This window comes from Tachyglossus aculeatus, chromosome 26, assembly GCF_015852505.1.
Source record: "Tachyglossus aculeatus isolate mTacAcu1 chromosome 26, mTacAcu1.pri, whole genome shotgun sequence".
Classification (NCBI taxonomy): Eukaryota; Metazoa; Chordata; class Mammalia; order Monotremata; family Tachyglossidae; genus Tachyglossus; species Tachyglossus aculeatus.
Genome location: NC_052091.1, coordinates 635,503 through 702,252, shown reverse-complemented (window position 1 = coordinate 702,252; position 66,750 = coordinate 635,503). Strand labels below are relative to the sequence as shown.

At 56.0% G+C, this 66,750-nt stretch overlaps 5 protein-coding genes across 7 annotated transcripts; 3 read left to right on the top strand and 2 right to left on the bottom strand.

Annotated features, from left to right (window-relative positions):
- The first annotated feature begins 10,705 nt into the window (after positions 1-10,705).
- Positions 10,706-14,238, top strand: CKM (creatine kinase, M-type). Its single transcript, XM_038767211.1, has 7 exons — positions 10,706-10,898; positions 10,976-11,130; positions 11,213-11,345; positions 11,446-11,617; positions 12,660-12,783; positions 12,931-13,120; positions 14,060-14,238. Exons 1-7 carry the CDS (start codon positions 10,706-10,708, stop codon positions 14,236-14,238), a joined length of 1,146 nt encoding a protein of 381 aa, XP_038623139.1.
- Positions 14,239-14,607: 369 nt separating this feature from the next.
- Positions 14,608-22,645, bottom strand: MARK4 (microtubule affinity regulating kinase 4). 3 transcript variants are annotated; one of them, XM_038767425.1, is made up of 18 exons: positions 22,566-22,645; positions 21,259-21,459; positions 21,097-21,150; positions 20,324-20,372; positions 20,175-20,240; positions 20,010-20,080; positions 19,750-19,806; positions 19,042-19,278; positions 18,666-18,785; positions 18,223-18,322; positions 17,830-17,939; positions 17,583-17,733; positions 17,087-17,301; positions 16,870-16,973; positions 16,412-16,678; positions 16,183-16,262; positions 15,810-15,854; positions 15,551-15,706 (listed from the first exon to the last, which is right to left on the bottom strand). In XM_038767425.1, exons 1-18 carry the CDS (start codon positions 22,617-22,619, stop codon positions 15,636-15,638), a joined length of 2,052 nt encoding a protein of 683 aa, XP_038623353.1. In that variant the 5' UTR covers positions 22,620-22,645; the 3' UTR covers positions 15,551-15,635. The 3 variants fall into 3 exon arrangements, with proteins under 3 accessions (XP_038623352.1, XP_038623354.1, XP_038623353.1); XM_038767424.1 differs by lacking the exon at positions 16,183-16,262 and having other exon boundaries at positions 14,608-15,706; XM_038767426.1 differs by lacking the exons at positions 16,183-16,262; positions 21,097-21,150; positions 21,259-21,459; positions 22,566-22,645 and having other exon boundaries at positions 14,608-15,706; positions 20,175-20,235; positions 20,324-20,359.
- A 10,637-nt stretch (positions 22,646-33,282) lies between these two features.
- Positions 33,283-45,663, top strand: EXOC3L2 (exocyst complex component 3 like 2). Its single transcript, XM_038767328.1, has 12 exons — positions 33,283-33,322; positions 37,324-37,936; positions 38,781-39,426; positions 39,678-39,792; positions 41,644-41,754; positions 41,851-41,951; positions 42,117-42,227; positions 42,431-42,566; positions 43,153-43,275; positions 44,308-44,463; positions 44,611-44,732; positions 45,193-45,663. The coding sequence occupies exons 2-12, from the start codon at positions 37,327-37,329 to the stop codon at positions 45,455-45,457; spliced, it is 2,496 nt and encodes an 831-aa protein (XP_038623256.1). The 5' UTR covers positions 33,283-33,322; positions 37,324-37,326; the 3' UTR covers positions 45,458-45,663.
- A 2,648-nt stretch (positions 45,664-48,311) lies between these two features.
- BLOC1S3 (biogenesis of lysosomal organelles complex 1 subunit 3) lies at positions 48,312-54,269 on the bottom strand. The gene is made up of 2 exons (XM_038767199.1): positions 54,240-54,269; positions 48,312-49,967 (listed from the first exon to the last, which is right to left on the bottom strand). Exon 2 carries the CDS (start codon positions 49,961-49,963, stop codon positions 49,394-49,396), a length of 570 nt encoding a protein of 189 aa, XP_038623127.1. The 5' UTR covers positions 49,964-49,967; positions 54,240-54,269; the 3' UTR covers positions 48,312-49,393.
- Positions 54,270-54,409: 140 nt separating this feature from the next.
- Positions 54,410-59,669, top strand: TRAPPC6A (trafficking protein particle complex 6A). The gene is made up of 6 exons (XM_038767414.1): positions 54,410-54,490; positions 56,928-56,995; positions 57,363-57,480; positions 57,593-57,676; positions 57,833-57,926; positions 59,206-59,669. The coding sequence occupies exons 1-6, from the start codon at positions 54,410-54,412 to the stop codon at positions 59,235-59,237; spliced, it is 477 nt and encodes a 158-aa protein (XP_038623342.1). The 3' UTR covers positions 59,238-59,669.
- Positions 59,670-66,750: the final 7,081 nt, after the last annotated feature.

Genomic DNA, 66,750 nt, shown 5'->3' with positions numbered 1-66,750 from the left:
CGCTTACTACGTGCAAAGCACTGTTCTAAGCACTGGGGAGGTTACGAGGTGATCAGGTTGTCCCGGGGGGGTCTCACAGTCTTAATCCCCATTTTCCAGATGAGGGAACTGAGGCACAGAGAAGTCAAGTGACTTGCCCAAAGTCACACATCAAACATGAACTCCTCACGCCCCATTTCAAGGCCCTCCTCCTTTCCCAATCTGTTCTCAACATGGCCTAGTGGATAGAGCCTGGGCGTCAGACGGACCCATGTTTTTCTCCCGGATCTGCCACTTGTCTGCTGTGTGACCTCGGGCAAGTCACTTCACATCTCTGTGCCTCAGTTACCTCAGCTGTAAAACGGGGATTAAGACCGTGAGCCCCATGTGGGACAGGGACCGCGTTCAACCCAATTTGCTTGTAGCCACCCCAGCGCTTAGTACAGTGGCTGGCGCATAATAAGCACTTAAATGACACAATTTATTATTATTATTACTACTATTAATTATTATTTTCCTACTATTCTCTAGACTGTAAGCACATTGAGGACAGGGAATGTGACTGTTTATTGTTGCATTGTACTCTCCCAAGTGCTTATTGCAGTGATCTGCACACAGTAAACGCTCAATAAATACCCTTGACCAAATTCTCCAGCTAGCTGTCTTTGTTCCCCCAGACCACCCTTCCAGCTGCCCCTCACCCTTCAATCTCCCCCATCCATCCCCTCAATCATGCTGTTTCCCAAGACTTAGCACTCCCCCCACCACATGATAGACCCCAACTCTCTCCACATTCAAATTCATCCTAAAATCCCTCTGAAAATCCCACCACCTCGCAACCAGCTTGCCCCAATGGATTTCCCAGCACCCTGCCCCATAGCATTCCTTCAGCCCACTCTAGCACTTAGGAGTTTATTTACACTCTCCTTAACACTCAAGTACATACCCTTGTTCGGTCGATTTATTTTGACCACCCAAGCAATCAATATTTTTATGTCTCTCTTTCCTGTTAAGGTTCAAGCTCTTTGTGGGCAGGAAATCTGTCACTTTCTTATTCTATACTTTCCAAACAGATTATAGCAAGTGGGCGCTCACTAAATGATACTCCTCCTGCTGCGTCCTCACATTCCCTGCCTCCGTACTGGACACCTGGGGGCTCAGGGGCCTCTGGAGGTCACCCTGTCCCTCCCTCTGCCTCTGAGTCAGATTTGTGGTGGCTCAGAGGGGTCCAGGGTGCGAACTCTGCCCCTCCGCCAATCCCACACTGTATGGAGCTCCACTCCACCTTCCTTCTCCCACCCACCTTCCAACTCCTCCTTGCTACAGGTCCCTCTGGCAGGGCGGCGCAGGGCTTTGGGCTGACCCTTTCGGGACCCGAAATCCAGAATCGGCTCCCCATCCGGGCTGTCCCAACAGAGGAAACCCCCTTGCTCACCCCAGGTTTGGGGGATATACTATGCCCCCCACCCTCCCTACCTATGGCAGGTAGGGAAAGGCTTGGAGCCTGGGGTCGACCCTCGCAAGGGCGGGAAATGCTGTCCCCCTGCTCTGGGTGCCCGGGGGCCGGTGTCCAGTGCTGCCCAGAGCTGTGTGCCCGGGGGGACCGGGCCCAGTGCTGTCCAGACAGGGAGTGGGGTGGAGACGCCAGTCGGCCTCAGCTTCTCCCATGACCTCATCTCACAGCGGGCGCGTGGGAACAGACACACCCGGGCCAGAGCCCAAGCATGCCACCCATCCACTCACCCACCCATGGACGGGTAGCTCACCTGTCCCCACGTACCCCCCTCCGAGAACCTCCGTGGACTCCTTTGGCAAGCAGCCTCTCCTGACTTCACCCGGGGCTACCCCCCATCTGATGAGCCCAGTCCCATCCAGACCTTAGTAGAGACACACACACACACACACACCCAAACCAGGCAACCAAACAGAGGTACAGGTACTCACACATACGCACAAAATTTAGCAGCAACATAAAGCAACTCCACCCACCCTGACACACCCAGACCCGCAATCCCACTCGCTGAGAATAACAATCTCTGGATTGTGTAGAATTTTTTTTTTAATCACTCCAAAGCACTCTCCCTTACACTGACCTCATTCCATCTTACCACATCCAGATGCGGAAGAGAGAGGGAGGGATTACTTTCCCCATTTAACAGATGAGGACATTGAGGCCCAGAGGGCTTCAGTGGCTTGCCCAATGTCACACAGCAGGGCAGTGGCAGAGCTGGGACTAGAACCTAGAATTCCTGACTCCCAAATCCATGCTCTTACGGACACTCACACACTCTCTCATAATAATAAAAACGGTATTTAAGTGCTTATTATGTGCCAGGCGCTATATTCACAAGCAATCACAGGTATTTACTGAGCATTTACTCTGTGCAGAGTACTGTGTTAACCGCTTGGGAGAGAACACCTTCATACACGCATAGAAATATACACATAAAGTACACAGACACATATGCACATATACGCTCAGACCATGCATTCACCCATAAACAGGCACACATTCATTCATTTACTCAATCGCCTTTCATTCATTCATTTATCCAATCATATAATAATGTTGGTATTCGTTATGTGCTTACCATGTGCCAAGCACTGTTCTAAGCGCTAGGGTAGATACAAGGCAATTAGGTTGTCCCACATGCATATTTATTGAGCACTTACAGTGTGCAGAGCATTGTACCAAGCGCTTGGAAACCACAATTCGGCAACAAATAGAGAAGCAGCGTGGCTCAGCGGAAAGAGCACGGGCTTTGGAGTCAGAGGTCATGGGTTCAAATCCCGGCTCTGCCAACTGTCAGCTGTGTGACTTTGGGCAATCACTTAACTTCTCTGGGTCTCAGTTACCTCATCTGTAAAATGGGGATTAAAACTGTGAGCCCCACGTGGGACAACCTGATCACCTTGTAACCTCCTCAGCGCTTAGAACAGTGCTTTGCACATAGTAAGCACTTAACAAATACCATCATCATTATTGTTATTATTATTAAATAGAGACAATCCCTGCCCGCAACGGGCTCACTGTCTGGAAGGGGGGAGAAGCAGGCATCAAAACAAGTAAACAGGTATCAAAAGCATCAATAGAAATAAATAGAATTAGAGATATATGCACAACATTAATATAAATAGAATGATAAAGATGGACATATGTACATAAGTTCGGGGGGGTAGAGCAAAGGGAGAGAGGGCGGTGGGGAGGGGGAGCAGAGGAAAAGGGGGGCTTACTGTGTGCAGAGCACTGTGCTATGCGCTTGGGAGAGTACACAATATGAACACACTCACGCACACAGACCCAAACGCAGCTACACATGCAGGTGGACATGCCAACACAGTCATTCATTCATTCAATAGTATTTATTGAGCGCCTACTGTGTGTAGAGCACTGGACTAAGCGCTTGGGAAGTCCAAGTTGGCAACATCTAGAGACGGTCCCTACCCAACAGTGGGCTCACAGTCTAGAAGGGGGAGACAGAGAACAAAACCAAACATATTAACAAAATAAAATAAATAGAATAAATATGTACAATCCATACAAACCTTTATACATATATAATCAATCAATCAGTCGTACTTATTGAGCACTTACTATGTGCAGAGCACTGTACTAAGCGCTTGGGAAGTACAAGTTGGCAACATTAGAGACAGTCCCTACCCAACAGTGGGCTCACAGTCTAAAAGGGGGAGACAGAGAACAAAACCAAACATACTAACAAAATAAAATAAAAAGAATAGATATGGACAAGTAAAATAAATAAATAAATAGAGTAATAAACATGTATAAACATATATACATATATACAGGTGCTGTGGGGAAGGGAAGGAGGTAAGATGAGGGGGATGGAGAGGGGGGCGAGGGGGAGAGGAAGGAAAGGGCTCAGTCTGGGAAGGCCTCCTGGAGGAGGTGAGCTCTCAGTAGGGCCTTGAAGGGAGGAAGAGAGCTAGCATGGCGGATGGGCAGAGGGATTGGGGGCATTCCAGGCCAGGGGTCGACGGTGGGACAGGCGAGAACAAGGCACAGTGAGGAGATTAGCGGTGGCAGAGGAACGGAGGGTGAGGGCTGGGCTGGAGAAGGAGAGAAGGGAGGTGAGGTAGGAGGGGGCGAGGGGATGGACAGCCTGGAAGCCCAGGGTGAGGAGTTTCTGCCTGATGCGCAGATTGATTGGTAGCCACTGGAGAGTTTTGAGGAGGGGAGTAATATGCCCAGAGCGTTTCTGGACAAAGACAATCCGGGCAGCAGCATGAAGTATGGATTGAAGTGGGGAGAGACACGAGGATGGGAGATCAGAGAGAAGGCTGGTGCAGTAGTCCAGACGGGATAGGATGAGAGCTTGAACGAGACATATATATATATATACACATATATACAGGTGCTGTGAGGAGGGGAAGGAGGTAAGGCGGGGGGAGTTCCTGGAGGAGGTGAGCTCTCGGTAGGGCTTTAAAGGGAGGAAGAGAGCTAGCTTGATGGATGTGCGGAGGGAGGGCATTCAGTCAAGACCCCCGCGTCCTGGGAGATGGTGCCAGTCCCGGCCCCGCGGCCTCGGCGGGGGTCGAGCGAGACCCCGCTTCCCCCTTACCGGCAGCCCCCGGCCCCACCTCCCGGGGTCCCGCCCGGCCCCGCCCGACACGGCCCCGGTACCTGAGCCCCGGCCCCGGCCGCTCCCGCGGATCTCTGGCCTCCGGGAGGGCGGGCGAGGTTTGGGCCCTGCCCACGCAGTCAGGTGCCGCCCCGCCCCGCCCCGCCTCTTTCAGTCATTCGTTCAATCGTATTTATTATTAATAATAATAATATAATAATGATAATAATGAGGGTATCTGCTAAGCGCTCACTATGGGTCACGCACTATTCTAAGCACTGGGATGCCCTCCCTCCGCACATCCGCCACACATCTCTCCCTCCCTTCAACGCCCTATTGAGAGCTCACCTCCTCCAGGAGGCCTTCCCAGACTGAGCCCCCTTTTCCCTCTCATTCATTCATTCATTCATTCAATCGTATTTATTGAGCGCTTACTGTGTGCAGAGCACTGTACTAAGCGCTTGGGAAGTACAAGTTGGCAACAAATAGAGACAGTCCCTACCCAACAACAGGCTCACAGTCTAGAAGGACTCTCCTCCTCCCCATCCCCCCGGCTCTACCTCCTTCCCCTCCCCACAACACTTGTATATATTTTTGTACAGATTTATTACTGTATTTATTTTACTTGTACATAGTTACTATTCTATTTATTTTGTTAATGATGTGCATATTGCTTTAATTCTATTTGTTCTGACGATTTTGACACCAGTCTCCATGTTTTGTTTTGTTGTCTGTCACCCCCTTCTAGACTGTAAGCCCGTTGTTGGGTAGGGACCGTCCCTTGCTGTTGCCGACTTGTATTTCCCAAGGGCTTAGTCCAGTGCTCTGCACACAGTAGGCGCTCAATAGATACGATTGAATGAATGAATGAATGAAGTGGGGCCGGGGCCCAGCGCCGGCCCTTCGCCCGCGATCCCCACAGTCGACAGACGGTGGCGCTGCGGGCGTGGCTCACCTCTGACCATTCATTCATTCATTCATTCATTCAATCGTATTTATTGAGCGCTTACTGTGTGCAGAGCACTGTACTAAGCGCTTGGGATGTCCAAGTTGGCAACATACAGAGACGGTCCCTACCCAACAGCGGGCTCACAGTCTAGAAGGGGGAGACAGACAACAAAACAAAACATATTAACAAAATAAAATAAATAATAATAATAATAATGGCATTTATTAAGCGCTTACTATGTGCAAAGCACCGTACTAAGCGCTGGGGAATTTACAAGGTGATCAGGTTGTCCGACGTGGGGCTCATGGTCTGAATCCCCATTTTACAGAGGAGGTAACTGAGGCCCAGAGAAGTGAAGTGACTTGCCCAAGGTCGCACAGGTGACAAGTGGTATAGAATAAATATGTGCAAATAAAATGAATAAATAGAGTAATAAATACGTACAAACATATATACATATATACAGGTGGTGTGGGGAGGGGAAGGAGGTAAGGCGGGGAGGGGAGGGGCAGGGGGAGAGGAAGGAGGGGGCTCAGTCTGGGACCAGCCCCCCCCCACTCCAGGGTTAATCAATCAATCAATCAATCGTATTTATTGAGCGCTTACAGTGTGCAGAGCACTGTACTAAGCGCTTGGGAAGTACAAGTTGGCAACATATAGAGACGGTCCCTACCCAACAGTGGGCTCACAGTCTAGAAGGGGTCAGGGGTCAAGGGCAGGGGTAGGGAGAAGGAGAGGGGCAGCGGAGGAGCTGGTCCCCCCCCCCCCCCCCCGCCCCATCCCCCAGGTCCCCTCATGATTTACGACCCCCCGGGGCACTCGGCCCCTAAAAGGCCCAAACTTCAAACCAGGCTGGGGAGGGAGGAGCGATGAGGGAGCCTCCTCCCACTCCCCCTCCCGCTCCCCAAGGAGCGAGTGGGTAGGCCCGGGGGCGGGTCTGAGCGGGGGGCTCCCCCGAGCTTCGCGGGGAGGGGGGTGTCGGGTTATTCTTAGTCTCGGACCAACGAGTCCGGCCCTGCAGGGAAGCAGAAACCCGAGTCGCTGCTAAAAATACCCGGAGTGGTGACATTCGCTCATGGTGTGTCCCTGGCCTGTCCCCCACCATGTCCCCTAGATTCTGCCCCTCCGAGCTGCCCTGTGCCCCAATCTGGCCTAGCCCCGTCTGCTCTCCACTGTCCCCCATCCAAGGATGGAGACGGAGCTGGACCCCAGGCCTTCGGGCTTCATCGGCTGTCCAGACCCTCTGCCTCCGTTTCCCCTCAGAGGCTCCAACCTGGGGAACGACTTCTTCCTTCAGAGGGATGGTTTGGATCGGGGCAAACCCGCTGGAGGGGTGAATCTAGTGCGGGGTGGGGCAGGTCAGACCGGCAGTTGGATCCCTTAGAACAGTGCTTGGCATATAGTAAGCGCTTAACAAATGCCATCATCAAGCGCTTAGTACAGTGCTCTGAACACAGTAAGCGTTCAATAAATACGATTGATTGAATTATTATTATTGTTATCCCTGTGGTATTTAATCACTCAATCGCTATTTATTGAGTGCAGAGCACTGTGCTTGGGAGAGTACAATGTAACAGAGTTGGTAGACACATTCCCTGTCCACAACCAGTTGATAGTCCAGAAAGAGAGAATATGTTTGTGTTCATATCCTTACACACTATCTGCCCACAAATACTATCACTACAAGTAATTTTTCTCCTGACTGTAATTTATTTTAGCGTTAGTCAGACCGTGTCTATGAAATCTAGCACACTCTCCCAAATGCCTAGTAGAGTGCTTCGGTATTTGGATCGGTATTTGTCGGCGGGGGCGAAGAGTGTTGGGAGAATTTGTCTCGGGATGGGTTTAGGTTGGGGGACTCACGGGAGCCCCAGGGGCGGGAACGTGGGCAAGGGGCAGTGCCCAAGGCCCCAAACATAGTGCCCCTTGCTGGCGGGGAGAGCCTAGGTGGTCGGGCTGCAATCCCCACTCCCCCACCCCTCCATCCATCAATCAAATTTACTGAGCGCTTACTGAATTCAGAACACAGCACTGAGCACTTGGAAGAATACAATGTAACAAAGTTGGTAGGCCTGTTCCCTGCCCACAATGGGCTTACAGTCCAGAGGAAACAAGCTAACCAGGTTGGACACAGCCCATGTCCCACATGGACTCCCAGGTGAGGGAACTGAGGCATAGAGAATCTAAGTGGCTTGCATTCATTCATTCATTCATTCATTCGATCGTATTTATTGAGTGCTTACTGTGTGCAGAGCACTGTACTAAGCACTTGGGAAGTACAAGTCGGCAACATATAGGGACGGTCCCTACCAGACAAAGGGCTCACAGTCTAGAAGGCGGAGACAGATAGCTAAACAAAACATGTAGACAGGTGTCATAATAGTCAGAGCAAACAGAATTAAAGCTATATGTACATCATTAACAAAATAAATAGAATAGTAAATACATACAAGTAAAATCGAGTAATAAATCTGTACAAATATATATACATGTGCTGTGGGGAGAGGAAGGAGGTAGGGTGGGGGGATGGGGAGAAGGAGAGGGAAAAGGGAGCTCAGTCTGGGAAGGCCTCTTGGAGGAGGTGAGCTCTCAGTAGGGCTTTGTAGGGAGGAAGAGAGCTAGCTTGGCGGATGTGTGGAGGGAGGGCATTCCAGGCCAGGGGAAGGACGTGGGCTGGGGGTCGACAGCGGGACAGGCGAGAACAAGGTACAGTGAGGAGGTTAGCGGCAGAGGAGCAGAGGTGCGGGCTGGGCTGTAGGAGGAGAGAAGGGAGGTGAGGTAGGAGGGGGCGAGGTAATGGAGAGCCTTGAAGCTGGGAGTGAAGAGTTTTTGCTTGATTTGTAGTTTGACAGGCAGCCACTGGAGATTTTTGAGGAGGGGAGTGACATGCCCAGAGCGTTTCTGCACAAAGATGATCCTGGCAGCAGAGTGAAGTATTGACTGAAGTGGGGAGAGACAGGAGGATGGGAGATCAGAGAGGAGGCTGATGCAGTAATCCAGTCGGGCTAGGATGAGAACCAGCACGGTAGCGGTTTGGATGGAGAGGCAAGGGCTGATCTTGGCGACGTTGAGGAGGTGAGACCGGCAGGTTTTGGTGACGGATTTGTTGTGAGGGGTGAACGAGAGAGCGGAGTCAAGGATGATGCCAAGCTTGCGGGTTTGTGAGACGGGAAGGATGGTAGTGCCGTCAACAGTGATGGAACGTCAGGGAGAGGGTAGGGTTTGGGAGGGAGTTGTCTTGGACATATTGAGTTTTAGATGGCGGGCAGACATCCAGATGGAGATGTCCTGAAGGCAGGAGGAGACACGAGCCTGGAGGGAGGGAGAGAGAGCAGGGACGGAGATGTAGATTTGGGTATCATCAGCATAGAGATGATAGTTGAAGCCGTGGGATCAAATGAGTTCACCAAGGGATGATAGTTGAAGCCGTGGGAGCAAATGAGTTCACCAAGGGAGTGAGTGTAGATAGAGAACAGAAGGGGACCAAGAACTGACCCCTGAGGAACCCTTACGGTAAGGGGATGGGAGGGGAAGGAGGAGCCTGCAAAGAAGACTGAGAATGAACGGCCGGAGAGATAAGAGGAGAACCAGGAGAGGACAGAGTCTGTGAAGCCAAGGTCACGCAGCAGACAAGTAGCAGAGCCCAGGTTCTTCCCTCTTCCAGGCCGGGCTCTATCCACTAGGCCACGCAGATCTCCCGATTTCCAGATTGGGGGGGGGGGGGGGAGTGTTTCCCAGCCCTAGCCCGAGGGAGGTGGTCACAGGACCCCTGGGTGGGACCAAGGGGTGGCGGAGGCTGGGGGTGCTGGGAGAGGGAAGGCTTTCGGGGCCGGGGCACGTCCCCCCTACCCTTGTCGAGGCCGACCCTCCCTCCCCGTCCGGGGTGCGACCGCCAGCGACCACTCAGCAGTTTTAGGTGGAGGCGAGGAGGGCCCGGGGGGAGGAGGGATTAAGCATCTGGGTTCGTGCCAGACTCGATTCGGCCATACAAGGCTGGACAGCGACTCACCCTGCGGGTGTGGGTGTGTTTGGGGTGGGGGGGCTGCCAGGCCCACATGGCGCGATGCCCGAGTTGGGTTGGGGTTGGGAGGTATTCAGCTTTCCCTCCTCTTGCTGCCCCCCACCCCCGCTAGAATCGCAGCCAGAGCAGGTGACAGTCCCCCCCCCCCCCCGCCCCCTCCGTCCCCCGGGGACCGCTATAAAGCGCGTTGGCAGAGCCTCCCCCGCGGGTCACCGTGACTGTGGGAATAAACCAATACCAGGCCGTCTGCAGGTACCGGGGCGGGGGGCACCGGACGGATTCGGGGTCCTGGGGTGCTGAGAGGCCGGAGGGGACTGTGGGGGACCGTCTCTATATGTTGCCAACTTGTACTTCCCAAGTGTTTAGTACACTGCTCTGCACACAGTAAGTGCTCAATAAATACGATTGATTGATTGATTGGGGAAAACAGGGGCCGCTAAGGATGGAGAAGCAGCCTGGCTCAGTGGAAAGAGCCCGGGCTCTGGAGTCAGAGGTCGTGGGTTCAAATCCCGGCTCCGCCACTTAGCTGTGTGACTTTGAGCAAGTCACAACTTCTCTGGGCCTCAGTTACCTTATCTGTAAAAAGGGGATTAAGACTGTGAGCCCCACATGGAACAACCTGATCACCTCGTATCCTCCCCGGCGCGTTTTGCACATAGTAAGCGCTTAACAAATGCCGTCATCATTATTATTATGGAGACCTGGGGGGAAAAACTGGGGAAATTGGAGAACTACAGGAACGAGGGGATCTGGATGTTTCGGGAGATTAAAAGGACTGGGGAGGGAGGGGGTCTGCGTCACCCTCTTGGGGGACGGGGGGACGCCAGGATCTCCCCAAATCCGGGGGGAACAGGATGTGGGCGGCAAGGTTCGTGGGTCCGGAGACGCAAGGGAGAGCCAGAGGGTTTGGGGTCCTGGCAGCAAGAACCGGGGCTCCCCGGTGCCCGGAGCAGCTGAGTCAGGGCAAGAGGAGCCGGGAAGGAGGCGGAGGGCGTCGGGGGGGGCGAGGGAGGAGGCAGCTGCGGGGGAGGGGCGGGGCAGAGAGGCTAAAAATAGCCCCGAGGGCGAGGGGCCCGAACCGCCCCCCCGGGACTCTCGGGGGAGAGGGGGGGGGACGGGCTTTGAGAGCCCCCGGTCTCCCGCCAGGACCGGTCGGCCGCCGCCGCCGCCAGCATGCCGTTCGGAAACACCCACAACAAATACAAACTGAACTTCAAGCCGGACGAGGAGTTCCCGGACCTGACCAAGCACAACAACCACATGGCCAAGGTGCTCACCTCGGACCTGTACAAGAAGCTGCGCGACAAGGAGACCCCGAGCGGCTTCACCCTGGACGACATCATCCAGACGGGAGTGGACAACCCCGGTGAGGCCCTCCCCGCGCCCGGGGGCGGGAGGCGCCGCGGGGAGGAGCGGCCGGTGACCTCTGACCCTCTCCCCCAGGACACCCGTTTATCATGACGGTGGGCTGCGTGGCCGGGGACGAGGAGTCGTACGTGGTCTTCAAGGACCTGTTCGACCCCATCATCCATGACCGCCACGGCGGCTACAAGCCCACGGACAAGCACAAGACGGACCTGAACCACGAAAATCTCAAGGTGGGGGAGAAGGGCGGCGGGGGAGGCCAGCTGGGTGGGGGGCGGTGGCTAAAAGTCCTTCTCTCCCCCCACCCCACCCCAGGGCGGCGATGACCTGGACCCCAACTATGTACTGAGCAGCCGCGTCCGCACGGGTCGTAGCATCAAGGGCTACACGCTGCCCCCACATTGCTCCCGCGGGGAGCGTCGTGCCGTGGAAAAGCTCTCGGTGGATGGTGAGGCCACCCCCTCTCCACCGCCGCCGCGACCCTCCCCTCGCCCCCGACCCTCAAGGTAGCCGCACTGACCCCCGACTCCCTCCCTTTCACTCGCCAGCCCTGAACAGCCTCACGGGCGAGTTCAAGGGTAAGTACTACCCTCTCAAGAGCATGACGGAGCAGGAGCAGCAACAGTTGATCGACGACCACTTTCTGTTCGACAAGCCCGTGTCCCCGCTGCTGCTGGCCTCCGGCATGGCCCGAGACTGGCCTGACGCCCGTGGCATCTGGTGAGCCCCTTCCCCGGGCCTGCTACCGCCCTGCCTCCATCCCCTGCCCCCAGCGGGGGCTGGGCCGGATCCTCATGTTGAGCCCCCCTCGAAAGCATCATCATTGAGAAAGCATCATTGGGGAGCAGCGTGGCTCAGTGGAAAGAGCCCGGGCTTTGGAGTCAGAGGTCATGGGTTCACACCCCTGCTCCGCCAATTGTCAGCTGTGTGACTTTGGACAAGTCACTTCAATCAATCAATCGTATTTATTGAGCGCTTACTGTGTGCAGAGCACTGTACTAAGCGCTTGGGAAGTACAAGTTGGCACTTCTCCGGGCCTCAGTTACCTCATCTGTAAAATGGGGATTAAGACTGTGAGCCTCATGTGGGACAACCTGATCACCTTGTAACCTCCCCAGTGCTTAGAACAGTGCTTTGCACACAGTAAGTGCTTAATAAATGCCATTATTATTATCATCCTCATCACCATCAGTGGAATTTATTGAGTGCTTACTGCGTGCAGAGCACTGTACTAAGCGCTCGGGAGGAAAACAGCACTGACTTTGGGGAGGAGGGGTCTGGGGCTGGAAATGCTTCGGGGGCCCGGAGGTTCTGATCTGCCTCTGCTGATCGCTTGCTGCCCAACTCGCTGAGAAGCAGCGTGGCCTAGTGGAAAGAGTACGGGCCTGGGGCTCAGAGGACCCGAGTTCTAATTCCACTTGTCTGCTGTGTGACCTTGGGCAAGTCGCTTAATTTCTCTGTGCCTCAGTCCCCTCACCTGCAAAATGGGGAGTCACTCCGCACGCTCCCTCCTACTTAGACTCTGTGCCCCATGTGGGACTTGACGCTTTTGTATTCATTCATTCAATCGTATTTATTGAGCGCTTACTGTGTGCAGAGCACTGTACTAAGCGCTTGGGAAGTACCAGTTGGCAACATATAGAGACGGTCCCTACCCAACACTAGGCTTTGTATCTTTTCCAGCGCTCAGTACGGTGCTCGGCACTTCCTTGGCCCACAACAAATACCACAGTTCTTACTATCTCTCTCCCACTGGTCCCAGGCACAATGACAACAAGAGTTTCCTGGTGTGGGTGAATGAGGAGGATCATCTCCGGGTCATCTCCATGGAGAAGGGCGGCAACATGAAGGAGGTTTTCCGCCGCTTCTGCGTCGGGTTGCAGAAGGTGACCTCTGACCCCTGACCCGAGGCCCCCCCCCTTCTCCCTCCGAGGGTGGCGTTGCTGGGGGGAGTCCGGGCCCAGTTTGGGGGTCCTGTCGGGGCTCCCCACTCCTCCCCCACCCCTGCCAGCCTCCACACTCTCAACCCTTAGATCGAGGAAATCTTCAAGAAGGCCGGCCACCCCTTCATGTGGAACGAACACCTGGGCTACGTGCTGACCTGCCCCTCCAACCTTGGCACTGGCCTGCGTGGGGGGGTCCACGTCAAACTGGCCCATCTCAGCAAGCACCCCAAGTTCGAAGAGATCCTTACTCGCCTGCGGCTGCAGAAACGGGGCACAGGTGCGCCTCCTCCGCCCAGCTCAACCACACTCCTTCCTCCTACATCTGTCCAGTGCCACCCACCCCTCACCCTTTCCTGCCTCTCCCCATCTTCTACCCCTTGCCCCATCCCACTCCATTTTTTATGGCATTTGTTAAATGCTTACTATGAGCCATACACTGTTCTAAGCGCTGGGATAAGTACACGCTAGTCAGGTTAGGCACGGTCCACGTCCCACATGGGCCTCACTGCTTAATCCCCATTTTACAGATGGGGTAGCTGAGGCTCAGAGAAGGGAAGTGACTCGACCATGGTCACACAGCAGACAAATGGGAGAGCCATAGACTGCTCTTCAGGCTCCTTGACACTTCTCTCCCCCAACCCCCGCCCAATTCCACCCGCACACTCCCTGCTCCACCCCTTCTCTCACCTCCTTCCCTATCCCTTTCCCGTCCTCCGCCCCTGCCCCGCCCCACCTGCTCCTGTCTCACCCTTTACTCATCACCTACCTCCTCTCTTCCTCTGACCTACTCATCTCCCCAACCCATCCCCACCCCCCCACCTCTTCTTTCCCTGCCCCTCCAGTCTTCCTCATGCCCCCCGGCCATCCTTGCCCACCCCGTTTCTTCTCATCCAAATCCATCCTCACTTATCTCCCTGCCCTCCCTGACAAGGCCCCAATCGCCTCCAGCTCCGAGCTGACCACCATCCCCTCCTTCCTGGCGAGGTCACCAATCACCACCAGTCCCTGACCCCACCTTCTAGCTCTGAACTGACCCTTGTCCCCTTCCCCTCTCCAGCAAGGCCATCAATCTTTGCCAGTAAGCCCCCTCACGACCCCTGTCCAACTCTGAGCTGACCCCCGTCCCCTTCTCCTACCTGAAGACCCCTCCCATCCCTGCCTGTCCCCCCTTCCCACACCCCCAGCTCCGAGCTGACCCCCGTGTCTCCCACCCCAGGCGGCGTGGACACAGCAGCCGTGGGCTCCGTGTTTGACGTCTCCAACGCCGACCGCCTGGGCTCCTCGGAAGTGGAGCAGGTGCAGCTGGTGGTGGACGGGGTGAAGCTCATGGTGGAGATGGAGAAGAAACTGGAGAAAGGCCAGTCCATCGACGACATGATCCCCGCCCAGAAGTAGGATGGCCCCGCCGACGGTGGGCCCCACCCCCTCTTCGCTCCTTCCACGGAGCTGCATTAAAAGCAGTGTGGGGCCCAGCTGTGTGATTCTGCCTTTCTTAGGGGGCAGCAATTAACCGAGGAATTCACGCCTCAGGGTCCCTAACCCACAGGGGCAACGTCGTCGGAGGAAAGACGGGGATTGGAACTGGGTCGGGAGTGGGGGACGGGCCTCTCACCCCGGGGAGGTGTTTGGACTGCCACTACCCCCTTCCCCAGCCGTGGGTTTGTTCAGGGGGTCCCCATCTCAAGGGCCCACAAGCTCTGCCCCTGAGGGCTTCCACGGGTGGGTGGGGCAGCGGGGGAGAAGCAGACGGCGAGGGGTTGGGGGTCTCCTATATTTATTGGTCGGTACAGGAGGGTAGAGGGGTAATAACTTAAAAACCGGAGCAGTGGCAGCGCCTGGTGAGGGCGGGGCACACCCCGATGGACCCGGGGGGGGTGGGGCGAGGGCAGGGAAAGGGGGCTATTTACAGGGTTTGTACAAAGTGCCGGGCCCTGGGAAGGGGGGGTGGTACGGGAGGAGGGGGCCTGGCCCAGATATCACGATGTTGGCGGCTGCCTTCCCGGGGCGAGGCGGGGCTGGCAGTGTCCCTGAGGAGGGGTGGGGGCTGCACAGCCCCTGGCAGATTGACGGATGGAGGCCCCTCCCCTGGCCTGGGGGCGGGAGGGGAGGGCGGTGCGAGGAGCTGGGGGCAGAGCCGGACCCCAAGGGAGGTGAAGGGAGAAGCGGCCATTTGGCCCCCAATCAGCTGCCAGGAGACCCCCTGCACACCCGCCCTGGGCTCGGCTCTGCCGCCACCCTAACACACGCATCTGGTTTGGTGGAGCCTGGGGCTGGGAGCGGGAGAGAGATGTGGTGGAGAGTGAGGCGATGGCGGGGCGGGGGCCCCCTCATCTCTCCCAGCCGGCTCAGTCTCGAAGCCCGCTCCGGGTCCCCGCCCCAGCCCGGGAGGTGGGAGACGCAGCCCCTGCTTCTGTCCCTGCGAAGGGTGGGGAGGGGGAGTCGGGGCCCGCGTCTTCGTTGGGGCTGGGGGGCGGGGAACGGGAGATGTGGGGACGGGGCGACGGGGCCAGGGCTCCGGCCCTAGAGCTCCAGGTCGTCGGCGATGCGGCTGACCAGCGAGCGGAAGGCCGGGGCCGTGCCCGCCACCCGGCGGAACAGGACCCCGCGCAGGCCGGCCCGCGGCAACTGGCACACCTCCACCTCGAAGTGGGACAGGGGGTCCGGGCCGCCAGCGCCCCCGTGCAGGCAGGACAGCAGGAAGGGCTGAGGCTGGCGGCAGCGGCAGCGGGCGGCGTGGGTGGCGCGGTGCAGGGCGGCCATGAGCGCCTCGGGCGGGCGCGAGCTGGTCAGCTTCACGCTCCAGGGAAATCGGAGCAGCCGGGGGCCGGAGGCGGCTTCCTTCGGAGCCCCAGGTAGATGGCCACTGCGAGGCCGGGGGAGACGGGTGGTTAAGGGGGCTGAGGGGATGCGGGGTCGGCAGCCGGGGGTGGAGGTCACGGGGGACAGAAGATCCGGGGGGTCCTTACCTTGTGATCTCAGGTCCCCCGATTCTCTCAGGTTCGTCTGCGACCCTGGGAACAGGGAGTGGCCTATGACTGTGGCTTGCCCCCCGGGGCCCAACCCCCCTCCTGCCTCACTCTTCCTTTCCCCCCAACAGACCCTAGACGCCCCTACCGGGCTCGGGCGGACCCATGAGTGGTGCCGGGTCTCTGGGCTCCTGACCTGACCCGGGGCTGCGGGGCAGGGCAGGGGCCCAGCTGCACTCAGCCTGGCTGTTAGTGAAAGACAGGAGGAGTGGGGGGAGCAGAGACAGAGACCAGGCAGCGACAGAGAGACAGAGAAGTGGACAGGAAGCCCCCATCGGGGGGCAGAGGGCGGGAGGGGACAGGGAAGACTTACGGATCTTGGATCCCTGGGGCAGGGCCGCACCCGACACACAGCGGTTTGAACTCTGCCGCTTGGACGGGTCGAGAGTGACCCTGCGGGGACGGGGGGAGGTGGTGGAGGGGTGGGCAAAGGAAGGGCAAAAGGCAAGGAGCAGAGAGCAGAGAGGTCAGCAGTCAGAGGCCACAGGAGGCTGAGCGTGGGTCCGGCCCTCCCCGCCCCCCCGGGGAGCCGCCCTCCTCACCTGCGGGTCAGCTTGGAGGTGAGCTTGCTGAAGAGGTTGGCGGCGGGCCGGCTGCGGCCTGGGGGTAGCGGCGAGGCCTCGTGCGACAGGGTGGGCGAGGCGGGGGGGCCGTTCTGCACAGCCGCCCCCCCGCGGCGGTCCCGCACCTGCCCCCCGTGGAAGGTGCTGCGCAGGGTGGAGCCGCGGGACAGGCGGCTGCGGTCGCCCGAGGCGGGCGCCAGACTGTGGCTGGACGGAGAGGCAGGCGGCACCCTTGGGGGGCCAGAGCTGGGGGCGGAAGGGGGAAAGGACTCGGAATCAGATCCCCCCCGGCAACCCAACCCCACCCCGGCCACGGTCCCCGGCCCTCCCTCCTCTCCTGTTCCATAAGGCTTCCCCGCCCTCACTACCAAGCCCCTCCTCTCCGCTCCCTCTCCCCCCGCCCCGGCCCCCATCTCCCCCCAACCCCTGCCCCGTACCTGTTCTCTTTGCCGTTGGGAAGCAAGGAGGGGCGCTCGGAGCCTGGGCGCTCAGTACAAACATACGTGTTCCTACGGGTCATCGTGCTGGGGGGGAGGTTGTTCTGTGGGCAGAGCGCGGGGAAGAGGGTGAGGGGGCACAGCAGGTGGGGGGACCGAAAGGGCACAGAATTGCGGGGGGGGGCTGAGGGGCCCAGCATGGACCCTGGGCACTCACGGGGGGACCGGCGCTGTCCTTGTGCCGCTCTGGGATCTCTGCTTTGTTGGGGTTGTGCGCGCTGCTGACCATGGGGCTGGGAGGGGGCAGGCCCCGGCTCCCGCCCACCGCGCTGCAGCTGGCCTTACGGGACGGTAGCCGGTCCTCCTTCAGTTCGGCCTCCCCCGTGCCCGTGGGGCTGCGCTTGGGGTGCAGAGGCGCAGGGGAGGGGCCGCCTGTGGAGGGGAGGGGGTGCCCACAGATCAGTGCCCCCGGGCCTCTCTCTTGCCAAACAGCCCTCCCTGGGGAGAGAGGGCATGAGGGATGGGGGGAAGCGGATGAGGGGAGAGGCTGAGAAGAGGATGGGATGAAGGGATGAGGGGAAGGGAATGAGGGGAGGGGCCCAGGAGTCACGAGGTTTCAGATGCTGAAAATCACCCCACCCCACCCACTCAGGGAGTGGGCCCCCTTCCCCAGGTGAGGGAAAGAGAAACAAGGACCAGGGGTCGGGACTCACAAAAGTCGCTGTGCCGGCGCTGCCGGTGGTACGTGGAGCCGCGCTGACCTTTGCTGTGGCCAGAACCGGACCCTTTGGCCGTGCCGTTGCCTTCGCTGGGCGCCCGCACCCGGGCCAGGGCCAGGCCAGGGGCCCCCCGGTCCCCGCCCTCCTGTGGGGTCCACGGTCACAGTCTGAGCCTGAAGCAGGCTGGGGTCCGCCCCCGCCAGGCCCCGCCCCCAGACCCACCCCGCCCCACCGGGCCTACCTCGTTCTTCCTGCCCAGCAGGAGGTAGGTGGCGGTGACCTCGTTGTATTTCTGGTTGTTCAGTGCCTCTTTGATCTCCTCCCTGGAGTAGCCCATCCCCACCATGACCTCTGGGGACGGGGTAGATGGAGGACACGGGGGTTCAGAATTATGCCAGCATGCCTCCCCTTCCCCTCCCTCTGGCACACGGTGCCCATCCTGCAACATTCTGTGCACCCCCCCACCCCTCACCAAAGTGCTTTGTAACCCTTTAATCCTCCATCTCCACCCTCGAGTGGACTGGGGAGGAGGGAAGAGACGGGGGCTGAGAATCCCGCCCTCACGCCCACCCAACGGCCAGCGCAGTGCCCATCCCAAGGTACTCCATGTGGCCCCCAACTCCCTGCCCCGCACCGATTCGCTTCGTGTCCCCATAATCCTCCTCGGGCTCCTTGTACGGCCTCAGCTCCTCCCCCTCGTAGCCGATGTTGATCCACTTGTCCTTCATGATTTGCTGGGGGGAGGGGGAGGGGGTCAGAACCCCGCTCCCAGGCCGCCCAGCCTCCTCGACTCCCCTGCCAACACATCTCGGTCCCGGCACCCTGTAATTAGCCTCCGGGCTTATTAGCTAATTGCTGCTTCCGCCCCCGTTGCCGTTGCCGCCTGGGACGGAAATCTGTCCCGTGGGAGGGAAGCTTAGCTCCCCAGGCCCCACTCTCTCCTGTCCGATTCGGCCCGGCCCGATGACACGGGCCTCCCCAGTGGAGGACCCCTACGGGGTGGGGTGGTTGAGAGTGGGGAGAGGGGGCCTGGGGGCGGTGCCAGGTGGGTGATGGGGCGGGGCCGGGATGCCTCACCTCCAAGGGGCAGCGCTTGGCGGGGTTCAGGACTAGGAAGCGGCGCAGGATGCTCTCGCAGTCCGTGGACATGTAGAAGGGGACGCGGTACTTGCCCCGCAACACGCGTTCCCGCAGCTCCTGGCAGGGAGGGGAGGAGGTGTGTTCTGAGTGAAGTAACCCCTTGGGGCTGGCCCGTTCCTCTGTGGCCCCCACTAACCCCACACCAGCCTGCTCCTCGGTAGTGCAGACAGGCGAGCGCCATGCTCTCTTGATCCCCCCTCCGCCCCCCGACCCTCCCACATGGCTCCTCCTTCCCCCATGCGGGGGTCTCTTGGCCCCTCCCTCTCTCCTAGGCGGGGGTCTCTTGTCCCCCTAGGCCCCCTCCCCTGCTCACTTTGAGGTTCTGGCCATCAAAGGGCAACGAGCCGCTGACCAGGGTGTACAGGATGACCCCCAGACTCCAGATGTCCACCTCGGGGCCGTCGTACTTTTTGCCCTGGAAGAGTTCAGGGGCGGCGTAGGGGGGGCTCCCGCAGAACGTGTCCAGCTTGGAGCCCAATGTGAACTCGTTGCTGAACCCGAAATCTGCGATCTTGATGTTAGCGTCAGCATCCAGCAGCAGGTTCTCGGCCTGTGGGCAGAGTCAGATGGGGCGCTGGGCTGGGCCAAATAATGATAATAATGATGGTCTTTGTTAATTGCTTACTATGGGCCAAGCACTGTTCTAAGCACTGGGATAGATCCACGGTTATCAGGTTGTTCCATACGGGGCTCACAGATTAAATCCCCATTTTACAGATGAGGTGATTGAGGCACAGAGAAGTGAAGTGACCTGCCCAAAGTCGCACATCTGACAAGTGGCGGAGCTGGGATTAGAACTCACGACCTCTGACTCCCAAACCCGCGCTCTTCCCACTGAGCCACGCTGCTCCCACAATGGGAGGCGTGGCTGGACTCGAGGGGGTGGCGGCAGGGACAAATGGGCCCAAGATGGGTAAGTGGGAGGGGGCAAGATGGGGGAGTGGGTGGGGCCCTCGGCAGGCTGGGCTGAGCAGCAGTAGCAGGTTCCGGGTGGGAGAGAGGCAAGGGGCTGCGGCCGCACCTTGAGGTCCCTGTGAACGATGTTCTTCTGGTGACAATAGTGCACGGCCGACACAATCTGAGGACGGGACAGGACCGAGCTCAACCCTGGGCCTCCCTACAGCCCCGACCTCCAGATCCAACCCTACCGCTCCCTGCCACTCGTTCACTCACTCGTATTTATTAAGCACTTACTGTGTGCAGAGCTGCCAGCCGCTGCACGCGTGCGTATACACATGCACACACACACACACACGCACCGTGCACCCCTATGACCCTGACCTGGCGGAACTTGGCCCTAGCCTCTTTCTCCTTCATGCGTCCGTGGGACACGAGGTAGTCAAAAACTTCCCCTGAAGACAGACAGGATGGGTGAGGGGGTTAGGATTACGGGGCGGATGCCTCCAGGGGGTGGGAAAGGATAAAAGGCTGAGAGGTGGTCCTCACCGGCGCTGGCGTATTCCATCACCAGGTACAGCGTCTTCTCCGTCTCAATCACCTCAAACAGCTTCACTGCAACAGCCCCAGGGTCAGCGTTCCTGCCCTCGCACCTGGCCCCGGTCCCTCCCGCACCCCCGGCGCCCACCACGGCTCACCGATGTTGGGGTGGTTCAGGCCTTTCATGATGCGGACCTCACGGAACAGCTGCAGGGAGGGGTGGGGGGGACACGGCTGGAGTCAGGCCGGGACTAGGGGGGCAGGGGGGGAGGGAGACAGCCCCAGGGCCTGCGGCCAGGAGCTGACACATGGGACAGAGCTCAGGGTGTCCCATAAGGATTGAGAAGAGATTGGCCTAGGGACCACCCTCTTGGAGTCTCCTGGAGGCAGGGCAGGGGTGATACTTCCTTTCACCCTCCCTGCCCCAGCCCCCTCAGCTGCCATTCTAGGGGCGAGGTGGAAAAAGAGAGGATGGGAGGGGAAGGGATAGAAGAGGAGAAGACATTAAGGGGAACGGAAGAGGAAGGAGGGAAGGGGGAGGAAGGGAATTGGAAGAAGGGGAGGAAGAGGAGGAAGGGAAAGGGCTCTATAATAATGATGGCATTTACTAAGCGCTTATTATGTGCAAAGCACTGTTCTACTGTTCTACTCTAGACTGTGAGCCCGTTGTTGGGTAGGGACCGTCTCTATACGTTGCCAACTTGTACTTCCCAAGCGCTTAGTACAGTGCTCTGCACACAGTAAGTGCTCAATATATATGACTGAATGAATGAATAAGGATGGGGTGGGAAAGGGAAAGAGAAGAGGGAAAGGGAGGAGCAGGAGAGGAGAAGGAGGGAGAGAAAGAGAAGGGAGGAGAGAGGCGGGGAAGGGGACTGGGGGGAAGAGGAGAAAAAGAGGGGCTCCAAGTTTTCATGGCAGGGGTCCTCACCTTCTGGAGGCTGCTGGGGTTCAGCTGGGTCTTGTCAATGATTTTGATGGCGACCTGGGCGGAGACACAGCCCCCCCTCAGAGGTGCAGTCGCCCCCGTCCCCCCCAGCTCCTCCGGCCCCCCAGCCCCTCAGAGACACAAAGGGGCCCCGCCCCGCCCCACCTCGCGGCCGGTGAGCACGTGCCGGGCCAGCTTGACCTTGGCGAAGTTCCCTTTGCCGATGGTGCGCAGGAGCCGGTAGCTGCCCACGTGGGGCTGCTCCTCGGGGCCGGAGGCGATGGAGCTGCGGCAGCGGGCGCCCAGCGAGCGGCTGGACCAGGATGGACCCTTGTCCGAGGAGCGGCTGCCCCCGAGTGGGGGGTGCTAAGGGGGGGGGGGGCAGGGGGAGCGGGGTCAGCCCGGGCCCAGCCCCGGCGCCCAAGCGAGCCTCCACTCGCCCAAGAGAGCTGAGCTCACTGGCCCCCCGCCCCGCCCCGCCACCCACTGCCTGGCCCCTGGCAGTTCCAGAGAGCAGGGCTGGGCATTGCGGGGCAGGACCGGGCCGGGCAGGGCCGAATGGGAGAGCAGAGGGGTGCGCTCCCGGGAACGGCAGGTCCGGAGATGCTGGGACCGGACCCAAAGGTCCTGGCATCTGGTCTACCAGGCCTCCGTGGGCCCTGGGTCCTCCCAGACGCACCTGCCCATTCTGAGAGGGCAGGGAGAGGGGGAGAAGAGGAGGCAGGAAGGCCTGGGCCCCAGAACTCCCCGTGCAGCCTGGCTGCTCTGCCCCCGGGGCTCCCGAGGGCTCAGGAATGGGTGGGACGGGATGACACCACCAGTGGGAACCTGCTTCCATCCCTGACCCATTCCTGCCTCAGTTTCCCCGAGGATTCCTCAGGGGCCGAGGGGAGAGGTGAAGGTCAGTCCGGTCTGGGGTGGGGGGGGTGTCCGAGGAGGGTGGTTCGAGGGGGCCTTGGTATAGGGGGGTGGTGCTGGCACCATCTGGCCACAAACCCCCCCCCCCACCCGGGGAGCCGTGCCTCGGGGGATGCCGTTGCTAGGGAACCGCGGCTGTAAGGGGCGTCGAGGGGACCCTGGGGACCGGAGGTTCCCGCGGCGGTGGCGTCACGGGGGACCCAGTCAGGGGTCAGAGTGGAGGGGGGGCGGGACCCCCACGCGTGACAGACACGGGGACACGGTCACGAGGGCGGGTGCGGGGGGGGGGGGCGACACGGGCTCGGGAGCGCGGCCATGAAGAGGCAGACCGGGCGTTGGGGGGAAGGGTCCCGGCGGCGGCGGCGGCGGAGGGGGGGGAGGGAAGGGGAAGGGGGGAAGGGGGGCGGTCCGTGCCTCCGCTCCTCCCCCTCCCCCCCCCCCATCCTCTGCGGCCCTCAACCTCCCCGGAGGGGCGAGAGGCTCGCTGGCCCCCGGCCCGTCCCCGCGCGCCCCCTCCCCGCGCCTGCGGCCCCTCCCGGTCGGCCGCCCCTCACCGTGTCCGAGTTGCGCTCGTTGCCCGGGACCAGCGCTGTGCGGGAAGAAGACATCTTCGGCCGGGGGACCGGGGGGCCGGGAGAGGGGCTCGGGGGGTGGGGGTGTCGGGGGGCCCCCCGCGGAGCCGCCCCGGCCCTCGCGGCCTCCCCCCGGGCCCTCCCCCCGGGCCCCCCGCCCTCACCCCGGCCCGGCCCGGCCCGGCCCGGCCCGGCGGGCTCCGCTGTCCTCCGGCCGCGCACAAAGGCCGGGCCCGTCCGGGCGGGCGGGGGGCGGGGGCTGCGGCGGGGCCCGGCCCGGCCCGGCCACCGGCGGCGGGGGGAGGGGGCTTCTCGGTCCCCCCGGCTGCCGCCCGGGGCGGGGGGGGGGGGGGGGGGTTAGCGGCCCCGGGGGGGCGGGGGTCCGGTGGGCAGCGCCATGGGCGGGGGCGGGGGGCGCGGGCCGGGCCCGGCGGAGGCTCCGGTAGCGGCGGCGGCGGCGGGGACGGGAAGGAAGAGACGTCAGGAGGAGGGGGGTGGGGGCGGGGGGGGCGGGCACCGGCCAGGAGCGGCCCCTCCCCCCGTCCCTGCCTTAAAGGCGCAGGCACCGGCGAGGACCCCGGGACCCCCGCTCCCCGCTCCCGGGGCACGGGCACACAACCCTGCAGCCAGAGAGGAGGACGAGGGAGGAGGAGGAGGAGGAGGAGGGGCGGGGGCGGGGGTCAGGCCTGGTACCGTCCCCGAATCAGGCCCACCTCACCTAGTGGACATGCACACGCTATCCTCTCCCATAGTGAACACACACACACTGCACTCACGCACCACACAATCGCACACCCTGCGCACCTCCACACTCCGCACTCGCACAATAGCCACCACGCACGCCGCACACTGACACGCCGGGCATTGACACACCTCCTACACGCCGCACTCTCACACGCTGCACATCGCACGCGTTGCACATCCACCCACCGCACGCTCCCACGCTCCCACTCCTGCCTCCCGCCCTGCCACGCACACCTGCTCACTGACCGTGGGGCACCAACACCCCCTCATCCTCGCGCGGGGACTCACACCCTGGCAGAGACGCTCAGAGATGCCCATGCCAAAACACACACACGAATGTCACAGTCTCACACCTGCACTCAGACATTCACCCAGCCAGACTCTGACTCATCATCCCCGGAGTTCTGAGCCCTGAAACCCCGCTGCTGGAGTCCCCAAACCCAGCCGGGGTCCGTCCTGTGGACCCTCCATCGTCCCTCACGACTGCCACATCCTTGGTAGAGTCCTCTTCCGAGGCCGGGCTGGAGGACCTCAGCGTTTCCTTGACCTGCTGCCTTTATTCATTCATTCAATCGTATTTATTGAGCGCTTACTGTGTGCAGAGCACTGTACTAAGCGCTTGGAAAGTACAATTCGGCAACAGATAGAGACAATCCCTTCCCAACAACGGGTTCACGGTCTAGAAGGGGGGAGACAGACAACAGAACAAAACAAGCAGACAGGCATCAATACCACCAGAATAAATAGAATTATAGAAATATAAACATCATTAATTCATTCATTCAGTCGTATTTATTGAGCGCTTACTGTGTGCAGGGCACTGTACTAAGGCCTTGGGAAGTACAATTCGGCAACAGATAGAGACAATCCCTTCCCAACAACGGGCTCACAGTCTAGAAGGGGGAGACAGACAACAGAACAAAACAAGCAGACAGGCATCAATACCACCAGAATAAATAGAATTATAGAAATATAAACATCATTAATTCATTCATTCAGTCGTATTTATTGAGCGCTTACTGTGTGCAGAGCACTGTACTAAGCGCTTGGAAAGTACAATTCGGCAACAGATAGAGACAATCCCTTCCCAACAACGGGCTCACAGTCTAGAAGGGGGAGACAGACAACAAAACAAAACAAGCAGACAGGCATCAATACCACCAGAATAAATAGAATTATAGAAATATAAACATCATTAATTCATTCATTCAGTCGTATTTATTGAGTGCTTACTGTGTGCAGGGCACTGGGAAGTACAATTCGGCAACAGATAGAGACAATCCCTTCCCAACAACGGGCTCACAGTCTAGAAGGGGGAGACAGACAACAAAACAAAACAAGCAGACGGGCGTCAATACCATCAGAAAAAAATAGATGAACTGTGACCAACCTTGTTAGCTTGTATCTATCATCAATCGTATTTATTGAGCGCTTACTATATGCAGAGCACTGTACTAAGCGCTTGGGAAGTGCAAATTGGCAACATATAGAAACAGTCCCTACCCAACAGTGGGCTCACAGTCTAAAAGGGGGCTCACAGTCTATTCACCCCCGTCAGAGCCCCTCAGCATTTATGTACATATCTTGTCATTTATTTATATTAATGTCTGTCTCCCCCTCTAGACTGTAGGTTCATCATGGGCAGGGGGCCTGTCTATTATATCGTCGTGTCGCACTCTCCCAAGCGCTGAGTACAATGCTCTGCGTACAGTAAGTGCTCAATAAATACGACTGAGTCGGGCCTGGGGAGCCCATGGAAGCCCCCCGCCCCAACCCCAATCCAGCAGCTGGCCTCTGCCATCCCTCTGCCGCCAGGCTTAGCTCTGGAGCTTGAGAGGTGACCAAAAAGCACAACTGCCTAGCCCCCGGGGTCGCCTGCCGGGCTACTCTCAGCTCTCCCCCTCCCCAACCCTTGACACCAGCCAAGCCCTGTCTCACCGGCAACCCAGCCCACCTCTCCTGGGCCTTTTTCAATCAATCAATAAATCAACGGTATTTATTGAGGTCCGCGTGCAGAGCACTGTACTAAGCGCTTGGGAGAATACAGTAGAACAGAGTTGGTGGACAGTTTCCCTGCCCACAATGAGCTTACATTTCCAGGAGGCCTTCCCAGACTGAGCCCCTTCCTTCCTCTCCCCCTCGTCCCCCTCTCCATCCCCTCCATCTTACCTCCTTCCCTTCCCCACAGCCCCTGTATATATGTATATATGTTTGTACATATTTATTACTCTATTTATCTATTTATTTATCTATTTATTTTACTTCTACATATCTACTCTATTTATTTTATTTTGTTAGTGTGTTTGGTTTTGTTCTCTGTCTCCCCCTTCTAGACTGTAAGCCCACTGTTGGGTAGGGACTGTCTCTATGTGTTGCCAATTTGTACTTCCCAAGCGCTTAGTACAGTGCTCTGCACATAGTAAGCGCTCAATAAATACGATTGATTGATTGATTGATTGTTGGGTAGGGACTGTCTCTATATGTTGTCAAATTGTACTTCCCAAGCGCTTAGTACAGTGCTCTGCACACAGCGCTCAATAAATATGATTGATGATGATGATGATGATTTCCCACCGCGTGGTTTACCCAGTAAGGGCTTTCAATAAATACGATTCATTGATCGATTGATTAATAGATGGACGATCGTACCCCTCCCTGCTTCCCAAACTAGCTGTCCCTACCGCCAAAGCTGTCTAAAACGTCTCCCCTCCAGGAGGCCTTCCGAGATTGAGAGGAGGAGGAGGAGAAATAGCATTTACTGAGCGCCGACTTGATGTGGTGAACTGGGTTAGCCACTTGGGAGGTACAGAATAAAGTGATCAATCAATCAGTCTCTTTTATTGAGCACTTATGGTGTGTCCAGAGTACTGTACTAAGTGTTTGGGAGAGTACAGTAGAGCCATTTATCAGAGGTGGTAGACATACTCCCTGCCCACAGTGAGCTTTCAATCTAGAGCAGGAGAGTGATATGTTCCTTGCCCACTAAGAGCTTATGTTCTATGGAATATATAATAATAATAATAATGACATTTATAATAATAATAATGTTGGTATTTGTTAAGCACTTACTATGTGCCAAGCACCGTTCTAAGCACTGGGGGGTTTACAAGGTAATCAAGGTTGTCCCATGTGGGGCTCACAGTCTTAATCCCCATTTTACAGATGAGGGAACTGAGGCACAGAGAGGTTAAGTGACTTGCCCAAAGTCACACAGCTGACAAGTGGCGGAGTTGGAATTAGAAGCCATGACCTCTGACTCCCAAGCCCGTGCTCTTTCCACTGAGCCACACCGCTTCTCCAAGTGCTTACTAGGTGCAAAGCACTGTTCTAAGCGCTGGGGAGGTTACAAGGTTATCAGGTTGTCCCACAGGGTGCTCACAGTCTTAACCCCCATTTTACAGATGAGGTAACTGAGGCCCAGAGAAGTTAAGTGGCTTGCCCAAGTCACACAGTTGACAATTGGCGGAGCTGGGATTTGAACCCATGACCTCTGATTCCAAAGCCCAGGCTCTTTCTACTGAGTATTTGCAGTTAGGTCAAAATGGATAACTGAATAAAGTGCGTATGTACATGAGTGCTGAGGATCGATTTAAATAAATCCATAAGTGTTAGAACTGGCTGAAGGGATGATCAATCAATCAATCGTATTTATTGAGCACTTACTATGTGCTGAGCACTGTACTAAGCGCTTGGGAAGTACAAGTTGGCAACATATAGAGACAGTCCCTACCCAACAGTGGGCTCACAGTCTAGAAGGGGGAGACAGAGAACAAAACCAAACATACTAACAAAATAAAATAAATAGAATAGATATGTACAAGTAAAATATAAATAAATAAATAAATAGAGTAATAAATATGTACAAACATATATACATATATACAGGTGCTGTAGGGAAGGAGGTAAGATGGGGGGAATGGAGAGGGGGACGAGGGGGAGAGGAAGGAAGGGGCTCAGTTTGGGAAGGCCTCCTGGAGGAGGTGAGCTCTCAGTAGGGTCTTGAAGGGAGTAAGAGAGCTAGCTTGGCGGATGGGCAGAGGGAGGGCATTCCAGGCCCGGGGGATGACGTGGTCCGGGGGTCGATGGCGGGACAGGCGAGAACGAGGCCCGGTGAGGAGATGATAATGGCTCAAGGAGCTGGGAAGGTTCATTGGACGAGGTGGGATTTCAGAAGAGCTTTGATCCTCTCTTCTTTGGATGGGTCGGTCAGTCAGTCAGTCAACTGAGCACTCACTATGTGCAGAGCCCTGAATTAAGGGCTTGGGAGAGCACAGTGTAACAGGCACAATGCCTGCCCACCATAAGCTAACAGTCTAGAGCGATAGAAAGACATTAATATAAATGCAGTTATAAGTATGTACATAAGTGCTGTGGGGCTGTGAGGGGGGATGAATAAAGGGAGCAAATCAGGGCAACATAGAAGGGAGTGGAAGAAGAGGAAAGGAGGGCTTAGTCAGGGAAGGCCTTCTGGAGGAGATGTACCTTCAGTGAGTCTTTGAAGAGGTGGGAGAGTAATTGTCTGTCAGATTTGAGGAGGGAGGGCATTCCAGGCCAGAAGCAGGACAAGGGCGAGAGGTCGACGGTGGGATAGATGAGATGGAGGGGCAGTGAGAAAGTTGGCATTAAAAGAGCAAAGTGTGCAGGCTGGGTTGTGGTAGAAGCGTAGGGAGATGAGGTAGGTGGGGACAAGATGATTAAGTGCTTTGAAGCTGATAGTGAGGAGTTTCTGGATGGGTCAGCTAAGACTTCCCAGCCAGATTTGTCAATTAATGCCTGGGGGCTGGGGGCGGCCGAGAGTGTGTGTATGTGTGTGTTCTCTTTCCCCTTCAGACTGGCAGCAGGTTGAGCGCAGGGCTTGAGCCTTCTGCTCTCCTTACCCACAGCACCAAGCACAGTATGTGTGTGCCTATGTGTGTGTGTCTGTCTCCCATTAGTCTGGCAGCCCCTTGAGGGCAGAAACCATCAGTTCTCCAACCTATGACCCTCCCCCAGCACCCAGGATAGTGTGTGTGTGTGTGTGTGTGTGTGTGTGTGTGTGTGTGTGTGTGTGTGTTGTGCCTTCTCCCAAGACTGTCAGCCCCTTGAGGGCAGGGACTAAATTTCCTCCTCCCTCTTGCCCCAGCATCAGGTCATGGGTTCTGATCCCGGCTCTGCCACTTGTCTGCTGGGTGACCTTGGGCAAGTCAGTTCACTTCTCTGGGCCTCAATTACCTCATCTGTAAAATGGGAATTGAGACTGTGAGCTTCACGTGGGACTATGTCCAACCCGATTTGTTTGCATCTACCCCCGTGCTTAGTACAGTGCCAGGCACATAGTAAGTACAAAACAAATACCACAATTATTATTATTGTTATTAGCCCTGGGCCCACCAGCAGTAGGCTCAGGGCATCTAGGGGCACTGGGGTCCAGTCCCCCCTGTAACTCTCACTAGCGGTGGGGTGGGGCATCACTTTCATGGGGCCCAGAGGGCTCATCTGCCCCAATCCTTCCCCCAGCTCTTCTCTGCCTTGCCCCAACCCTTCTGGACCAGCCCCACTCTTCATAGGGAAGGAGCATGGCATAGTGGATAGAGCACGGGCCTGGGAGCCAGAAGGTCATGAGTTCTAATTCCGGCTCCACCACTTGTCTGTTGTGTGACCTTAGGCAAGTCACTTCACTTCTCTGTGCCTCAGTTACCTCATCTTTAAAATGGGGATTGAGACTATGAGCCCCACATTGGACAGGGACTGTGTCCAACCCGATTTGCTTGTATGAGCCCAGTGCTCAGTACAGTGCCTGGCACATAATAAGTGCTTAATAAATACCATAGTTATTATTATTATAACTTCACCCCTGCTGAACATCCCAGCCCCACCCCCAGCCTCCCCTATGATCCCTAGCAGCCCCAAGCCCATCCCCAGACCCCCGCCAGGGCTGTCCCGACCACCACCAGCACAGACCTCCTGCCTTCCAGCCCCCACCGCCACTGTGCCGTAGTGGGTAGGGGAGCCCAGGGTTACAAATTTGGAGACCCAGGCCCGAGGCCTGTTCATGTCCTGCCAAGAAGCCCCTTCCCAACGACCCCTCCAGCCCTCAGTGACCCAGACTGCCTCTCCACTCACAGATAGTGACCTCATGGAGCAATCAATCAATCAATTATATTTAGTAAGTGTTTACTGTGTGCAGGGCACTCTACTAAGCACTTGGGACAGTACAGTGCAACAGAGTTGGTAGACAGGTTCCCTGCCCACAAGGAGCTTTTAGTTTAGAAGTGGAGATGGGCATTAAAATAAATTATGGATATGTATATAAATGATGGGGAAGAGAGGGTAGGGTGAATAGCAAGGTCTTGAAGGGGACAGATCGAAGTTCAAGAGTGACGCAGAAGGAGGGGGAGTAGGGGAAACGAAGGCTTTGTGGAGGTAGGCTAAGCCCTCCCCAAGAACCCCCAGTGGTTGCCCACCCACCTCCGCTTCAAACAGAAATTCCTTACCATCGGCTTTAAAGCACTCAATCGCCTTATGCCCTCCTACTTTACCTCCCTGATTTGCTACTGACAAACCACCCAGCCCACACCCTTTGCTCCTCTAATGCCAACCTTCTCACTGTACCTCGATCTCATCTAACTCACCATCGATCTCGGGCCCACATCCTGCCTCTTCTGCCTGAAACACCCTCCCTCTTTATATCTGGCAGAAATTCACTCTCCCCTCCTTCTAAACCATCCTGAAATCGCATCTCTTCCAAGATGCCTTCTCCTACTAAGCCTCATAGCCCTTATTTACCTATCCATAATTGATTTATGTCTGTCTCCACCTCTAGACTGTAAATTCACTGTGGGCAGGGAATGTGTCTGCCAACTCAGTGATATTGACCCAAGCGCTTAGTACAGTGCTCTGCACTACCTGATTGATTGCTCTGCACACAGTGAGCGCTCAAGTAATACAATGGATTGATTGATTGAAGGCCTCTTGGAGGCAATATGATTTTTAATAGGGATTCAAAGGTGGGGAGAACGATGGTCTGTTGGATATAAAGGGGGAGAATTCCAGGCCAGAGGCAGGACGTGGGCATGGGGTGGGCGCTAAGATAGATGAGATCAAGGCATAGTGAATATGTTGGCATTAGAAGAGTGAAGTACACGCGATGGGCTATAATAGGAAATCAGGGAGGTGAGGTAGGAGGAGGTGACCTGAGTGAATGCTTTAAAGCCAAGGGTGAGGAGTTTCTGTTTGATGTAGTGGGGTGGGATATTAATGCCTGTCTCCTGGCTAGATTATCCCCTGCTTTTGCTGTCCTCTGCTGCACCTGCCCCCTACCCTGCCCTGATAAATAATAGTAATAATTATGGTACTTGTTAAGAGCTTACTCTGTGCCAAGCTCTTTTCTAAGCGCTGGGGTAGATACAAGTTAATCAGTTTGGACACAGTCCCTGTCCCACATTTCATTCATTCATTCAATTGTATTTATTGAGCACTTACTGTGTGCAAAGCACTGTACGAAGTGCTTGGGAGAGTACAATATACCAATAAACAGGGACATTCTCCCCCTTCTAGACTGTGAGCCCACTGTTGGGTAGGGACCGTCTCTATATGTTGCCAACTTGTACTTCCCAAGCACTTAGTACAGTGCTCTGCACACAGTAAGCGCTCAATAAATACGATTGAAGGAAGGAAGGACATTCCCTGCCCACGATGAGCTTACAGTCTACACGGGGGAGAGACGTTAATATAAATAAATGAATAACAGATATGTACATTAAGTGCTGTGGGGCTGGGAAGGGGGATGAATCAAGGGAGCAAGTCAGGGCAATGCAGAAGGGAGTGGGAGAAGAGGAAAGGAGGGCTTAGTCAGGGAAGGCCTCTTGGAGGAGATTCATTCATTCAGTCAGTCAATCATATTTATTGAGCGTTTACTCTGTGCAGAGCACTGTACTAAGTGCTTGGAAAGTACAATTCGGCAGCAAATAGAGACAATCCCTACCCAACAACAGGCTCACAGTCTAGAAGGGGGAGACATATAACAAAATAAAACAAAACAAGTAGACAGGCATCAATAGCATCAATACAAATAAATAGAATTGTAGATATATACACATCATTAATAAAATAAATAGAATAATAAATATGCACATATATACACAAGTGCTGTGGGGCAGGGAGAGGCGTAGAGCAGAGGAACAGGGGGTCTCAGTCTGGGAAGTCCTCCTGGAGGAGGTGAGCTTTCAGAGCCTTCAAGAAGCAGTGTGGCTCAGTGGAAAGAGCATGGGCTTTGGAGTCAGAGGTCATGGGTTCAAATCCCAGCTCCGCCAATTGTCAGCTGTGTGACTTTGGGCAAGTCACTTAACTTCTCTGTGCCTCAGTTACCTCATCTGTAAAATGGGGATGAAAACTGTGAGCCCCCTGTGGGACAACCTGATCACCTTGTAACCTCAGTGCTTAGAACAGTGCTTTGCACATAGTAAGCGCTTAACAAATACCATCATTATTATAATAAGGCTTTGAACGGGTTGTGGGGGGGGGGGGAATTAATTGTCTGTCGGATTTGAGGAGGGCGGGGATTCCAAACCACAGGGAAGATGTGGGTGAGGGGTCGGCAGTTAGACGGAGGTACAGTGAGAAGGTTAACATTAGAGGAGCAAAGCGTGCAGGCTGGGTTATAGTGGGGTGAGGTAGGAGGGGGCAAGGTGAGTGAGCGCTTTAAAGCCAATGATGAGGAGTTTTTGTCCGATACGGAGGTGCATGGGCAACCACACACGGAGTTCACAGTCAATCAATCAATCAATCAATCAATCGTATTTATTGAGCGCTTTACTTTGTGCAGAGCACCGTACTAAGCGCTTGGGAAGTACAAGTTGGCAACATACAGAGACAGTCCCTACCCAACTGTGAGCTCACAGTCTAAAAGGGGGAGACAGAGAACAAAACCAAACATACTAACAAAATAAAATAAATAGAATAGATATGTACAAGTAAAATAAATAAATAAATAAATAGAGTAATAAATATGTACAAACATATATACATATATACAGGTGATGTGGGGAAGGGAACGAGGTAAGATGGGGGGATGGAGAGGGGGACGAGGGGGAGAGGAAGGAAGGGGCTCAGTCTGGGAAGGCCTCCTGGAGGAGGTGAGCTCTCAGTAGGGCCTTGAAGGGAGGAAGAGAGCGAGCTTGGCGGATGGGCAGAGGGAGGGCATTCCAGGCCCGGGGGATGACGTGGGCCGGGGGTCGACAGCGGGACAGGCGAGAACGAGGTACGGGGAGGAGATTAGCGGTGGAGGAGCGGAGGTTGCGGGCTGGGCTGGAGAAGGAGAGAAGGGAGGTGAGGTAGGAGGGGGCGAGGGGATGGACAGCCTTGAAGCCCAGGGTGAGGAGTTTCTGCCTGATGCGCAGATTGATTGGTAGCCACTGGAGATTTTTGAGGAGGGGAGTAACATGCCCAGAGCGTTTCTGGACAAAGACAATCCGGGCAGCAGCATGAAGTATGGATTGAAGTGGGGAGAGACACGAGGATGGGAGATCGGAGAGAAGGCTGGTGCAGTAGTCCAGACGGGATAGGATGAGAGCTTAATCCTCATTTTCCAGATGAGGGAACTGAGATACAGAGAAGTGAAGTGAGTCGCCCAAGGTCACACAGCCGCCAAGGGGCCGACTCCCAAGCCCGGGCTGGAGGCTCTGAGCCACGCTGCTGATCCCCTGCCCTCCCCGTCCAGGGCACTGTGTGCCGGTGCCCGGGGGGCTCGGGACGGGCAGAGCCACGGGGGGCCTTTTCCGCTGGGGGCCCCCGCTGGGCTGGTATCCGCCGCCACCGCCTCCAGACAGATACGGCCCTTCCCGCCTCCTCCCCCCGGGGGGCCTCCGACGGCTCGCAGGGAGGGGGAGGAGCTTCCTGCCAGGAAATTGACACCTCCTGCCCTCCCCGGACCCCCACCGCCCGTTCCCACTGCTAGCAGGACCTCTGGCCGGGCTGGACGCTCAGAAGTGACCGGAGGGGAGAAGGCAGCGGGACAGGTAGGAGCAGTGATTCCCCCCCACCCCCCACCCCGTCTACCCCAGGGTCCGACCTCAAGGACCCGTTAGAGGGGCATCTCAGAGAGGAGGAGAGAGTCTTGCCATCGGGGAAACTGAGGCACAGCCTAAAGAGAATGCAGCATGGAGCTTGAGTGTCCCTGATGGGGGAGCGGAGAAGACTAGAGGAGCCGGACAGCAGGACTGACATGGGAGAGGCCCGAGAGGCAGGACTGGTGGGTGATGGACCCCTGGGGACAGGCTGCAGAGGGGCAGAATAGGGGAGGGGGGTCTCTGTACAGACCAAGCCGGTGGGGAGGCAATGGAGAGGGTAGAAGAGATGGGGTTACCCAGGGCGGGGGTGCTGAGTTGGACAGAGCCGGGGATGGGGGCCCCGAGGAAGCAAAATCAGTGTGGGGGCCCGTGGCGGGGGGCACAGTGAGTGGCGGTGGTGGCTTGGGGGGGTGGGTGGAGGAGGAGGCTTTGGTCCTTGACATCCTGCCCCCCGGGAGGGGAGGAGGCCAGCAGAGTCTGGGGGGGGGGTGAGGGGTAGGGGGTGGGAGAGAGGCAGGGAGGGAGGGAGGGACGGGACGGACAGGCGGGCCGGGAAATGAGTCAGGCAGGGTTGGAGGGGCACAGGGCGCCAGAGGGGAAGAGGTTGAGATGCTTGCACGGGGGGAGGGGGTCAGCGGGTCATCCGGGAGCCGGAGGGCAGGGGTCATGTATGCAAGGAGCCCTGCCCATTCCTGCCCCCTCCGTAGCCATACTTGGTAAGAGCTCACCTTGTGCCGACCACGGTCCTAAGCACTGGGGGAGAGACGAATTCATCAGGTTGGACACAGTCCCTGTCCTACATGGGGCTCACACTCTTGTCCCCATTTTACAGATGAGATAACTGAGGCACAGAGAAGTTAAGTGACTCGTCCAAGGTCACAGCAGACATATGGCGGAGCCTGGATAAGAAGCCAGGTCCTTCTGACACCCAGGCCCGTGCTCCGTCCACTAAGCCATGGTGACTCCCGTATGCCGAGGAGTGGATGCCAGGGTTGGACTGAGGGCAGGGGTGGGTGGCAGACTCAGGGACATGAGGCACCGGACAATGAAGGATGAGGGATCCCTCGTCGTCTTCTTAACCCCCGTGCATTCAGGGGAAGATGCCTGCCAGACACGTCCACTGCCACAGTCGGGGATGGATCTTTCCTCCCTGGCATCGCACGGCAGCAGGGTGGGGACCACATTCCCGACTGTGGTGGTGGGCAGAGACCCCTGAACAGGTCCCAGGGGTCTGGAGTCTCCACCCTTAGAAGCTCAAGGAAAGAAAGGGCAGACCCCGCCTGCCGGATGGGGTAAAACAGTCAATCAGTCAATGTTTCCTGAGAGCCCGCAGTCTGGGGAAGCATTGTAATTCCTGTCCAATCAATCAATGGTATTTATGGAGCACTCATTCTATGCACAGCACTGTACTAAATGCTTGGGGGCGGCCCAGTAGAGTTAGTACCCTCACTCTGGGTACTTACCCTGGCTCCCCTCCTAGTAGGCTCCTCTCAAGCCATCCTAGTCACTGCTTCATTATCATCTCTCTCACCTTCAACCTTCTTGCTCATGTCCTCCCTTCCACCTGGAACTGCCTCCCCCTTCACGTTCAGTGAAGTCAGAAGGACCTGGGTTCTAGTCCCGGCTCCGCCACTTGTCCGCCGTGTGAGCTTTAAGCAGCGTGGCTCAGTGGAAAGAGCCCGGGCTTTGGAGTCAGAGCTGGGATGCGGTGGGAGAAAAGAGTGGATCGTTTAGAGGGAGAGGCTTGACTGAGTGCCTTAAAGCCGGTGGTAAGGGGTTTCCGCTAGATGCTAAGACTATGGGGCACGCATTGCTATGAAGCAGCGTGGCTCAGTGGAAAGAGCCCGGGCTTTGGAGTCAGAGGTCACGGGTTCAAATTCCGGCCCCACCAACTGTCAACTGGGTTACTTTGGGCAAGTCACTTAACTTCACCGTGCCTCAGTTACCTCATCTGTAAAATGGGGATTAAGACTGTGAGCCCCCATGGGACAACCTGATCACCTTGTAACCTTCCTAGCGCTTAGAACAGTGCTTTGCACATAGTAAGCACTTAATAAATGCCATTATTATTATTATTGTTATTATTATTAAGTCCCTTTACATCTCTGGGCCTCAGTTACCTCATCCATAAAATGGGAATTAAGACTGGGAGCCTCACATGGGACAGGGACTGTTTCCAACCCAACCTACTGTATCCAACCCAACTTGTATTTACCCTAGCTCTTAGTATAGTGCCTGGCATTTAGTAAGCATTTAACAAATACCACAATTATTATTATTATTATTATTCCTGCAGACAGGGGCTTTCCCCATCGCCGAAAACCCACCTCCACCTGGAGACCTTCCCTGATTAACCTCCCGTCTCCCCACCCTAGCCCCTCCAGCACTTCCACCTCACCTAAGCACTTAGGTACTTGTCCACACCCCATGCCCATGGCACTTATGATTCTATGTTTTTTTTATGGCATTTGTTAAGTGCTTACTATGTGCCGGGCACTATATTATGCACTGGGGTAGATTCAGTCCGAACAGTTTGGACACAGTCCTTGTCCCAGATGGAGCTCACAGTTTTCATCCCCATTTTCCAGCCGAGGTAACCGAGGCACAGAGAAATTAAGTGATTTACCCAAAGTTACACAGCAGATGAGTGGCAGAACTGGGATTTCTGAATCCCAGGCCCGACCTCTTTCCAGTAGGCCACGTTTCTTTCCCTACTTTTAACTTCTTTTAGTGTTTTCCCACCTTGAGGAAAGGCATCACGATTTTAACTCTGTTGTACTCTCCCAGGCACTTAGTACAGCATTCTGCACAAGGTCCATGCCCAGTAAATACGATCGATTGCTTATACTGAGGCTTCTGGCAGGTTCGGCCGAGTGAGCGGGCTTGATGCCTTCCTGCAGGAAGCTTACAGTCTCACAGGGGAGGCTGACACTGAAATGTCAGACAGGAAGAAGAAGGGCAGGGGCTGTGTGCATCAGTGAGTGCTTCAATACTCTGGTGGGTAAGTCGAGGTGGACAGAAGCGAGTACACAAGGGCATAGCTGGGGCCGAAGAACCCAAGGGCCCATTTGGGGATATCAGTCAATCAATCGATTGATCAGTGGTATTTACTGACACTATGTGCAGAGCACTGTAACTAAGTGCTTGGGAGAGTACTATACAACAGAATTAGACACTTTCCCTGCCCATAACGAGCTTACAGTCTAGAGGGCTATAACTTGGGGAGCTGACTGGAGGCAGAGGACTGGACAGGTTCACCTCCACTGGACTCCCCTAGCCCTAGTGGAGGGTTCTGTGCCTCGGGAGGTGGAGGGCAAGATGACGACAGAAGGTTCAGGGCCAGGAGGGGGCCAGGGTTGCTGTTGGTCCCGGGCCCCCTCCCTGGCTGGAACTCTGACCTTCCAGGGCCGAGGGAGATCGAGTCCCTGATGCCTGGCTGACCCTGGTCGGGCTGTGCCACCCTGGAGAGATGGGTGGTTTATTCATTTATTTATTCAATCGTATTTATTTCTGCCAAGCACCGGACACGGGCATCCAGAAACGGGTCTTCCCCCTTCTCCCCGCCCCACAGCACTTCTGAATATATGTATATATCTATAATTCCGTTTATTTATATTGATGCCTGTTTAGTTGTATTGATGTCTGTCTCCCCCCCCTTGACTGTGAGCCCGTTGTGGGCAGGGATGGTCTCTCTTTATTGCTGTACTGTACTTTCCAAGTGCTTAGTACAGTGCAGTAAGCGCTCCATAAGTACAATTGAATGATTCTGGGAAGGCCCAGCTGGCCCATGCAAGCCGGAGGGGACGGGGTACACAGGAGGGAGCCCCCCCACCCCCGCAGGTCAGAAGATCCCTTGACCCTCTCCGCAGGCCAGGAGTAGCCCCGACCAACCCCCCCCCACCCATGGGTTGGACAATGTCCCTGACCCTTCCCCTCCCTTTCCCCCACAGGCCATGTCCACCTTAAGGAATTTCCGCAGCCCTGGGCCCAGGGATCCCCCTCGCCCCACCACCCTGCAGCTGAAGCCCGCCAGGAGTGACAATCCCTTTGAAGCTTCGGTCACCGCCACTGCAGAGGAGGAGGAGGAGGAGGAAGAGGGGGAGAGGAGGGAGGGGGCCGGTGGAGGCCGGTCCAGCTCCTGGGAGGACCCCAGCCCCTCGCTGCCCAATGGAGGCAGCTACCGCCGTGCCACACTGGAGAGGCTGGTGGGCCTGTCTCCCTTCCGGCTGGGCAAGAGCCCTGCGCGTAGGGGCAGCCCGGGCGAGGGCGAGTCTCGCTCCTTCCTGGACCGAGTGCTGGGCTCCGGGCCGGGCCTTCGCCGCAGCTCCGAGGATTTCAGCCTCCTGCAGAGGCTCAACCGAAGGCCATCCAAGTGGAGCCTGGGCAGCCTGCTGGAGCCCGAGACCCCGACCCGCCTGCCCCTGCCCTTCCTCCGCCTGGGCCGCGGCCCCAAGCCCCACTGCACCTCCCTGGTGGAGCGTCTGCTGCCCGAGGCGCCGGCTCCGGCCCCTGCCCTGGCCCACAAACCCCCGGAGCCCCCGCAGGCCAAGGAGCCACTGTCCGGTGAGAGGGACCGGAGGGAGGCCGGGGCAGGACTCCTGGGTCCCCTGCCCCAAGGGGCACCGGCATGTGTGGAACACCTGGCCCGCTCCAGGGAATGGGGCCACCACCCTGTCACACGTACACACCCGGCAGGGAAGGGTGTGCTAGTGGGGGGCAGCGGGCGCCTGAGGTTCGGAGGAGGGCACTGCTCCCCTCCCCGTGTCGGCTTCTGCCCGGCCCGACCCTGGCAGAAGAACCCTCCGTGCTCGGCTCCGCTCTGCCGTTTCCGGTCCAGTTGCTATTCTTGCCTTGAGTCCCCTGGGAGGGAGCGGGCAAGGGGCAGGACCCACGCAACCGGGCGGTGCTCGGGGTACCCGGCTGACAGCCCCCGCTGCCCCGGCCGCGCCCGCACCCCCCTCCCGGCCCTGGAGCGGCAGAAATAGCCCCTGGACGGGAAGCTGCATCCGGACCGGGAGGAAATAGAGGGGGGTGGAGGTGTGGGGGGGTCACGGGGGCCCTGGGCCCCTGGGGAGCCCCTTCGTCCCTCTCCATATGCCCCTCCCGTGCCCTCCCTGGGGGCGAGGGCAGGAGCGGCAGAGCCTTGGGAGGCCGGCCCCCTCCCCTCCTTGACCCCTGACCTCTGACCTCCATCTCAGCTCTGACTTTGGAGGAGACCTCCAATTTCAAGTGGCTTCCCCGGGCCTGGCCTCCTCCAGCTGGCTCAGACCTAGGTGTCCAGGCCTAGTATCAGTGCAGGCCCCCAGCCCTTCCCCTCCGGCCTCCGGTCTAACCGTCTCCGGCCTCACCCTCTCTCGCTCTGTCTCTGCTCTCCCCCCACCCCGCGCCCCTCTCTCCCCGGAGACAGTTCTGGAGATCCTGGAGCTAATCCAGCAGCGAGAGCTGGCCCGGGCCGACGAGCACATCTTGGAGTTGGAGGCCGAGGAGTTGGCAGCGGCCTCCGCGCCGGCGGGAGCGGGCAGGGCCGGGGGCCGGCGGGCGCGGGATGTGGCGCTGCTGTACGAGGCCCTGCAGCGGGAGCTCTGGACCCTGGTGGCCGAGACCCTGGCGGCCCCTGGAGCAGCCGGGGGGCCCGGGGGACCCCTGGCCCAGCTGGGCCAGGTGCTGAAGCAGGAGGAGGCGGCTGACCGGCGGCGGGGGCCTGGAGGCTCGCGGGAGCTGCGGGCCCGCTGGGCGGAGGCTGTGTGCCGGGTGGCGGGCGAGCGCCTGGCAGGGGCAGGGACAGGGGTAGGGGCGGGGGCAGGGGCAGGGGCAGAGCCCGGTGGGGGGCTGGCCGGCCGGCTGGAGGGGCTGCAACGCCGGCTGCTGGAAGATTTGGGCGCCGTGCGCTCCCGCTTGGCCCCGGCCTACCCGCCCTGCCTGGGCGCCTTCAGAGTCTATCTCCGGGGCTACCACGGGGGCCTGGCCGCCTGGATGAGGTCCACGGCTTGCCAGGGGCTGCTGCTGCCCGACCGCCTCGCCCTGCTGCACTGGCACAACCACGTGTACCCACGGTGAGCCTAGGCAGAAGCTGGACGGGGGCCGGGGTCGCTCCGGGGACGGAGGGGCAGTGCCTAGTCTATCCAGGGAGGGAGACTCCGCCTGTCCATCTGACCCTCTGACTTCGCGGTGGGGCAGGGACTGGACTGGGGACCACCTCCCCTACCGTCCCCAACCCTCACTCCAACACCACACCGCTGACCACCAGCCCCTCTTGCCCCCACTTTGATGCACACAACCCTTTCCCCTCCCTGCTGTTTCCCAGGGAGATCTTGGGCAGGGCAGACCTGGCAGCCCTGGAGGGCACAGACGAGCTGGGGCCCCTGCTGGCCCCCCTGACCCTGAGGAGGCTGGAGGATGAATGTGTCACTGATGTCAAGGTACCAGGGCAGAGGGGTCCGGGAGCCCGAGCAGGGGCTGGGGTCGCAGGGCACCAGGGCAGAGGGGCCTGGGGAGCCCGAACAGGGGATGGGGTCACAGGGCACCAGAGAAACAGGCCTCGGAGGCCCTGGCCACCTAAGGAGCCCCTGCAGGGCAGACAGGAGGGTCGTCTGAGCAGTGACCCCCCTCCCTCTGCCGCAGGGACTCACCTGGATTTTGCTAGAGGGGGAGAGATGAGCTGGGGGATGGGAGTGAAGGCCGGATGGGGGGCACTGGGTGGTCCGAGGCTGGGGAATGGAGTCTGGGGGCTGGGCATGCTGGGGATGGGGCTGGAGGTCCCACTCTTCAAAATCCCGACAGTTACTTTTCCTCTAAACATCAAGCAGAAAGTCCCAACAGTGAGCTGTAAAGCCTTCATTCCATTACCTCTCTCCCCACTACTTATCCTTGTTCCTCTCCTCCTCCACCCCAGCTTGTATCTTTGCTCCTCTAAAGCCAACATCCTCACTGTGCCTCCTTTTCTCTCACACCTCTGACCTCCGGCTCACATCCTCCCTTCTTCCTGGAACTCCCTAATCCCTTCACATCCTGCAGACAACTGCGCTTCCCCCCTTCAAAGCCCCACTCCTCTGGGAAGTCTTCCCTGATTAGTTCTTCATCCTCCCTTTACCCTATATCTAACCCAACTGTCACTTCAGCTCTGCCAGGTCACCTAAGCCATTGGGCACTCACAGCCCAACCTCGGTGGTACTGATGCCCACATCTTCATACCCCATTCATTCATTCATCCGTTCAGTCGTATTTATTTAGCGCTTACTGTGTGCAGAGCACTGTACAAAGCACTTGGGAGAGTACAAGGAGAAGCAGCGAGGCCTAGTGAATAGATCCCAGGCCTGGGAGTCCGAAGGCCATGGGTTCTAATCCTGGCTCCACCACTTGTCTGCTATGTGACCTTGAGTAAGTCACTCCACTTCTCTGGCCTCAGTTACCTCATCTGTAAAATGGGGATTAAGACTGTGAGCCCCACGTGAGGCAGGGGCTGTGTCCATCCTGATTATCTTTTGTCTCCCCCAGTGCTTAGAACAGTGTTTGGTGCATAGTAAGCGCTTAACAAATACGATAATTATTATTATTATTATTACAGTACAACAATAAACCAACACGTTCCCCGTCCACAACGAGCTCTGTATCCCTTTACCTGGGATTATCTTTGTGTCCGTTTCCCCCACTAGATTGTAGGCTCAGTCAGTGGCTATTATGTGCAGAACAACTGTACTATGAGCAGAACACTTTACTAAGAGCTTGAGATCAGGGAACCTGTCTACTAACTACTGAACTGTCCCAAGGGCTTCTACTCTGCTCTGCCCACAATAGGCTCTCGGACAATATTATTGACTGATGGATTGATTGGGCTGGACTGGGGCTGGGGCTGAATGGGGGGACTGGGCAAGACCTGGGCTGGGGTTAGGGGCCGGAGGGATGGGGGCAGCTCCGGCATTCCTTCAATCAGTCAGCCAGTCGTATTTTTTGAACGCTTACTGTGTGCAGAGCACTGCACTGAGTGCTTGGGAGAGTACAATAGAACAATAAACAGACACATTCTCTGCCCACAGTGAGTTTACAGTCCAGAGGGGGAGACAGACATTAATATAAATAAATAAATAAATTACAGATATATAAATAAATTTATATTGGTGGGTTCTAGGGGTTTACGAGTGTGGGGCTGGACGGGGCTGGGGGTGGCGGTGAAATCTGGCAAAGCCTAGAGAGAGCGGGTTGATGGTTGCCACTGACATTTGGCGGAAGGCACACCGACACTGCCCCCCATGCTGACCCCTCGGCCTCCCCAGGCCCAGACCCGAGCGGCGCTGCTGCAAACCCTGCAGGAGGAAGAGGAGCGCTGGGCGGCACCAGCCCGGCCCGAGGATGAGACCGGCGGCCTGGCCCGGACTGTGTGCGGGGTAAGGAGCCAGGGGAGGGATGTGGAGGGAGGGGGAAGAGACAGGGGGCCGGGGGAGGGGGCAGGGCAGTCCCCTCTGACAGTGCCTGTCCCTCAGTTGCTGGAGGAGCACACGGAGCGAGCCCCCAGCATCAGCCCCGAGTTCCGGGAGCGGGTGACCCTCTGCTGCCTGGGGGCCCTGGCCGAGTTCCTGCAGAGGTACGGCCAGAGGAATGGGGGAGCTGGGAAGGGGCTGGGAAGGGACTGGGGGGCATGTAGGGGGTCAGGGCCCTGTCTGCAGCAGGGGCATGGGGGTTGGGCGAGAGGCCCGAGTCAAGGGTCCAACTCTTTCTGATCTCCCCCGGTCCCCCTGCCCCTACCCAGTTTCCAGCAGCGCGTGGAGCGTTTCCACGAGAATCCCAGCACGTGTGACTTGCCGCCGGACAGTTATGTGTGCAGGACCATCGCCCTGGTCAACTGCTGCCCCCCTGTTCGGTGAGCCCGGTTTCGGGGGCCCTGGGAGGGAACCTAGCAGGGAGACCAGCCAGGACCTGGGCTGGGCCAATGCCGGCAGTTGAGCGGGCCCCTCTGCCTCCACCTCCTCCACCAGGCACGACGGCTGTGGGCTGGGAGTCCAGGGGCCTAGAATCATGGGATTCTGAATAGGTTGGGGTGGGGCAAATTTCCTCTCTGGTCAGGGCGCTGGCAGAGAGGCTGGCCCGGGCAGGGCCTCTGGAGAGCGAAGCCATGCGGGAGACGGCCGCCTCGGCGTTGGAACGGGTGACCCGACTGTGCCACCGCGTGCTGGCCGATCGGCTGTTCTTGGAGCTGCAGGTCAGGGCGAGTAGGTGGGCGAGGGGAGGGGTCTGAGGCGGGAAGCGGGAGGCTCGGACCCCTGGCTCTTTCCCAGCCACGAGCGGGGTTGGGCTGGCAAGGGCGGCAGGAAAGGAAGAAGCAGAGGAAGGAACGGGGGGGCGGGGAGGGGGCTCTCAGACATGCAAAGGGGCGGGTGTGGAAGGGCGGAGGTGGGGGCTGGAGGTGAGTGATGTCCGGGTTCCCTTTCCCAATGCTCCCCATTGCGAGTCCCCAGAATAGGAAGCCCCCAGCCTGTCACCCCCACTAGGGCCACTGGCCGTGGGGACCAAGCTGGGTGGAACATCTTCCCTCCCCTTGCCCCCGCCCCTTGCTCCATGGGGAGTGAGTCCTGGGGCCCTGGGACCGCCGTCCGTCCATCCGGCCGGAGACGATTCCTTCCTCTTCCTGGCCTGTGGGCCGGGAGCCAGTGGCCCCGGGCCTGCCCTTGGCCAGCAGCCGGGTCGAGCCGGGCCAGGCCGGGCCGAGCCTAGGGATGAGGCGGACGCCGTAGTTCCGGCCCTGGCCCTGGCTCCGCTCACAGGGGTCCCGGCTACTGCCCCCCCAGCCCCATTTCAACAAGTTGATGAAACGGAAGTGGCTGAACAGCTCGGAGGCATTTGACAGTATCTTGGGAACACTGGGAGCCCAGGCCCTGACCCTGCGTCGCATGCACAGTGAGCCCTATCAGGTAGGGGTGTGTGTGTGTGTGTGTGTGTGTGTGTGTGTGTGTTGGGCTGGTGTGGGGGGGTGTTGTGGGGTGAGGGGCGGCACAAGGAGGTGAGCAAGGCGACTGGGGAGAGAGGGATGGGGGACTGGAGCAGGGATAGAAGAGGGGGTATAGAGAAAAGGGGAAGGGAGGGAGAAAAGGAAAGTGGGCTGGGGAGAGGAGTCAGTCAGTCAATTGCATTTATTGAGTGCTTACTCTGTGCAGAGCACTGTACTACGTGCTTGGGAGAGGACAGTGGTGTGGCATAGTGGGTAGAGCACGGACCTGAGAGTTGGAAGGACCTGGGTTCTAATCCCAGCTCCACCACTTGTCTGCTGTGTGAACTTGAGCAAGTTACTCCACTTCTCTGTGCCTCAGTTTCCTCATCTGTAAAATGGGGATTAAGACTACGAGCCCCACGTGGGACAGGGACTGTGTCCAACCTGACTACCTTGTATCTTCTAGACTGTGAGCCCATTGTTGGGTAGGGACCATCTCTGTATGTTGCTGATTTGTACTTCCCAAGCGCTTAGTACAGTGCACTCCACACAGTAAGTGCTCAATAAATACGATTGACTGAATGAATGAATGAATCTACCCCAAAGCTTAGTACAGTGCCTGGCACAAAGTAAGCACTTAACAAATACCATTTAAAAAGAGAGAATATAACAATACAACAGACATATTCCCTGCCCACAACGAGCTTACAATCTAGAGGGGGAGAGGGAACAGAGGGGAGGCAAGGGTATCCATATCTAACTTATTTATTTATATTAATGCCTGTCTCTCCCTCTAGACTGTAAGCTCGCTGTGGGCAGGGAATGTGTCTGCTGTGTTGTTATAGTGTATTCTCCCAAGCGCTTAGTTCAGTGCTCTGCACTCAGTAAGTGCTCAATAAGTACGACTGAATGAGTGGATGGGGGTTGGAGAAGGAGAGATGAGGTGAGGGACGGAGACGGGGGCCGGGGCAGGGACCCCCCGGTGACGTTGGATGGGGATGGGGCCCCCGCCCAGGTGCTTGTGTCGGAGCTGCACCGCCGCGTGCTCGTGGAGTATGTGCGCCGCTTGCTGCGGGGCCGGCTCAGCTGCCGCTCCGCACGCTCCCGAGCCCACGTGGCCGCCAAGCTGAGGGACGAGGCCACCCAGCTACAGCGCCTTTTCCGACGCCTGGTCAGTGCTGGGGCCTGGGCCGGGGGGATGGGGACGAGCTGGGGGGTGCGGAGGCCGAAAGCCCGGCCATGGGGGAGTAATCCGGCTGTGTCTCTCCTTCCGCCGTCCCACCCCGACTCCCCCACGACCCTGCACTGGGGTACGCAGGAGTCACAGGCCTCATGGCTGGACGCGGCGGTCCCCCACCTGGCCGACGTCCTGCAGCTGGAGGACACGCCCAGCATCCAGGTAGAGGTCGGCGGGCTGGTGCGAGATTACCCCGACATCAGGTGAGACCGACAGGGTGATAGGGACACCGGGGTCCCCTCCCCTCTCCCTGTATTCTGCCCTCCTCTCATGCTACCCCTTTCCTCTTCCCCTCCCATCCCTTTCTCACTCATCTGCTTCCCCCATCACTTCCCCCCTCCCGTTCCCTTATCCCCTCCCTCTTCCTTCTTCCTCTCTCTTCTCCTCCCCTCCCTGCCTCTCCCGGCTCCTTCCCCTTGTCTCCCTTGACCCTCAACTCTTACCAGCCTGACCTACTTCTGGGTTAGCTTCCTGGCCACAGGTGGCAAGAGAGCGGTAGATCCAGGCTCTGGTCTGGGTTTTCCTCCTCCCTGTCCTCTCCCACAAACAGGCCCCGGGGAGGGGAGGGCAGTCGTGACTATTCCCCGTGGTGCCGGGGTGGCAGCTCAGGTGTGGCTCCTCCCGTGCCCACCCCGGCCCAACCCGGCCGTCTGGCTCCCGCAGGAGGAAGCACGTGGCGGCCTTGCTGGACGTTCGGGGACTGCACAGCGCCGCCGCTCGGCACGAGATCCTGGCCGTGGCGCGGGACCTGGAACAGAGCGGGGGTCCGGGGGGGCCCTCCCGGAACCGTGCCTTCTTTGCCGACATCCCCGTGCCCCGCCCACCCTTCTGCCTCGGCCTGCACCTGGCCCGGCTCCCCATGGCCCACCTCCCCACGGCCTGCCTCCCACGCCTGAGGCTGCCCCTGAGGTCCCGGGCCCAGCCGTGAGCCGCGCTCCTCTTGGCGTGGTCTGCCAGGCTGCCGTCCGCGCCGGGGACCATCGGGCCCCCGCTTCGCCCAGCACTTTACCTGCCATGGCAGCCCCTGCCCAGCTGCCCCTTGCTACCCGGCCCTTCGGTGCCCCCCACCCCGCCCCCTGGCCTGCCGGGCACTCTCTATGAAGGGTCTGTACCATGGTGAATAAAGACATTTATTTAACAGGAGTGATGGGGTTGGCTCCCCAAGGGGTCCTTGGGGCCTAGCAGGGGGCTCGGTCCAGATCATAGCCCTAGGCCAGGGCCACAGGCCCACATGGCCAGGTCAGGAGACACGGGAATGACCCAAGGGCTGGGAAGGCCGGGGGCAAAATCATCCCAGTTACCTGGAGCATATGCCCCCTGGCCCCTGCCCCCGTGGGCCATCCGTCCCCAGCCCCACCTCAGCATCCCCGCAGTGGGGAATGTCAGTGGGAGGGTTCGGGGCTTCGGATCGCTACCGCTGTCACCGACGTGAAGCAGCATGGCTCAGTGGAAAAAGCACGGGCTTTGGAGTCAGAGGTCATGGGTTCAAATGCCGGCTCCGCCAATTGTCAGCTGTGTGACTTTGGGCAAGTCACTTGACTTCTCTGGGCCTCAGTTCCCTCATCTGTAAAATGGGGATTAAGACTGTGAACCCCCCGTGGGACAACCTGGTCACCTTGTAACCTCCCCGGCGCTTAGAACAATGCTTTGCACATAGTAAGCGCTTAATAAATGCCATCATCATTTTTATTATTATCTCCCCGGACCGTCACGGCGGCCACAAGGACCCAGGGGCTCGTGGCTCGGGAAGGCACTCGGAGTAAGGGTGCGTATCCTCCGAGAGCCGCCCCCACCCCCGGGCCAGCCCGAGCCTCACCTAGCCAGAGACAGCCAGAGACGGGCCGGAAATGGATCTCACCGTCCTTGGCGCTGGCAGCTTCCGGCCGGATATCCCACCCTTGCCCGGGGGTGCCTGATATGTGAGGTGTCCACCGAGAGCCAACCCCCTTCCCCTGCCTCCTCTCCGACCTTGACTGGGCAACAATGGCCAGGAACCAATGGGGGAATCACTCCAGGCCCGCTCCAACCCCAAGTTCACACACCAGCCCCTAACCTCCAAACCCAAGCTTAGGTCCCCACACCCCAATCTTTAACTCCAGCTCTGACTACTAATTCAGTCCTTTCCGGCTCCCCCGCTTTAAATCCCTTCAGCCCCTGGGCCCAGAGCTCTGGTCCCTCAGAGGGTGTGTCCACCCTCCTGACACCCTCCACCCCATGACCCCCCACGATCCCCAAGCATTGCCTGCCTAGCAGCGCCTGGAGTCCCATCTGTCTCGTTCCTGGAAACGCTGTGACAGGAGAAGAATGAGCCCGGGAGAGGGGCCGGGAGAGGGCTCTGCCTGCCTTTCCTGCTCCCCAGGGACCCCAGTACCGGCTTTCCCAGCCCCTTGCCCCTCCCTGTCGCCAGTGGGCTGGCTGAGTTGTGGGGCCTGTGGCGGGGAAGGGCACTGCCAACAGCTAATCAGCTCAAAGGGTTATTTTCAGGGGCCGAGGGGCACACCAATCACTTCACCGGTGTCCTGTCCCACAGTCGGGCTCTGGACAGAGACAGCACAGTGATCCGGTTCGGCCGGTGGGGGAAGACCGTGGGAAAAGCAGGAGGGAAATACAGGGTCAATATTGGCAGGGGGGCAGACGGGAGGGATGGGTTTCTGAGTCAACAGCGGCAAGAACTTGAGGGAGGGGTTCTCAGAGGTGAAGGGCACGGGGGTCTGGGTGGCTCGTGGGTTCCAACGCAGAAGGCATAAGCAATCTCCAGCCTCTGCGGTCTAAGAGATGGGCAGGGGGAAGGAGGAAGTGGGTGAGCTCCTGGAGCAGGCTCATGATGACCCAGAGAAACAGTGTGGCTTAGTGCAGAGAAGCAGCGTGGCTCAGTGGAAAGAGCCCGGGCTTTGGAGTCAGAGGTCATGGGTTCAAATCCCGGCTCCGCCACTTGTCAGCTGTGTGACTTTGGGCAAGTCACTTAACTTCTCTGGGCCTCAGTTACCCCCTCTGTAAAATGGGGATGAAGACTGTGAGCCCCCCGTGGGACAACCTGATCACCTTGTAACCTCCCCAGCGCTTAGAACAGTGCTTTGCACATAGTAAGCGCTTAATAAATGCCATCATTATTAACCCGGGCCCGGGAGTCAGGAGGACCTGGGTCCCAATCCCCACTCCGCTGCCTGTCTGCTGTGTGACCCTGGGCAAGTCACTTCACTTCTCTGTGCCTCAGTTCCCTCATCCGGAAAATGGGGACTAAGACCGTGAGCCCCATGCGGGCCATGGACCGTGTCCAACCTATTAGCTTGTACAGCGCCTAATACAGTGCTCAACACATAGTAAGCACTTAACAAATGCCATTATAAAAAAACAACAAACCTGTGATCCCAGGCAGACAGACTGCAAGACCGGAGAGGCTACTGTATTTTAGCATCTGGCTCCCGGACTAGAGTATAAGGTCTTTGAGAGCAGGGGTTTTCCCAAGCATTTAATATACTGCTCTGCAGCAGAAGTAGTGGTAGAAATTGTATTTAAGTGCTTACTGTACTTAGACATTCCTAGTGGCTCTGGGGACTACTAGACTGGAGGTTACCAGTGTAATCAATCTGCACTGAGTTGACTCTCAATAAATACTATTATTTGAATGGTAGGGCAGAGCTTTGCAGAGCATCGGGGGGAAAGTTTCCTTGCGGTCCCAGCCGGCTGCCATCTGGCCACCATCTGGGGCAGGTCAATCTGAGCCATGAGTGAGAACTTCGGAGCATCGCAAGTGTTCAGAAAACAGAGGAAGCAGGCCGAGCTCAGTAACACAAACATCCTATTGGCAGCGCAGCTCCGTCTTATTAACGCAAGCCTTCCACGGGTTAGGGTCTAGTCCACGGTCTCCTTAACCGATTTCAGGGTCCTGAACAATGATGTACGGAACCGAGTCCTCTCCTAGAGGGCACTGGCAGGCTCAAGAGAGAGAAGAGGGCGGGGGACACCACCACATCCAGCCTGTCCTCCAAGGGCACCTCCTCCGGGACGCCTTTACAGACTGGCCTCGTTTCCCAACGGCACCGCACCCTCAGGCCCGCCCTCCCCAACCTTACCCTCCACTCACCCACAACCGTGTGCTTAGGTCACCGCCTCCCCGCAGCCTGGCAGCACCCCCAGGGCAGGGACAGAGTCCAGAGCTCCATGGATCCCGGAGTGGGGAAGCTGGTATGGTGGGGAGAGATGGAGGAGATCCCTGCGAGACGACTCCAGGGCCTCCACAAGAAAGAGCAGGGCACGGCCCTCTCGAAGGCACTGGGCTGTGGCAGGGGACTCCGGGGACTGGGAATCAGCCTGGTTCCGCTGCAGTCACCGGGGCCTGGCCCGCCTACACCCTTCGCCCAGGGTCCTGACCCTCACAAGAGCAGAGTAGGGCTAAGGGGTCCTTGTTTCCAAGGGTGAACTGGCTGGGAAGTGATGGAATATTGAGGAAACGAGCAGCCAGGGCATTAGCCGCCCCCCCCCACCCTCCAACACACAATCCCTACATCCTCCTGGCCAGCGCCGCTGGAGACGGGGAGGCCCGAGATTTCCCCTTACTGCCTTCCCAGGTGTCCAGTCATGGGGCCTTGTGAGGGTCGACCCAGACTGGGCTCCCTGGTTGATCCACCCAGCCGAAGCCCCCTTGGATCCCCACTGGAACTCAGCAGGCTGGGGATGCCCTCATAAACCCTCCCCACCACCCCATCTCCACCCGCATCCCCCAACAAATCCACCCACTGCAGTCTGCCGGGGACACGGCCAGCTTGAAGGGGAGAGGAGAGGGCGGGTGGCCGCGAGCCCACGGTCAGTACTTGAGCGGGGTCGGGCTTCGGTCGGGCCTGGCAGGATGGGGTCCTTGGGGAGGTTAGGGAGGGGCCGGGGTGGCGGGAGCGGGCGGCAGGCGGATGTCCGGCAGGAGGCTGCAGCTGGTGATGATGTCGATCTGCTCGGCCACGGCGCGAAGGTCGCCGCGCGCCAGGCGGATGCTGTGGGCCACCCCGAGGATGGCCCCCTGGGCGCTGCCCAGCTGGGCGCTGAGCCCCCCGATCTCGTGGCTGGCGGTGCGGTAGAGGCGGCTCAGCGCGGCCCGCACGTCGTGGCCCAGCCGGGCGTTGCTCTCCAGCAGCTTCTGCTGCAGCAGCGACGTGCGGCGGCCGTCGTGCGGCCCGAAGCCCGGCACCGGGCCCTCTTCCTCGGCCACGGCCTCGGCCTGGCGCACCACGATGAGGGGTGGCAGGTGGCAGTGGGCCAGCCGGACCGCCTCACCCTCGCCCTCCGAATCTGTCTCCTCTGCCTCCCCGGGGACCTGCAGGCCGACCGGCCGGGGCAGGGGCCCGGTGCCCATGGAGCTCAGGTACAGCTCTTCCTCCTCCTCCTCATCGTCGGTCTCCTCTGCCTCGCCCGGCACCACCGTGTCCTGGCGGGCCCGGGCCATGGCGCTGCGGGATGGGAGCGGGCGGGAGGTCACGGGGGGCACTCCGGAGAGGGCATGGGGAGGAGGGGCGTGCGGGAAAGCGAGATGGGGCAGGTGCTAGAGCGGGAGAGCAAGGCTGCGAGCCCGTGGATGGGTAGGGACCGTCTCTATCTGCTGACAATTTGTCCTTCCCAAGCACTTAGTCCAGTGCTCTGCGCACAGTAAGCGGTCAATAAATACGATTGAATGAATGAAGGAATGAATATGTTGCCGACTTGTCCTTCCCAAGCACTTAGTCCAGTGCTCTGCACAGTAAGCACTCAATAAATACGATTGAAAGAATGAATATGTTACCTATTTGTCCTTCCCAAGCGCTCAGTCCAGTGCTCTGCACACAGTAAGCGCTCAATAAATACTACTGCAGGAATGAATATATTGCCGATTTGTCCTTCCCAAGCGCTTAGTTCAGTGCTCTGCACACAGTAAGCACTCAATAAATACGACTGAATGAATGAAGGAATATGTTCCCAATTTGTCACTCCCAAGCACTTAGTCCAGTGCTCTGCACACAGCAAGCACTCAATAAATACAATTGAAAGAATGAATATGTTGCCGGTCAATCCCAAGCACTTAGTCCAGTGCTCTGCACACAGTAAGCGCTCAATAAATACGACTGAAGGAATGAATATGTTGCCGATTTGTGCTTCCTAAGTGCTTAGTCCAGTGCTCTGCATACAGTAAGCTCTCAATAAATACAATTGAAGGAATGAATATGTTGCTGATTTGTCCTTCCCAAGCGCTCAGTCCAGTGCTCTGCACACAGTAATAATAATAATAATAATGATGATGGTATTTGTTAAGCGCTTACTACGTGCAAAGCACTGTTCTAAGCGCTTGGGGGATAAAAAGTAATCAGGCTGTCCCACGTGGGGCTCACCATCTTAATCCCCATTTTACAGATGAGGAAACTGAGGCCCAGAGAAGTTAAGTGGCTTGCCCAAGGTCACACGGCAGACAAGTGGCAGAGCAGAGATTCGAACCCATGACCTTCTCTTCTAGACTGTGAGCCTGCTGTTGGGTAGGGATCGTCTCTAAATGTTGCCAACCTGTACTTCCCAAGCGCTTGGTACAGTACTCTGCACACAGTAAGCCCTCAATAAATACGATTGAATGAATAATCCCCATTTTACAGATGAGGGAAGTGAGGCCCAGAGAAGTTAAGTGCCTTGCCCAAGGTCACAGGCTTAGTGGAATGAGCCCGGGCTTTGGAGTTGGAGGTCATGGGTTCGAATCCAGGCTCCACTAATTGTCAGCTGTGTGACCTTGGGCAAGTCAATTAGCTTCTCTGTGCCTCAGTCACCTCATCTGTAAAATGGGGATTGACTGTGAGCCCCACGGGGGACAACCTGATCACCTTGTAACCTCACCAGCACTTAGAACAGTGCTTTGCACATAGGAAGTGCTTAATAAATGCCATCATTATTATTATCCCTTCTAGACTGTGAGCCCACTGTTGGGTAGGGACCGTCTCTATATGTTGCCAACTTGTACTTCCCAAGCGCTTGGTACAGTGCTCTGCACACAGTAAGCGCTCAATACGATGGATTGATTGACAAGTGGTGGAGCAGGGATTCGAACCTAAGACCGCCGACTCCCAAGCCCGGGCTCTTTCCACTGAGCCACGCTGCTTTTAAGTAAGCGCTCAACAACTACGATTGGAGGAATGACTATGTGGCCGATTTGTCCTCCCTGAGCACACGGTAGGCGCTCATTAAATAGGATGGGATGATTGTGAGCCCACTGTTGGGCAGGGACTGTCTCTATATGTTGCCAACTTGTACTTTCCAAGCGCTTAGTACAGTGCTCTGCACACAGTAAGCACTCAATAAATACAATTGATTGATTGATTGATTGAAGGAATGAGGCAGGGGTGGTCCAACGGGGGGTTGAGGGGGGAGGCGGAAGCGCCAGGCCGGATGGCTTCTCTTACCTACTTCACTTCCCCACAGCACCTGTATATATGTATATACATATTTATTACTCTATTTATTTATTTTACTTGTACATATCTAATCTATTTATTTTATTTTGTTAGTATGTTTGGTTTTGTTCTCTGTCTCCCCCTTCTAGACTGTGAGCCCACTGTTGGGTAGGGACCGTCTCTATATGTTGCCATCCTGTACTTCCCAAGCGCTTAGTCCAGTGCTCTGCACACAGTAAGCGCTCAATAAATACGATTGATTGATTGATTTTGTTCTCTGTCTCCCCCTTAATAAATGCCATCATGATTATTATTATTATTATTATTCTAGACTGTGAGCCCGCTGTTGGGTAGGGACCGTCTTTCTATGTTGCCATCTTGTACTTCCCAAGCGCTTAGTCCAGTGCTCTGCACACAGTAAGCGCTCAATAAATATGATTGATTGATATTGATTTTGTTCTCTGTTTCCCCCTTAATAAATGCCATCATAATTATTATTATTATTATTATTCTAGACTGTGAGCCCACTGTTGGGTAGGGACCGTCTCTCTATGTTGCCATCTTGTACTTCCCAAGCGCTTAGTCCAGTGCTCTGCACACAGTAAGCGCTCAATAAATATGATTGATTGATTGATTTTGTTCTCTGTCTCCCCCTTAATAAATGCCATCATTATTATTATTATTATTCTAGACTGTGAGCCCGCTGTTGGGTAGGGACCGTCTCTATATATTGCCATCTTGTACTTCCCAAGCGCTTAGTCCAGTGCTCTGCCCACAGTAAGCGCTCAATAAATACGACTGATTGATTAATTGATTGTCTCTCTATGTTGCCATCTTGTACTTCCCAAGCGCTTAGTCCGGTGCTCTGCCCACAGTAAGCGCTGAATAAATACGACTGATTGATTGATTGATTGATTTTGTTCTCTGTCTCCCCCTTCTAGACTGTGAGCCCGCTGTTGGGTAGGGCCTGTCTCTCTATGTTGCCATCTTGTACTTCCCAAGCGCTTAGTCCAGTGCTCTGCCCACAGTAAGCGCTCAATAAATATGATTGATTGATTGACTGATTGACTGTCTATGTTGCCAACTTGGACTTCCCAAGCGCTTAGTCCAGTGCTCTGCCCACAGTGAATGCTCAATAAATACGACTGATTGATTGATTGATTGTCTCTCTATGTTGCCATCTTGTACTTCCCAAGCGCTTAGTCCAGTGCTCTGCCCACAGTAAGCGCTGAATAAGTACGACTGATTGATTGATTGATTGATTTTGTTCTCTGTCTCCCCCTTCTAGACTGTGAGCCCGCTGTTGGGTAAGGCCTGTCTCTCTATGTTGCCATCTTGTACTTCCCAAGCGCTTAGTCCAGTGCTCTGCCCACAGTAAGCGCTCAATAAATACGATCAATTGATTGACTGACTGCCTCTCTATGTTGCCATCTTGTACTTCCCAAGCGCTTAGTCCAGTGCTCTGCCCACAGTAAGAGCTCAATAAATACGATTGATTGATTGATTGACTGTCTCTCTCTGTTGCCATCTTGTACTTCCCAAGCGCTTGGTCCGGTGCTCTGCCCACGGTAAGCGCTCAATAAATACGATTGATTGATTGACGGACTGTCTCTCTATGTTGCCATCTTGTACTTCCCAAGCGCTTAGTCCAGTGCTCTGCCCACAGTAAGCGCTGAATAAATACAACTGATTGATTGATTGATTTTGTTCTCTGTCTCCCCCTTCTAGACTGTGAGCCCACTGTTGGGTAGGGCCTGTCTCTCTATGTTGCCATCTTGTACTTCCCAAGCGCTTAGTCCAGTGCTCTGCACACAGTAAGCGCTCAAGAAATATGATTGATTGACTGTCTCTCTATGTTGCCATCTTGTACTTCCCAAGCGCTTAGTCCAGTGCTCTGCCCACAGTAAGTGCTCAATAAATACAATTGATTGATTGACTCTCTATGTTGCCATCTTGTACTTCCCAAGCGCTTAGTCCAGTGCTCTGCCCACAGTAAGCGCTCAATAAATACGACTGATTGATTGACTGTCTCTCTATGTTGCCATCTTGTACTTCCCAAGCGCCTAGTCCAGTGCACTGCCCACAGTAAGCGCTCAATAAATACGATTGATTGATTGATTGACTATATGTTGCCATCTTGTACTTCCCAAGCGCTTAGTCCAGTGCTGTGCCCACAGTAAGCGCTCAATAAATACGATTGATTGATTGACTATATGTTGCCATCTTGGACTTCCCAAGCGCTCAGTCCAGTGCTCTGCCCACAGTAAGCGCTCAATAAATACGATGGATTGATTGATTTAGAGGGAGAGACGTTACCGGATCCGGGAGGTCCGAGTCGGCGCCTCTTGCTCCGGTCCAGGAAGGAGCCTCCGCCCGGAGCGGAGGGATCACGTGAGCGGCGGGGGGGTCACGTGAGCAGGACCGGTAGCCCGGGGACCGGTAGCCCGGGGAGCGGCCAGCCCATCCCCCCCCCCCCCCCCCCCAGCATGGCCGAGGAGACCTTGTTTCAGCTGCTCCACACCGAGCTGGTGACCCGGGCCGCCCGGCGGGACCGGGACCCGCAGGGGGTGAGGCCGAAACCGGGCCGGGACTGCCGGGGACCCCAATTAATCAGTAATTCATCAATCAGTAGAGAAGCAGCGGACAGAGCCCGGGCTTTGGGGTCAGAGGTCATGGGTGCGAATCCCGGCTCCGCCAGCTGTCAGCTGGGTGACTTTGGGCGAGTCACTTAGTATGTTTGGTTTTGTTCTCTGTCTCCCCCTTTTAGACTGTGAGCCCACTGTTGGGTACGGACTGTCTCTAGATGTTGCCAACTTGGACTTCCCAAGCGCTTAGTACAGTGCTCTGCACACAGTAAGCGCTCAATAAATACTTTTGATGATGATGACTTCACTTCTCTGGAGGCCTTCCCAGACTGAGCCCCTTCCTCCCTCTCCCCCTCGCCCCCCTCTCCATCCCCCCCCATCTTACCTCCTTCCCTTCCCCACAGCACCTTTATATATGTTTGTACATATTTATTACTCTATTTATTTATTTTACTTGTACCTATCTATTCTATTTATTTTATTTTGTTAGTATGTTTGGTTTTGTTCTCTGTCTCCCCCTTCTAGACTGTGAGCCCACGGTTGGGTAGGGACTGTCTCTATATGTTACCAGCTTGTACTTCCCAAGCGCTTAGTACAGTGCTCTGCACACAGTAAGTGCTCAATAAATACGATTGATTGATTGATTGATTGATTCTCTGGGCATTTATTAATGCCATTATTATTATTAATTGAGCCCCCTCCTCCCCATCCCCCCACCGTAACTCCTTCCCCTCCCCACAGCACCTGTATATATGTTTGTACAGATTTATTACCCTATTTGTTTTACCTGTACATATTTACTATTCTATTTATTTCATGTTGTTAATATGTATTGTTCTGTTGTCTGTCTCCCCCTTCTAGACTGTGAGCCCTCTGTTGGGTAGGGACCGTCTCTATGTGTTGTCAACTTGTACTTCCCAAGCGCTTAGTACAGTGGTCTGCACACAGTAAGTGCTCAATAAATACGATCGAATGAATGAATGAATAATAACGATGGTATTTGTTAAGGGCTTACTAGGTGCCATCACTGTTCTAAGCGCTGAATAATTTGGGTGTTTGTTAAGCACGTACTATGTGCTAAGCACCGTTCCAAGCGCTGGGGTGGATACGGAGTATTCATTCAATTGTATTTATTGAGCGCTTGGGAAGTACAGGTTGGCAACATATAGAGACAGTCCCTACCCAACAGTGGGTTTACAGTCTAGAAGTGGGGTAGTCTTGAAGCTACTGTGGAGCTACAGTTGTAGCTCCACCAATTGTCAGCTGTGTGACTTTGGGAAAGTCACTTCACTTCTCTGTGCCTCAGTTACCTCATCTGTAATGGGGATTCAGACTGTGAGCCCCCTTGTGGGACAACCTGATCACCTTGTAACCTCCCCAGTGCTTAGAACAGTGCTTTGCACATAGTAAGCACTTAATAAATGCCATTATTATTATTATTATTATTATTATTATTATTATTATTATTGAAGAGTCTTGAAGAGGGGTAGTCAGGTTGGCCCACGTGGGGCTCACGTTCTTTCCCCATTTTACAGATGAGGTCATTGAGGCCCAGAGAAGTGAAGTGACGCACCTGAGGTCACACAGCAAACAAGTGGCGGAGGCGGGATTAGAACCCACGGCCTCTGACTCCCAAGCCCGGGCTCTTTCCACTAAGCGCTGGGGAGGGACAGCATTCACTCATTCAATTGCATTTATTGAGCGCTTACTGTGTGCAGAGCACTGTACTAAGCGCTTGGGAAGTACAAGTTGGCAACATATAGAGACGGTCCCCACCCAAAAGTGGGCTCACAGTCCTCATATAAGCGCGTATACCATAAACCCGTTATGGGCAGGGAACAGGTCTGCTAATTCTGTTGTACGCTCCCAAGAGCCTAAGTATGTGCTACACACTCTGTAAGCGTCTAATAAACAGCATGGCTTAGTGGATAGAGCTTGGGCCTGGGAGGCAGAAGGACCCGGGTTCTAATCCCGGACACCTGCCACTTGGCTGTAAGGCCTGGGGCAAGTCACTTCATTTCTCTGTGCCTCAGTTACCTCATCTGTAAAATGGAGATTCAGACTGTGAGCCCCATGTGAGCCCTTCGAGACTATAAACTCGTCTTCTAGACTGCAAGCTCATTGCGGGCAGGGAATGTGTCTGTTGTTATATTGTACTCTCCCAAGCGCCTAGTACAGCACTCTGCACACAGTAAGCGCTCATTAAATAGGATTGAACTGAATGAATGACTGAGTGACAGGGACTGTGTCCAACCTGATAAGTTTGTGCCTACGCCAGCACTTAGTACAGTGCCTGGAACATAGCAAGTGCTTAACAAATACCATTTAAAAAAATACGATTGATATCGGGGTGAGGGGAGCCATCGTGGGGGTGACCTGACCCTGTTGAGCCCTTCTCTGTCCTCTCCCTGCCCCTTAGGAGCAGCGACCAGCGCTGACCACCCTTGAGGGCATGGGCTTCCGTGTGGGCCAGAGCCTCGCCGAGAGGTGAGCTTTTCCGCCCTTGCCACGCCGGGCCGTGACCAGGCTGGCGTGGGGGTCCTGCGTCTGACCAATGCCAGGTGCCAGGGACGGACCCGGGTGTAGCAGAATCCGTGCCTCTGCACCTCCTCCCCACCACCTACCTACTCCTTCCCCGCCCTGCACACAATCCCATCCCCTCCATCGCGCCTTGGGATGCCCAAGACCTTGGGCGGCGGGGATGGGGGCCGGGGGACCTGGCTGTCGGGTGGGGAATCAATCAATCGTATTTACTGAGCGCTTACCGTGTGCAGAGCACTGTACTAAGTGCTTGGGAAGTACAAGTTGGCAACAAGTTGGGAAGGGAGCGGGAGCTCAGAGCCTGTGTCCCCAGGCTGCCCAGGGAGGCCGCGCTGTTCCGAGAGGAGCTGGACGTGCTGAAGTTTCTGTGCAAGGAGCTGTGGGGAGCCGTCTTCCGGAAACAGATCGACAATCTGCGCACCAACCATCAGGTGAGGGCCGCGGGGCCCCGGGCTCGGCCTGGGCGGGGTCCCCGGTCCTTTCGGCCCGCCCGCGTTGGCGACCGAGGGCCAGGCTCTCCATCCTTCCCCCCTCCCTCCGCAGGGGACCTACGTCCTGCAGGACAACCGCTTCGCCCTGCTGACCCAGATGGCCAACGGTCACCAGTATCTGGAGGAGGCCCCCAAGGTGCGGCCGCAGCACCCACACGCCACGGCGGGGGGTGCGTGTGGAGGGGGTGCTCTGGGTCTGACCACCTTGCCCCTCCGTGGTCCCCCCACGTCTTCCTCTTGTCGCTCGGCCTCCCCTCCCGGGCCAGATGCTCACCTGCCACCCTCCCCACAGTTCCTCGCCTTCACGTGTGGTCTGGTTCGTGGGGCCCTGAGCACGCTGGGCATCGAGAGCGTGGTGACCGCTGACGTGGCCCTGCTGCCCGCTTGTGAGTGCCCATCTTGGGGGGGCAGGGACCCGGGACGGGACCTGGATGGGGAGGGCACAGCCCCCAATAATAAATAAGTATGGTATTTAAGGGTTTTTTTTTATAACATTTACTGAGCGCTGACTATGTGCAAAGCACTGTTCTAAGCGCTGGAGAGGTTACGAGGTGATCCGGTTGTCCCAAGGTGGGGCTCACAGTTTTAATCCCCATTTGACAGATGAGGTAACTGAAGCACAGAGAAGTTAAGTGACTTGCCCAAAGTCACACAGCTGGCAATTGGCGGAGCCGGGATTTGAAGCCCTGACCTCTGACTCCAAAGGCCGGGCTCTTTCCTCTGAGCCGTGCTGCTTCTCGTGCTTAAGTGCTTACTATGCCCCAAGCACCGATCGAAGCACTAGAGTAGATACAAGGTAATCAGGTTGGTCACGTTCCCTGACCTTATTTTACAGATGACGTAACTCGGGCACAGTGAAGTGACTTGCCCAAGGTCACATAGCAGACAAGTGGTGGAGGCGGCATTAGAACCCATGTCCTCTGACTTCCAAGGCCGGGCTCTCGCCACTAGGCCATGGGGTGGGTGGAGCCGAGGTCTGTGTTAAACAAATCCTTCTCCCCCGACCCCTCCCAGGAACGTGAGCAGGTGGAGTGCTCAAGGTTTCTGAAAGCACTTACCTCCCGCAGCCTCACGTCTTTTAAGATTGGCCTGATTTCCTGAAGACCCGGGGCTTGTCCCCAGTGAGGCCAGGTGGAATAGGAATGGTAGTATATATTGAGGGAAGCAGCGTGGTCTAATGGATAGAGCACGGGCCTCGGAGTCAGAGGGACCTGGGTTCTAATCCCAGCTCCACCTCTGGTCTGCTGTGTGACCCTGGGAAAGGCACTTCACTTCTCTGTGCCCCATTTTCCTCATCTGTAAAATGGGGATTGAGACTGTGAGCCCCGCGTCGGACGGGGGCAGTGACCAACCCGGCAACCTTGTATCTAACCCAGCGCTTAGTACGGTGCCTGGCACAACACAGTAAGCTCTTAACAAATGCCATTAAGCATATTAAACACACATTTAATTAATGTTAAATAATGAAAGATTATTAATGATATTTTAGACCTATACTGAGCACTCCCCGGGTGCACTAGATTTCTGAGCACTTGGGAAATTCAAGCCCAAAGAAGTGACACGTTCCCTGCCGGAAAGGAGCTTCCCTTCGAAGTAGGCCTCATCCCCTCCAGGCCGAACGGGTCCTGCAGGGCCCCACGATTGACACTTTCTCTGTCGCTGCAGGTAAATTCCAGGTGGTGGTCCAGAGACGGTGAGCTGCTGAGGCCGGCCCTTCCCCAACCGCCCTCCGCCCCTCGTCTCGTCCATCCATCTGTCCCTTCCCCTCTCTTCTCCTCCCGGCCCCATCCCCGGGGCAGCTGCTGAGGCCGTGAGGAGGCCGGAAGCCCTGCCGGGAAGATTTTCCTTTCCCTCCATCCGGGGACCAGGGTGGCTGGTGGAGACCGCAGCCCCCGGAATGCAATGCTGCAATCAGCCCATGGCCACGGAGCACGTTGCGTGCTGGGACACATGAGCCTGAGACTGCTCGGCCAGCAACCGCCAGCGTCTGCACCGCGCGGCTCCGTCTACCTCAGGAGTTCGTGGGGACCACGGGGATCCGCGCGGGGTCTCGGTGCAGGGTGAGGGGTCACAGGGGAGCCCGGGCTCCCTCCAGCCGGTGTCTCAATAAAGTTCGTGCTGCTAGTTGTTGGGTCACCCGCTGCCACCGTCCTGCCGTTTCCTGCGTCCCCGCGGGCTCCACCACACTTGGACTGCTGCCCCTTGTTCTCATCCCCTCCTACTTCCCTGGGTCACTTAACTGGTTCCCGCCACCCCCACATGGGCCTCTTTTCATCACCCCGGATTTCCCAGCTGGCTCCCGCCTCCCCCGCCCTTGAGTTTCTGCAGGGGGGGAGGTCTTTCCTCAGAGCTAAAGTTCCGGCCCTCAACTCTTCCTTCTCCACCTCAATTAGAGAAGCAGCATGGTTTTGTGGTTAAAGCAGAAGGACCTGGGATCTAATCCCAGCTGCACCGCTTGTCTGCCGTGTGACCTTGGGCAAGTCACTTCACTTCCCTGTGCCTCACCTCATCTTTAAAATGCAGTCTCCCATTTCTTCCTGTAATACTATCATCATCATCAATCGTATTTATTGAGCGCTTACTGTGTGCAGAGCACTGTACTAAGCGCTTGGGAAGTACAAATTGGCAACATATAGAGACAGTCCCTACCCAACAGTGGGTTCACAGTCTAAAATACTACTACACTAATAATAATAATTTTGGTATTTGTTAAGCACTTACTATGCGCAAAGCACTGTTCTAAGTGCTGGGGAGGATACAAGGTGATAAGGTTGTCCCATGTGGGGCTCACAATCTTAATCCCCATTTTACAGATGAGGTAACTGAGGCACAGAGAAGTTTAGTGACTTGCCCAAAGTCACACAGCTGACAAGCGGCGGAGCCGGGATTTGAACCCATGACCTCTGACTCCCAAGCCCGGGCTCTTTCCACTGAGCCACGCTGCTTCTTGTTAAGCTCTCGCAATGTGCCAATCACTGTTCTAAGCGTTGGGGTAGATACAAGTTAATCAGTTTGGCCTTAGTCCCTGTCCCACATGGGGCTCACACTCTTAATCCCCATTTTACAGATGAGGTAACTGAGGCCCAGAGAAGTTAAGTGATTTGCCCAAGGTCACACAGCAGACATGGGGTGGAGCAGACATGGGGCAGAGCCAGAATTGGAACCCAGGTCCTTCTGGCTCAAACTTAGCATGTCCAGGCTGAACTTCTCCTCTTTTGCCCCTAAACTGCCTGCTCTGAACTCTTCCGTCTCTGGCGACACCACACCCATCTTCCCCATCCCCAGGTCCCATGACCGTGATATCATGCTCAACTTCTCGCCATCTTTCAACTCTCACATTAGATCAACAGAAGCAGCATGGCTCAGTGGAAAGAGCACGGGCTTTGGAGTCAGAGGTCATGGGTTTGAATCCCAGTTCCACCACAGGGCTGCTGTGTGACCTTGGGCAAGTCACTTAACTTCTCTGAGCCTCAGTTACCTCATCTGTAAAATGGGGATGAAGACTGTGAGCCCCACGTGGGACAACCTGATCACCTTGTATCCCCCCCAGTGCTTAGAACAGTGCTTTACACATAGTAAGGGCTCAACAAATTCCATTATTATTATTATTATTATTATTATTATTATTATTATTATCAACTGCTCAATCCTGCCAGCTTTCCCTCCACGACATTTCCTGGGTCCACCGTTTCCTGTCCACCCTGGTCCGAGCCCTCATCATATCACTGGGAGACTATGTGAGCCCACTGTTGGGTAGGGACTGTCTCTATATGTTGCCAACTTGTACTTCCCAACCGCTTAGTTCAGTGCTCTGCACACAGTAAGCGCTCAATAAATACGATTGATTGATTGATCAGCCTCCCCGCTGGTACCCACTCCCCAAAACCAACCAGTGGCTGCCCCTCTTCTGCAGGACGTGGAAATTCGTAACCATCGGTTTCAAGCGCCCTCCCTCTTACATCCTGGTGGTCTTCCAGCCACTCCTCAGCTTGTATTCTTGCAATCTTGGATTTGCTCTGTCTCTCCCCACCTCCTTCCCCTGGCTCACAATGCCCCCCACCCCCAGCCTAGTGCACCCCTTGAAAAATTCACCCAACCTCCCCTCTCCCTATCTTCAAAATCTTAGTTACCATTTCCCTCATGAAACTTTCCCTGAATTTTTTTCTGGTGGTCTTTGTTAGGTGCTTACTACGTTCTAGTCACTTTTCTAAGTGCTGGGGTAGATTAAAGATAACCAGGTTGGACACAGTCCATGTCCCACATTGGGCTTACAGTCTTAATCCCCATTCTAGACTGTGAGCCTACTGTTGGGTAGGGACCGTCTCTATATGTTGACAACTTGTACTTCCCAAGCGCTTAGTACAGTGCTCTGCACACAGTAAGCGCTCAATAAATACAATGCAATTGATTGATTGATTGATTTTGAGCCCCCTTTTTCCTCTCCTCCTCCCCATCTCCCCTGCCCTACCTCCTTCCCCTCCCCACAGCACCTGTATATATGTTTGTATAGATTTATTACTCTATTTATTTTACTTGTACATATTTACTATTCTATTTATTTTGTTAGTGATGTGCATCTAGCTTTATCTCTATTTATTCTGATGACACCTGTCCACATGTTTTGTTTTGTTGTCTGTCTCCCCCTTCTAGACTGTGAGCCCGTTGTTGGGTAGGGACCGTCACTATATGTTGCCAACTTGTACTTCCCAAGCGCTTAGTACAGTGCTCTGCACACAGTAAGCACTCAATAAATACGATTGAATGAATGAATTTTACAGATAAGGTGACTGAGGCACAGAGAAGTGAAATGACTCGTCCAATATCACACAGCAGACAAGTGGCAGACAGTATTAATGAGCTGATCAGTGGTATTTATTGAATGCTATTGGCTGTGCCCTTGGATCTGTGACTTTTGGACATTTGGTATTCACCCTACCCCCAATCCCACAGCTCTTAGGTGCATCTTTTGAAAGTTACGCCTTATAAATTATTTATTCATTTTAATGTCTGCCTCTTCCTCTAAACTGTAAGCTCGTTATGGGCAGGGAATGTGCTTGCTAATTCCACTGTACTCTCCCAAGTGCTTAAGACAGTGAGACTGTCTTAAGACTGTCTTTTAGACTGTGAGCCCACTGTTGGGTAGGGACTGTCTCTATATGTTGCCAATTTGTACTTCCCAAGCGCTTAGTACAGTGCTCTGCACACAGTAAGTGCTCAATAAATACGATTGATGATGATGATGAAGACAGTGCTCCGCACAAAGTACGTGCTCAATAAATACCACTGATTGATTGCTCAAAGCGTGCAGGGCACCGTATTACGCACCTGGAAAACTACAACGGAGTTCGGAGACACAGCCCCTGTCCTCAAGGGGCTTCCAGTCACCAGGATGAAGCACCAGAATGAGAGATTGACCGAGATCCATTCTCCAAGAGGCTCACGATCTAGACTGTCAGCTCGTTGTGGGCAGGGAATGAACCTGTTATGTTGTTCTATTGTACTCTCCCAAGTGCTTAGTACAGTTTTCTGCACACTGTGAGCGCTCAATACATACATTTGACTAAGAATAAGGGTTGGCGACGGATAAGCACATAAGGAAACACCAAGGGAAATATAAAAGGCAAAGCCATCGATGAACACGAGAGGAGCGGCAGAATTTGAGGCTCCTCTTGGCTCAGCCTGATGGTCTTAGAAGTCCCAGCTGTGGCTCCGGCTCCATCATCATCATCATCAATCGTATTTATTGAGCGCTTACTATGTGCAGAGCACTGTACTAAGCGCTTGGGAAGTACAAATTGGCAACACATAGAGACAGTCCCTACCCAACAGTGGGCTCACAGTCTAAAAGGGGGAGACAGAGAACAAAACCAAACATACTAACAAAATAAATAGAATAAATATGTACAAGTAAAATAAATAAATAAATAGAGTAATAAATATGCACAAACATATATACATATATAACTTCTCTGGACCTCAGTTCCCTCAGTTCCCTGGCATATGGTAAGTGCTTAACAAATACTGTAGAAAAAATAATAACAAAGAATTGCGGTATTTGGTAATTATGGTACAAATACTGTAGAAAATAATAATAATAATAACTATGGTATTTGTTAAGCATTTACATAAGCGCTGGGGTAGATCGCAGATCATCAGGTTGGACCCAAACCTTGTCTCACGTGGGGCTCGCAGTCTTGATCCCCATTTTACTGATGAGGAAACTGAGGCACAGAGAAGTGAAATGATTTGCCCAAGGTCACACGGCAGACGAGTGGCAGGGCTGCGGTTAGAACCCAGGTCCTTCTGACTCTCAGGCCTGTGCTCTATCCACTGGGCCACACGGCTTCTCATCTTGGGCTAGTCACTTCACTTCTCTGTGCCTCAATTTCTTCATCTGTAAAACGGGGATTCACTACCTGTTGTCCCTCCTAGTTAAACTGTGTTCCCCAAGTGGGAGAGGGACTGTATCTGATCTTCATGTATACTGTACCCGCCCCAGTGCTTAGATCAGTGCTTGGTACGGAGTAAACACCTAACAGATACCACAGTTATTATTATTGCAATTAAATTATTTATTCAGCTATTTCATCCTGTACCTCTCAGAGTTTCCAGTACTCTACCAGTCTCGACTGTGGGAGGGAGAGTCAAGCAGAGGCATATCCATTCCATTCCTAGCTTGGGCAGTGGCTAGCGAGTGGTAGGCCATCTGCTACAAGTTACAAGCCAAAACTCACCTAAGCTGGGCAGCAGCGGCATGGGAGAGAGTCAAAGGAGGAGACTTAAGTTTACCGGGTGGAAGAAGTAAATGGTAAATCACTTTGGTATGTTTACCAAGAAAACTCTCAGGATATGCTACTGGAACAATTGCAGGTGGAGGTGGGGCATTCTGTGGGAGATGCATCCATGGCGTCAACCGTGGGTCGGAGATGACTTGACGGCATAAGACAAGAATTTCATCCTGACCTGGTTATAGGGCTTCCTGTTATACGCTTGTTCTTCCTCCCGCCCATTTGATTTGTTTATAATTCTTGTCTTTCTGGCTCCCTTGGTTAGATTGTAAGCTTCTGGAAGGCAGTGAGCAGGGGTCTTATTTCTTTCATACTCACCCCGGTGCTTAGTGAGGTGCGTTACAGTCAGAGGCTCAACAAATACACTTGGTTGATCGCTATTTATGTGGGGAGGAGTCTGTCAGCACGTTCATCAATGTTATCTGTGTTGTGTTTATAGTGCATGTCGATGCAGGTATGACAGGGAGTGTGTGGACTTGTGTATGGATTTGTATGTGTGTATATGTATCTAGGGATATCCGTGCATGTCTGTTTGTGTGCTTGGTTATATGTGTATTTTTTAATGGTACCTGTTAAGTGCTTTACTACGTGCCAGACGTGGTACTAAATGCTGGGGTAGATACAAGCTAATCAGGTTGGACGCAGTCCGTGTCCCGTGTGGGGCTCACAGTTTTATTTCCATTTTACAGATGAGGTAGCTGAGGCCCACAGAAGTGAAGTGACTTGCCCAAGGTCACCCAGCAGATTAGTGACAGAGCTGGGATTAGATCCTAGGTCCTTCTGACTTCCAAACTCCGTGCTCTCTCCACTAGGCCTCGCTGCTTCTCTGTGGGTATCTACCTCAAGCCAACCTCATCACTGTGCCTCATTCTCATCTCTCCTGCTGCCGACTCCTTGCTCACAATCTCTGCCCTGCGTGGAACTCCCTCCCTGTTCATATCCGATGGGTCACAGCTCTCCCCATCTTCAAAGCCCTCTGAGCTCACACCTCCTCCAGTAGCCTCTCAATCCGCACATAATTCCCCAGCATAACGGCACCTTGGCCCCTCCACGCCACCCTGGACACCTACGTGACCATGACCCCCCCAGAGCACTTCTGTACCTAATGCTTATGTAGCGCATTTATTTTCTCAACGCGCTTTCACATCAATTATCTCATTTTGTCCTCACAACATCCCTAGGAGGCAGGGAGAGGTAAGGATCATTATCCCCATTTTACAGATGAAGAAACTGAGGCCTACGAGGTTAAGTGACCTGTCCAGGGTCAATCAGCCGGCCGGTGATAGGGTAGGGATTAGCACTCTGGTCTGTCTGCAGACTCCCAGTCCCAGGCACTGCCTATTTTATGTACTCACATTACTCTGCGATTAAGTAAGTGTCTGTCTCCCCTGCTGGACTGGAAGTTCCTCGAGAACGGGGGTGGTGACTTCTAACAAATAATAATGATGGTATTTCCTTAAGCGCTTACTACATGCAAAGTACTGTTCTAAGCGCTGGAGAGGTTACAAGGTGATCAGGTTGTCCCACGGGGGGGCTCACAGTTTTAATCCCCATTTGACAGATGAGGTAACTGAGGCACAGAGAAGTAAAGTGACTTGCCCAAAGTCACACAGCTGACAGTTGGCGGAGCCGGGATTTGAACCCATGACCTCTGACTCCAAAGCCCGGGCTCTTTCCACCGAGCCACGTTAACTCTTTTGGACTTTCCCGAGAGCTTAGCTCAGCGCACTATCAATGCTTAATCAATACTGTTGTTTGACGAAATTGATTAGATATATGTAGGTACACGTGTGTATGTGTCAAAATGTCTCCGATATGCGTGTATCTGTATCTGCGCTAATGATGCTTGAATGTCCAGCCCAGCCCCAGAGCACTTAGGTACATATCTGTGACTGTGAGCCCACCTTTTAGACTGTAAGCCCACTGTTGGGTAGGGACTGTCTCTATATGTTGCCAATTTGTACTTCCCAAGCGCTTAGTACAGTGCTCTGCACATAGTAAGCGCTCAATAAATACGATTGATGATGATGATGATATCTGTAACTTATTTCTACTAATGTCTGTCTCTCCCTCTAGACAGTAAGCTGGTTGCGGGCAGGGAATGTGTCTATTTATTGTTGTACTGTACTCTCTCGAGGGCTTAGTCCAGTGCTCTGCACCCAGTAATCGCTCAATAGATACGATTGAATGAGAGGTGGAGCCGGAAAGGGAGGATGGAGTTGGGGGAAGATGGATCTGTCGGGAGCTGTGGTGGTGGAGTAGGGGGGAGGATGGCGTTAGGGGCCACGCTGTGGAGGATCTTGGCTGGGCAGGAAGAGTGGGTGGGGAGATGAGTGGCGCTGGCAATGGGGAGGGTCTGCATTGTGGGGACCTCGCCCCCACAACCCCCAGATGCCAGGTGGCTGGGGCGGGCCGTGCTCTA

Excerpts from the sequence above, each read along its gene's own strand:
- CKM (XM_038767211.1), top strand. The coding sequence starts at position 10,706 with ATGCCGTTCGGAAACACCCACAACAAATACAAACTGAACTTCAAGCCG. Across the intron at positions 11,346-11,445 it reads GGAAAAGCTCTCGGTGGATG|CCCTGAACAGCCTCACGGGC; the intron begins GTGAGGCCACCC and ends TTCACTCGCCAG. Across the intron at positions 13,121-14,059 it reads GCTGCAGAAACGGGGCACAG|GCGGCGTGGACACAGCAGCC; the intron begins GTGCGCCTCCTC and ends CTCCCACCCCAG.
- MARK4 (XM_038767424.1), bottom strand. The coding sequence starts at position 22,619 with ATGTCTTCTTCCCGCACAGCGCTGGTCCCGGGCAACGAGCGCAACTCG. Across the intron at positions 20,241-20,323 it reads CCTGAACCACCCCAACATCG|TGAAGCTGTTTGAGGTGATT; the intron begins GTGAGCCGTGGT and ends GGGCTGTTGCAG. Across the intron at positions 17,302-17,582 it reads GCGCCGGCACAGCGACTTTT|GCGGCCCCTCCCCTGCGCCT; the intron begins GTGAGTCCCGAC and ends TCCCCTCCACAG.
- EXOC3L2 (XM_038767328.1), top strand. The coding sequence starts at position 37,327 with ATGTCCACCTTAAGGAATTTCCGCAGCCCTGGGCCCAGGGATCCCCCT. Across the intron at positions 39,427-39,677 it reads CACAACCACGTGTACCCACG|GGAGATCTTGGGCAGGGCAG; the intron begins GTGAGCCTAGGC and ends GCTGTTTCCCAG. Across the intron at positions 39,793-41,643 it reads AATGTGTCACTGATGTCAAG|GCCCAGACCCGAGCGGCGCT; the intron begins GTACCAGGGCAG and ends CGGCCTCCCCAG.
- BLOC1S3 (XM_038767199.1), bottom strand. The coding sequence starts at position 49,963 with ATGGCCCGGGCCCGCCAGGACACGGTGGTGCCGGGCGAGGCAGAGGAG.
- TRAPPC6A (XM_038767414.1), top strand. The coding sequence starts at position 54,410 with ATGGCCGAGGAGACCTTGTTTCAGCTGCTCCACACCGAGCTGGTGACC. Across the intron at positions 56,996-57,362 it reads GGCCAGAGCCTCGCCGAGAG|GCTGCCCAGGGAGGCCGCGC; the intron begins GTGAGCTTTTCC and ends CTGTGTCCCCAG. Across the intron at positions 57,677-57,832 it reads ATCTGGAGGAGGCCCCCAAG|TTCCTCGCCTTCACGTGTGG; the intron begins GTGCGGCCGCAG and ends CCCTCCCCACAG.